The 70403-nt window shown below is 44.6% G+C and overlaps 6 protein-coding genes and 1 non-coding gene across 11 annotated transcripts; 2 read left to right on the top strand and 5 right to left on the bottom strand.

Moving 5' to 3' along the window:
* The first annotated feature begins 12569 nt into the window (after positions 1-12569).
* On the top strand, positions 12570-20396 carry LOC123401560 (receptor-like serine/threonine-protein kinase ALE2). Of its 2 annotated transcripts, none has more exons than XM_045095387.1 (8): positions 12570-13048; positions 14894-15007; positions 15097-15174; positions 15374-15745; positions 15829-16086; positions 17467-17853; positions 18705-18945; positions 19243-20396. In XM_045095387.1, exons 1-8 carry the CDS (start codon positions 12976-12978, stop codon positions 19931-19933), a joined length of 2214 nt encoding a protein of 737 aa, XP_044951322.1. In that variant the 5' UTR covers positions 12570-12975; the 3' UTR covers positions 19934-20396. The 2 variants fall into 2 exon arrangements, with proteins under 2 accessions (XP_044951322.1, XP_044951321.1); XM_045095386.1 differs by having other exon boundaries at positions 12571-13048; positions 15371-15745.
* Positions 20397-20716: 320 nt separating this feature from the next.
* On the bottom strand, positions 20717-23887 carry LOC123401561. 2 transcript variants are annotated; one of them, XM_045095388.1, is made up of 3 exons: positions 23700-23886; positions 23112-23294; positions 20717-21187 (listed from the first exon to the last, which is right to left on the bottom strand). In XM_045095388.1, the coding sequence occupies exons 1-3, from the start codon at positions 23827-23829 to the stop codon at positions 20988-20990; spliced, it is 513 nt and encodes a 170-aa protein (XP_044951323.1). In that variant the 5' UTR covers positions 23830-23886; the 3' UTR covers positions 20717-20987. The 2 variants fall into 2 exon arrangements, 1 of the variants encoding a protein (XP_044951323.1); XR_006611126.1 differs by having other exon boundaries at positions 22836-23294; positions 23700-23887.
* A 4810-nt stretch (positions 23888-28697) lies between these two features.
* TRNAW-CCA lies at positions 28698-28769 on the bottom strand. Its single transcript has one exon. It is a non-coding gene; the product is annotated as a tRNA-Trp (tRNA).
* Positions 28770-41316: 12547 nt separating this feature from the next.
* On the top strand, positions 41317-43725 carry LOC123402136 (2-(3-amino-3-carboxypropyl)histidine synthase subunit 1). Of its 2 annotated transcripts, none has more exons than XM_045096017.1 (2): positions 41317-42768; positions 43354-43725. In XM_045096017.1, the coding sequence occupies exons 1-2, from the start codon at positions 41379-41381 to the stop codon at positions 43383-43385; spliced, it is 1422 nt and encodes a 473-aa protein (XP_044951952.1). In that variant the 5' UTR covers positions 41317-41378; the 3' UTR covers positions 43386-43725. The 2 variants fall into 2 exon arrangements, with proteins under 2 accessions (XP_044951952.1, XP_044951951.1); XM_045096016.1 differs by having other exon boundaries at positions 43351-43725.
* An 882-nt stretch (positions 43726-44607) lies between these two features.
* On the bottom strand, positions 44608-48495 carry LOC123402137 (alcohol dehydrogenase class-3). Its single transcript, XM_045096018.1, has 9 exons — positions 48313-48495; positions 48065-48201; positions 47531-47577; positions 47113-47438; positions 46506-46588; positions 46352-46427; positions 45594-45751; positions 44990-45151; positions 44608-44890 (listed from the first exon to the last, which is right to left on the bottom strand). Exons 1-9 carry the CDS (start codon positions 48350-48352, stop codon positions 44774-44776), a joined length of 1146 nt encoding a protein of 381 aa, XP_044951953.1. The 5' UTR covers positions 48353-48495; the 3' UTR covers positions 44608-44773.
* Positions 48496-49782: 1287 nt separating this feature from the next.
* LOC123402138 lies at positions 49783-52750 on the bottom strand. 2 transcript variants are annotated; one of them, XM_045096021.1, is made up of 9 exons: positions 52472-52750; positions 52335-52394; positions 51906-51953; positions 51674-51806; positions 51498-51574; positions 50993-51088; positions 50835-50905; positions 50240-50294; positions 49783-50139 (listed from the first exon to the last, which is right to left on the bottom strand). In XM_045096021.1, exons 1-9 carry the CDS (start codon positions 52709-52711, stop codon positions 50023-50025), a joined length of 897 nt encoding a protein of 298 aa, XP_044951956.1. In that variant the 5' UTR covers positions 52712-52750; the 3' UTR covers positions 49783-50022. The 2 variants fall into 2 exon arrangements, with proteins under 2 accessions (XP_044951956.1, XP_044951955.1); XM_045096020.1 differs by having other exon boundaries at positions 49783-50163; positions 52472-52742.
* A 1389-nt stretch (positions 52751-54139) lies between these two features.
* On the bottom strand, positions 54140-54885 carry LOC123402139. Its single transcript, XM_045096022.1, has one exon. The coding sequence runs from the start codon at positions 54802-54804 to the stop codon at positions 54343-54345; it is 462 nt and encodes a 153-aa protein (XP_044951957.1). The 5' UTR covers positions 54805-54885; the 3' UTR covers positions 54140-54342.
* Between the last annotated feature and the right edge of the window lie 15518 nt (positions 54886-70403).

Below are 70403 nucleotides of genomic sequence, written 5' to 3'. Positions count from 1 at the left end.
TGCGCGCAATCATTTTTGCAATTTTTTTTCCCTTTCATTTAGAATTGCTTACAAAGTAAACAAATGCAAGGAATATCCCGTAGTGGCCGAAATGGATAAAGCCTGCCTCCCCCCTAAACCCCAGTGGCATCACAGTACGCGGTACGCGCTGCAGCTGCGATGCCGACGCGCCGCGTTGAAAAGAAGACGTGGTCGGCAGGCGCGCGGCACGTCGGCCTTGCATGGGAACGTCAGCCCGCCGGGCGCCGGGCCGTACAAACGTTTGTGTGTGGTGGCGATGGACGTCGACGGCCATCGCGATCGGTCGACCTCGCTAGGAAGTAGGAACCCAACGGAGCAGTGGGCTGGCGGAGCGGAAGCGAAACCGGACTCGGGCACGTGCCCATGCCGCGGCGCCGCCAACTTGAAAGCCTTCCGCCCGAAGCAACACAGCACACACGAGAGGCCAGGCCGCCGCCTCGCGTCTCCGCGCCGGGAACGCGGAGGCCGCGTCGGGTTGTGCGTGGCTGCTACCCGGTGGCGCTCCGCGGCGTGCATCGCTTCGCTTTGGCTTGTGGCTGGCTCGACTCCACTCTCCAGTGCTCGCCTTCACGTCGCAATAAACAAGGCAGGGCCATGCTGCGTGCGTGCAGCAGAGAGGGACACAGGGTTGGGTTGGTTGCTTCGCTGCAGCAGGAGAGCAGGAGGCAACTGCATGCATGCCTACGAGCTGGGAACATGTTTTTTACTAGGTGCGAGTGTGTGTGCATATCCGTCGCGTCGGTCGAGAGCAATGGGTCCCGATTCACGCCTGCTCCTTGTGCCTCGTCCAGGAGTGGGTCACAGCCATGGATTACTGTCGTGTATGTTTGCACCCTAGCTACCCGCCCGTAAGGATAACTCCAACGGGAAGATTTAAACGTATATGAATTTTATTTGAATTTTGTTCGTTTGGATCGTTCGTTCGCCTAGCGGATAGGCCCGGCCCTCAGGGGGCGGGAGGGGCGGCCGCCCCGGGCCCCCTGAAGTCTAAGGGGCCCCGACCTAGGCCTGCGCTGACTGGTCCAACTATGTGCCTGTGTTGGGGACGCGATTGATACCTCATGAGCCGGAGATCGTTCTATTCTAGGCGATTAGCGAACACAATGGATTCATTCCCACAACCTGAGACCTCGTCGTATCGTTGCGAACCCTAACTTTTGGCCTACGCCGACAGTTCGATCGTATACTTCGATTCATGAGGCAAATTAGTTCATCGACCGCCGCTTGGTCCAACTCTTCCTTGCCGAACAGTTTGTACGCAGCGACCCCATCTTTTCTTCCTCTTCCCGATTCACCTCTAGTTGTCCACTTGTCCATGGTTCCTTCCTCCTAATCCTATCTATGATCTAATCTGTTTTCTGCTGTCCATGTAAGCACGTTACATGAAAGTATTAAGAAAGGAACATGTAGAGCAGCAGCAAAACCAAATAAATGATGGGCCTGGAGGCAGCAGCATCTACTTTCTGTTTTTAATTTCAATCAGGAAGGACAAACCCTAAGTCATTTTCTGTTTTTAATTTCAATCAGGAAGGACAAACCCTAAGTCATTTTCTGTTTTTAATTTCACTTAGGAAGGACAAACCCTAAGTCCTGTTGTATAGTTTTCAAGAATGTGTAAGGAATGTTTGAATCTTTTCACTGGTACATAATTGTGAATTACACTCGCTTCAAAATAATAATTGTTTAACGATCAAATTGCGACCTTCGTTTTTTCAGGAAAAAGATAGACAGCCTTGAAGATCCACTCTTAATGTGTGTGTTGCCATCTGATTTGAAGATTTTTCATCACGAGCCACCACGCGGCCACACCGAGAAGTGAGAGGCTGAGTCGCCAAGAAGATACCTTACGTACACACCTTGTCTACCGGCCACCATGACAATATGACTACAGATAGGTGTGTTTTTCTTTTTTACATGAATGTTTTTAGGCACTTCAAGTGTCATTGATAGTATTTCATGTCGACACAATGAAAAGTATAATGTGCTAAAGTTCACCCATGCTCTATAACTCGGGTTGAACCTTGGTTCATACACGCTAAAAAGATGATAGCACGGTTATCACACTCTCACCTAAACATGAAACGTTGCACTGCATATCGTCGTGCGATTATAAGCATTATTTTGGTGTTCGTATTAGGGGCCTCGGATCCTAGTGTCGCCCCGGGCCCCTAAAATATCAGGACCGGCCCTGCTAGCGGACATGAGACGAACACGCATTGTGAGTGAACAAACTCAACACACGAGATGTTTAAAAAACGGACGACCCGTTGTGATGTTCTTCTCGCTGAGCGTCGGGCCGCACCTCGCGATACAGAGATAAGGGGCCCGGTTTGGGTCAAATTGCCCTGATCCCGCCAAACGCGGTGCTTCAGGAGGCACCGGCGGCCCGCCACTTTCCTTCCCACTTGAGATGGAAGATTCAGACGACGTCGGGGGCGCAGGTATGGATCACCACTCCCCGGGCCTCCTCCTCCTTGTCCCCCGCCCAGTGGTGGTGGACATTCAAGCCTGCGCAGCTGCCGCACTTCCCCCAATGGCGGCCCTTCCTCTCGTTGACCTGCGCGCCCTCCATCCCGCTCATCCCACTAGCTGACACAGCCCCCCCCTAAATGCGGACACGCACGTCCGTTTGAATCATATCGTTGGGTCAGCTTTTGTGTTCGAATGACTCAAACTGACAAAATGAATCGGTGCTTTGGGTTGCTCTAGCAGCCGAGAAACAGCCGCGCGGATCAAAGAAGAGCACATTTCTCGTGTTCGTGTCGGGAGAAATGCTATACTCCCTCCATCACAGTTTATAAGGCGTGTACGTGTATCTAGGTCGTCAATTTGACTTATATAAAATATATTGTTTAACATAAAAATTATATCATTAAAAAATAGAACATCTAAAGTTTATAATGATATATTTTTGTAATATATGTCTCTTATTAAGTTGGTCAAATTAACGACCTAAATACACGTGCAGGACTTATAAACTGAAACGGAGGGAGTACAAAAAGTTGCGGTGCCGGTCATTTGGTCAACCCCGCGTTGGTCGGTGGGATCGGTATCTGGCAATGGATAAAAGGCTGCTTCGATCCACCACTAGCGCCGGCGGTACACCGTACACGCGCCGCCCGCTGCGACGCTGCTCACGAGGTGACCAGTGATGCGTCCCGCCAAGGTCGCAGCGCCATTGAATACCACCGGAGGTACACGGGCATCATAAATGGGCTCGTTGCGTGCGATCCAACACGACGACGCCCCGGACGGCCATCATCGATCATGTCGTCACTCCGGCCGTATCACGGCCACGAACGACTCCGGCGACCGGTCCTTTGCCAGTTTCCGCTCGCTCGTACCGCCGACGTGTTACACCGAATGGACGTTGCGCTAGTAGTTGGAGTAACGGAAACGATGGGCATGCATGTCTGGTTGCGGATGTGCATGCAGCTCGAGAGAGACGCACGCAGCCGCCGAGGCGATGAGACCGGGGCCGATAACACGGAAGCGTTGGGGCGCGTGGCGGCACCGCGCTGGCTCTGCCAGCCTGCACGCGTGCGTAACAAACAGCCGCCTCGATCGTCTACAATACCAACTGTACTGTGCAGTGTTTATTTACTACTACTACTACTGGGAGCAGGACGCCGCAGGTAGGCAGACCAGAGAAGAGCAGCGAAGAGACACAGCGCCGCTACAGCAGCGCCAGCTGCTTGGCCATAGCAGTGTGGCAACTACGCCACAGTACGCTCCTCTCCTCTTCTCTTGGCCCCAGCTCTCGGCAGCTCTCGCCGGTTTTGGTTAATCGAACTGCTCCCAGTACTACTGCTTTGTACTACACGAGTGGATCATCACGTACACGGGCAGTGTCCATGTCTCGTTATCCGGTGCCTCGTTAAATCCCAATCAAGTTGTTAATGACGAGCCACCCAGGGGTCTAGCATACCTAGCTTGGCGTGCTCCTGTTACAACGACCAAACACACTCCTCGGGAGCACGAATGTTTTTGTTTCCCCTCGTCCTCTCCGAGCGGGCCATGGTGGCGGGGTGGCTCGGGCGCGCGTGCGTGCGCTCGGGGAGGCCGGGACCGCGCTCGCACGGCCAAGCGAGAGGGAGCGAGCGCGCGCGCGCGTGGAAAGGCACGTCGTGTCGTGTCACCGGCGCGTCTCGTGAGCAGCGAGGCGTGGCTCCGCCCGCCCGCATGCCGCCGTCTCTTTCCCATTTCCCTCTCCTCTCTCGTTGCCAGTAGGCTCGTGGTTGGAGGAGAGAGAGTGGGGTCGGGGGTATAAGCGTCATTTGAGACGTGACAGAGAGCACTGCCATCGAGCTCGGGGCCTCACAGCTCTGACTGGCTGCAACGCTCTTGCTACAAGCGAGACTGTTTGGCTTTGGGGATTAAAGGAGCTTGCCGGCCGGCCGGCCGGACGGGCCCCATAATATCCATGCCAACGTACGCCCGCCTCCGTGCGTCGTGTGCGATTATGACGGCGATGCCCGCCGGCCGGACGGGCTCCACTTCCACGCCTTTGGAGCCGGTGGCTTTTGGGACAGAGGCCCGGAAATGGGCGGCGTATCTTTTGCGTGTGCGCGCTCCCGTCCGCGCGCGTGCCGTGGCTGGCATGCCAGGGTCTGGCTCTGGGTCTGGGGTAGAGGGTGGCCGGCGGGCGAGTGGGCTCACCAGATCGGCCGCTGGCATGCCCGGACCGTGCACGTGAGCCGCTCTCGTGTACCACCACCACCGCACGTCTGCAGACTACAGGCATGCGCGAACTGAGACGGAGAGAAGATGTGCAATACAAAAGGCCGTGCACGCACGCGATCGATTGTTGATTGATTGATTATTAGTTCGCCGTGCGCCGTGGTTTGGCCGGCGTGCCGTGCTGCTTTTCCGCGGGCGGCAACGTACTACACGTGCCCGCGGCACACTGGACGTGCGAGCAGGGCCGCTGCATTTGCTGCATGCCCCGACGCGGCAGCTTTGGCTGCTTTGGGTCTGCTTGCTTGCGCCTGCAGCGGAGAGCAATGGAGTGGACGCTCCCCGTGCCGCGTGCTTTTCGATTTATCGGTTGGAATTGGAACCAGCACGACACGAGCACCTGTGTAGTAAGCAGTACGTACAAAGCAGTAGGAGACGTATACTGTCAAGTCCTAGGAGGAGCACGTATCACGCTGTTGCTATCTTTTGGCCATCATCTGCTTCCTGCTCTTGCTTGCCGTCCGTGCTTTGGCTGTCGCCGTCAGCCTGTCGCCGCTGCCACGATGATACTACTTACTGCGATGGCAGTAACAGCAGGCAGCACCACGACGGGCACGGGCTATAGCTACTCGAGCCTCTCCCTGCTCCTACTCAGCTAGTACTACTACCCGTCTTCTTGCTGCTGCTGCTGCTGCTGCTGATGGTCATACGGACCGTCTTCGTTTTGGATAGGGACGGACGTCGCCCGGCTCCTTCTTGTCAGGGTTTTGGAATCCACTGCGCGCTTCTCATCTCGTGGACCGCGTTCTTGGACGATATGGCTTGGTTACCTACGAGAGCTACCAGCACATCTGGCCCATCAAAGGCTCGTGGGCTGTGAGCGGTAGAAAATAGAGAATTGCGCATGAGCCATCCGCCTCAGGTTTGCTCAAAAATAAAAAAAAACTATCCGCCTCAGGTGTCACTATCTAGGGAGCAAGTAACCAACTGTTACTTCTTTGATCCATATATAAAAAAAAACTGTTGCTTCTTTGGACGCTCTCGATAAAAAGAAGCACATGCTTGCGGAAACACAACATGTGCTTCCTCGATAAAAAGAAAAGCACAACCTTGTTCACACCCCCAAAAAGTGAAAATCGCAGCCAACTTTCCAAGCTCCAGTTTTATCCTTCCTTGTTTGGGCATTCATTTTTTCCGGTTGTCCTTTTTTTCTCAGGGTTTCCTTCTTATTGGATTATGTTTCTGTTTTCGCTAATTTTTTGTGTGGACATTTTTCATCGACGCCTATTAACAATTTTGATTCATAAGCCAAAAGTCAAGCCAAAAGGCCATAAGCCAAAAAACTGAAACCATAAACCTAAAAGTCAAAAAAGCTCCTAAATAGGGCTTTTGTCTTCGTTTTTAGGCTTATTGTCTTTTGGCTTATGAATGAATATTATTATTTGATGGTATATGCCGAAAGCCGAAGATAAAAGCCCATATTTAGGAGTTAGTTTTAGCTTTTAGGCCAAAGTGGAAGAACTGAAAAGCGGAAGCATACTTAAGCTCAAACAAAAGGGCCCGTCCTAGTTTCAAAGATCTAAACAGGAGAAGTCAAATAGTGAAAACGATACAATATTTGGATGCACGATTCAAGAGATAAAACATTTTAAATAAATAAATTTATAAAAAATCTTAGGTTGTGACTAATGATGCGTATACCATGTGTTCATTTTCAACTTGTAAGAAAGTGGGAAGTGACTTTGCAAGGGGTGGCCCTTAACTGGTGATATTGGACTATGTCTCGCTTAGAGCGTGACATAATGTACAACCGCAACCTATATTTCGAGTTGCAAATACAGGGTTGACCAGACTTTCAGGTTAGTCACTTATGTTCACTTTTCAGTCGTAAATGTTTGAAAATAATAGTTTCAAAACTATTAATGTGGTGTAAAAAATTTTGGAAAGCATAATTTTAAAATAATGTCTAAAACTTAAACATTGTTATGCATTCAAAATATATTCAAGGATGTTTTTATGTTTATAAGAGACCAAATTGTTCCTATAATTTAAAATAAAATTAAACATTTATACAAATATTTTACATATATCATAAAAATGTGCAATATATATTAAAAACATATACATTAATACATATGTTTGATAGAAAAAGTGTAGGGTTACATGTTTTGCTCTTTTTTTGCACATTAGTTATTTTTGAAATATTTGTTGGAACATTTTTAAAATATGTTGAACAGTTTTACGACTTTTAAAAAATATATTCCAAATTATTACCCAAAATGCATGACATGCATCGGCATCGATAATCGTCTAAGAGCATCTACATCCGGACTTTGCAAATCCGGCCCTTCAAACGCCCGCGGACACGTCCGGACGTGTTAGCGGATACTGATGGATCACGTCTCAAATTTCATTCTTCACATTCTCATATTTCATCCCTCATATCCATACAAAGCATGCAGAATATCCTAGGTACTACTATTGATCTTTTTCCTCGTTGGAGATGGCCTGCGTGGGAGCGTGAGCCGCATGCGTCGCCTCCTCTGCCGCATCTGCCTCCTCGTGAGCCGCCCGCGCTTCCTCCACCAGACTTCTGGCGAGTGCAACCGACTGGAAGCGGATGGAGTTGAGGATGGCTGGCTGCTCCGGCCACAGATCGACCACCGTCGACCGCTCTTCCTTCGACTGCTACGACGGTGCCTCCTCCTCCGGCGCGTGTGGCTCCTCCCCCTCCCCGAAATCCACCTTCAGTTCCATGGGTAGCCCTTCATCCCTTCAGATTCGGACCTGCGGAAGAAGGAAGAGACGATACTGGATCGTGTAATGCCGCCGACGTGGTGGCATGGGTGACAGGCTCAAAGAGGAAAGTTCTCGGGTGGCGGCGGAGAGAGGAAGGAGGCGGATGTGTTAGGGCCAGGGGAGCAGGTCGGCTTAAATAGCCGGCCCCGGCCCCGAAGCGGCGTCACGTGGCTTTAACACCGTGCCAACGGTCGAGGCGCGTGTCGAACCGTCGAGTTTCCCGGTAAGTCCGTGTGGGTCCAAGCCGCCAGGCCGACGTGGCGGGCGTGCCCGGGCACGCCCCGGCTCCTACATTTTCGCCCCATATTTGGGCTGGAAATTGGGAGTACCGTTGAGCCTGAGCCTTTGAGGCCGGTTTGTGACGCGTGTGTGAATTTTGAGGGGGCTTAAGGGATCCAATTGTAGATGCGAGGGGTTCCCCTCGGTCTACTCTTTGTGGGAAGATGGTCCTTCGGAGGGGCACTGGTCTTGAGGGACCGTGTTATAATTTTCGCCCCGCCCCTTGAAATCTGAGGATCGGGCGTCTAAGGAACTCAACAGATTCCCCGAACTCACTAATTAGGGAGTGCTTCTTTCAAAGATCACTCCCATCTTCCAGGTTGCGACAAATGACACACTCCATGCATGTCACTTGTAGCAACCGGGGAGTTTTCCTTTTTTCGTAGATTCGTATTTTCAAAACGTTTTATCTTCTAAACCGTGCGTCCAAATCTCGAATCGTTTTCACCGTTGGATTTCTCGCGTCGAGATCTTCAAAACTAGATCCCATATTGATATGTTTTGAAGATTTTTTTTCACGAAAAAAACGGACCAAACAAATCGTGCCTCTCCCTATTAAAAAAACAGAAAACATACTTTTTCGTTTTGAATTTTCAAAGAGGCACAGTGCCTCTTATTAAGACAAAACTGTGCCTCTCACGTAAGCAAAATCGTGCCTCTGACAGAAAAAATAACTCTCTCACGAAGGCAAAACCTTATCTCTCGCGAAAACAAAACCGTGCTTCTCATAAAAAAAAAAAAACGAGTTTATTTTCTTTCCGAGAGGCACGGCTCGCGAAGATCGTGCCTCTGGAAACAAAATCGTGTCTCTCCAAGAAGCAACACCGTGAGAGGTTCAGGCTGTTTGTTTTTTCGAAGGTGGACCAGGCTCAGATTCACCCGGCCCACCTGACAAAGGAGCCGAGTCACGAGTCAGCACGAGGCCCCGCTGGCCGCAGCTTTCCCGGCGCCAAAGTCGTCGCAACCTCTGGTATCGACGTATCGTGTCATATCTACCGGACCACATGCTCAGGCCCCCTTGACCGTCATCGGCGGCAGGCAGCAGGCGAAGCTTTTCCCCCCGTCCGCCGATGCGTTGGTGTGAACGGAAGACGGTTTTTCTTCCTCGTCGCAGAACGGATTTACCTGTAATACCCGAATGGACGAACGGTCTAGTACTGCACACATATACCTGTGTTTTCCTTGGGTACACCCATACATACCTGCTACTGTATGCAGGCTGGCTGCACCGCCGCAGTACCGTCGGGGTACGTGTCCCGGGACCCGGCCACACCCGATGGTTGGGTGGAGCACTGCACCCACAGCGTCGGTCTAAAGTACATCTAGGTACATTCATTTCTATGATAAGTATTTTTAAACGGAAGAAGTATGTTTTTTATCTGTTTTTTTTTAAGAAAAGGCGAGCACACGACCTTACAAATAAAGCCTCAAGGCAACACCTGAAACAAACACCCGAGGCATCCACAACGTTGGCAAAGAAGTAGGAATCCATTTACATCCAACTACGCCCGGGTGCAACTCTGGGCCAATTTGGCAAGGTCACAAATTAGATTGATGTGGTCAATATCCTCAAGGGCACCACACGGGGAACAAAACTCCTAACCAAGGTCGTTGCGAATTTGGTCTGCCGCCCAAAGTCTCCCTCTAGCAGCTTGCTAAAGGAATATACATATCTTATGACTTATGAGGAACACGCGCTCCATAAATACTTTAGATTTTAACCTTGAGGAAGGGGAACCAGAGCTCAACCTAACTTACAACGATTTAACCGAAATTCGCCTCAAGAGGAGTGGGGCCAACGCACCGTGTCATCATCCCTTGAAAGCACATGGAAGATCGCAGGAAGACACTGGCAGTCTTCCAACTTTGTAGGAGAGAATGATCGGTGAAGACCCAGATCCGAGTTATTACTCTCAAGATCCGGGACGGAGGCACATACATAGTATTTTTTTTTAACAGTGCTCTGCGCCGGCGCGCCGCGCGCCGGCCGCACGATCCACCACCCCCGCGCGTGCGCACCGTTGGATCTCCATGCAATATTTTTCTTTCGATGCAGCAAAAATTCGATGCAATGCAGCAATTTTTTTCAACGGTTGCAATAAATAACAAAATTTATAGCAAAAAAAAAATCTACATGATCGTAGCAAAAAAAACGAAGCTGATGGTGCATGGTAGCAAAAGTCAAACGCCGGTTGTAACAAATATCTACGTGCACGTGTATGTAACTTTTTTAGTAAACGGTTAGAGCAAAAAATGATGCCGGTTGTAGCAAGAATTAACACGGTTGTAGCAAAAGTAAAAACATCGATTGTAACGAAAAATCCGACGAATTGGAGTTGCAACCAATCGAATATGCAGCAAATATGACGTTGTTTGCAACAAATTTACACGAAAAAAAAGTTGCATTAAAACGTTTGTTTTCGAAAAACACACGGTTGCAGCAAATTTAACGGAAAAATGTTGCAAGCATTGCCAGCGAGGCGCACCGGATGGAAGCGTTTACCTATTTTTTTGTATCAAGGCGGATTGTGGGTATCTTATAGAATATTGCTTGGGAGATGTCACAATCTCTAAAAACCGAATCTCCATGCGTGAGAGAAGCAATTAATAAAATTTATGACCTTAAATCATCTAAATACAATTGTGATCATGTGAAATAATGCAATAATATGGACACCATTAAATTATAGATATCGAGAATCAAAGATAGTACAACGATACTCAGCTAGGGACAATATTAATTAAGCATGATAGTAATGCAACCCATATTACCATACAAGGAAGGCCGCACTGTTGACCATACTTGTTTCAAGTCGTTAATCTATAACTGCATCTTCTAAGTGTGTCTACTCTCTCTCCTTCTCTTCTCGTCGAAATAGGCTTTCGTGTTCGCCCACAAGAAACAACATAAAACGAATGTTGAGGCAAACAACACATCCAGTTCAAAAGAAAAGGGTGAGTATATTGGTATCAATTTCCCCCGTTGAGTGTCCACTCCCTTGTATAGCGTAGTCCATTTTCTAAACGTTTTCAACCCAATTTACCCCTCGGCACCCCCACCTAACCAAAGTAAAATCCATGAAGCATGTGCCTTTTTTGTTTCACAAACCTTCCAAACTTAACGCCTGAGTGTTGTATGGATTCAATTTATCTTTGGATACAACGAAGATGCATTTGACGACTGAAATAATAACACCTCCATGGAAAAATCATGTAAAACAACAAAAAGTTATAAAGCCTCTAAAAAATAAGTTACAAGATTGCCCATCGAATATAATTATGACCGTGTCATAGAATACTTGAGCAAGTTCTTATTCATATGCACCACACGCAAAAGTAGCTACAAGATATCATTAGAAATAGTGTACGAAGTATATCGGTATGAGTATAAATGGAAACAAGTTACTTCGACTGAAGTACGGATGCGAGAGGCTCAAAAGAAAATAATAAATGCATCCCAATTCAGGTCCGAATAAGATATATTTTCATAATGATGTGGATTTCCTATTATCTTACAAAACATCGCTTTCAAAATGTTGTAATACCTAAGCACATTAGTCTGACCGTTAAAACGAAGCAAACTTAATGCTTTAGTATAATGTTATTTTGTCAACTTTTCACACGTGCGATCATGCCACGTCAACCGTTGCAAAACCTCATCGTCGGCCCTTACAAAACCACATCACATGTTTTACATATCCTATATTAACTAGTCATGCTCCAAGTCGTCAACCCGCAATTGCAACTTCGCCCCTGCCCCACCTGCTCACCCGTCTTCCTCAAGGTAAGCGACGAACACGACTTTTGAGCGCGAATGGATGTGTGGGAGGCTGAGGGGAGAAAGGCATGGTTTTTTCCTCCACGGCGGTGACCGAATGCCAATGCGAGATGTCATGTGCCGTCATTTGCGCAGATACGCAAGCGAGGATTCGAGTAGCTCGGCCGAATTGGCGTTACCCATATGGTTCCGCATATTGGGGGGGATATTCCCTTTAGTGGAACCACCTCCCTGAACAACGGTATCGCCCCAACGACCCCTGCCAAAAAAACAAACAAACTGGAACGATGCTCTTTGTAGATACAAGATTAATGACGCGTGATGACAATGCAACCCGTATCGTCGTACAGTCATGTAAGTAGACTGCAAAGAAGTGATAAACCCATCAATACCACCTTAAAAGGTCGTTACTGAAACATATTTGCACGTTCGATAAATCTATCCGACATCAATCGGACTTGCTCCAAGTCTTTAATCCATAACCGCAACCTTGCTCCCTCCTCCACCCGCCCGCCTTCAAGGCAAGCAACAAAACACGTCGGTACCGATTTCCACCCCCAATTGCCCGCCCACCCATAAATTTGATATACAAAAGCAAAACCTGGCTTTATCACCACTGGATAAACCGGTGGTTAGCTATATAAAAAACAATGAAGAGATAACCATGTTGACAAAACAATATCACCACTCCATAAACTACTACTAGTGGTTGGACATATGGAAAACAATGAAGAGGTAACTGTGATATGGCCAAGGGCCAGTCAAACACCTCCCCAAAGACATGTAAAAAAACAAACGAAGATTGGCACCACACAAGCCACAGGGCCCGGATAAAAATTGCCGTCGTGTCGTGTCCGTCCAAGCGCGCGCGGGCGACGACCGTCTGACCGGCGTTGACACCGGCCGGCTCGGGCTTCCAGCAAACGACCGCAGTACAGTCTGCCGCTGCCGCTGACACGGGGGCCCCACCGCGGCGGCTCTCTTCCTCCCTCCCTCCCTCTTTCTCCCCCAGCGGGCAGCGGTAAAGCGCGGCTCGCCGGATTCGTAATCCATCATCTCATAATCCACTAACCCCGCGATTAGGATTAGCAGGGCGAGCGAGCGAGCGGCAGCGGAGCGCATTAACTCCACTCCGGAATTAACACCTTCCCTTCCCTTTCCTTTTTCCTTCCGAGGTTAACCAGCATAGCGAAGCCAGCCCACCCCAGCGGCCCCAATTTATTGCGTCCCTCGCCCGCCCCCACCCTCCATCGCCCCTCGCATCGCCCCTCGCCGCGGGCCTCGCCGACGCAAACCCTCCCTGCCGCCGACGCCGACGCCGACGACGCAGCCCGATCCCGGAGCCGCCCAGATCCGCCGCGCGGGCGACGGCAATGGCGGCGTAGCGCGCGCCCCCCCCCCCCCCCCCCCGGACGCCAGCGATGGGACGCGGAGGGCTCCTCTTCCTCCTGCTGCGGACGCTCCTGCTCCTCCCCGCCGCCTCCGCGCTCCTCGGTATGCTCCTCTTGTCTACCCGCTTGCTTGCTTCCTTGCTCTGCTTGCTCGGCTGCCCCTCGCGCTGCTCGCTTGGTTACGGTCTCTGCCCCCGTTGGCAGGGCTGGGTTTAGTTGGGGGAGTTGGGGCGGGGTTGGTGGCGCGCTGTGCTCGGCGGCCGCTCTCCGGGTTGGGTTGGGTGGGGTGGGGTTTGGAGGGAGGGAGGGAGGGAGGGCGTGGGGCTGCTTGCGCCCGTGGGGGCGGCATTTTCGGTGCGAATTCCAGCTCCTCGTCACTAGCCTGTGGAGTGGACGACGGACATAGCAGCAGCAGAAGCAGCAGCAAGATGCGACGTTGCTGTCGCGTGCTCTGGGCGATTGGGGGAAGCTGGGAATTGGGGTTCGGGTGGGGGTTCTGTCGGTCCGTGTGCGAGCGCCGTCTATTATTAGGGGAATTCTGCTGTCTATCAGAGGACAGAGGGTATTCTGGACAGTGTTATTTCTAGATTCTGCCATGGTCGATGGTTTTGACTACCCGGGGAAGGATCCAGCAAGGTGTGGGCGAGCTGGGTACATGAGTCTGGAGCTGTGTGTTTTAGCCTGCCATTATTTTTCTGTGAGAGGGAAGGTGGTTTTAGCCTGCCATTGTTTTCTCATGCCTGAAAGTAACAGGTGACAATGGCTGCCACTGCTTGTTCCTTGTGCCAAGGAGGCATGGATGGGATGGGACTGGTGGACAGTTTGTGCTCCCACTGCTGTTGGAGTGCTCCATTAACATTGGAAATGCATGTTAGAGTCTAATTTGCGTTTGTTTGTAGTGAGCGTAAAACAGGGGCGTGCCCATCTGTGTGACACAACCAGCCAAGAGACCATGGCACAAAACCTTAAGGTAGAAAGGCGCGCCTATAAGTAGTTCAAATCCGACCTGTAGTATCGTCTCTCAACACTCAGCCAACACTTGCTTTGCTTGCAAGTAATGCTTGACGGTCTTCTCTTAACTAAATCTGTGGTACCACCTTTTATAGTTGTATTCTTCCACCCCGGTGACACTATCGACAAAACCTGAGTGTAGTATGATGGCCCCTCTTGATTGGCAGCTAAGTTGCATGGATACGGCAGGAAACTAGCGTATCAGGGGTTAGATACGCCTGAATAGTTGGATACGTTCTGATATCTGCCAAAACGTATCGGACACGTTCGGGTACAAATTTGGCAGCCATTCTCAGAGTTCATTACTAACGCCGTTACTTTCTGGAGTAGTTAATGCACTTGGTGTCTCTCGTGCTCTTAGCTTGACCATGAGGCCATTTTTTTGGCGATTACAAGGATGACGCACACGTGAACACACACCAGCGACACCACCATACACACACAACTCACCCACGCCAGTGCCTCCTAACCAACCGCTAGAACTTGAGTGAAATGCTAACTTTCACCAAACTCCAAAAAATGCATGGCACGGCAGCATGCGCTGAGAAAACATTTCATGTTTTGTTTCCATGTACGAGGAATAAAAAGTGTCACTGTGATGTAAAATTTTGAAACACAAGTATGATAAATTGAGAATATATGCAGAATTCAAACATTTACAGACGCAGAACAAAACTTCTAGAAAATGGTTTATTATCTTTCCAGTTCATACACTCTTATTTTAGAAACAGAAACTGCCAACGGGCATTGGCTATATAGGCCGCAAATGGAAATGTATGATTGTACAGTGCGCCTGAGCTTTCTTGAAGTAACCATTTGAAACTGTATATGTTAATCTGAACACGATGCTAGCCATATGGTAGGTAGAGGTTTTTCTCTTATCAGATTTTGCAATTCGTTTCTGTCAAATGTGAACTTAATACCTTCCGTTCTCCAGCAAACATACAGCCTAGCCCAGCGCCACATCCGTCAAATCCCCCTGAAACAAGAGTGTTTGGACCTCGAATTTCCCCGGCATTTTCTCCTGGGGTACTGTCTCCAAGATCTCCTGGTATGTAACCGTGACAACGTCGGTGCTAAAAGTTCATGCTTAAAGTTTTCAATAAACTATTTGTTATTTAATATCTGCTATTCTTACAGGTATCGCTGTCCATTCACACAAACACCACAGACGACCACACCATGCCCCTCCGCCATCCCTATCTCTCCCACCTGAAGGTTTGCCATTTATGTTTACAATTTCATACTGCATCCTTGAGTTACTTCACCTAATCCCCGATATTATCCATCCCTCTGTGGACTATTCTTCTTAGTACTGCTTCTGTTGACATGCAGACTAATTGTTGATCTAAGTATAAGCTTGTTTGCTTTGTTGTAAATTTTTGTGTTGAATAGTTTTCTTTTGTACCTTCAGCAGGTTGCTCTAGCACTGTTTGCCCCGAGCCCATGAGTTCAACACCGATTGGTTCCCCCTGTGGCTGTGTGCTGCCCCTTAGTGTTATTGTTGACATTGCTGTAGCTCCATATTTACTATTCATGCACACGGCAGAATTGGAAGTTGAAGTTGCAGCTGGCACATTTCTTAAACAGAGCCAAGTGAAGATTATGGCTGCTATTCCAAGTATCGAAGATGACCAGAAGACAAGAGTCACCTTTTATTTGGTGCCACTAAGAGAGCATTTTGATAGCTATACTGCATCCCTAATATCGGATAGGTTCTGGAATAAAAAGGTTCAGATTAATTCATCTGTTTTTGGAGCTTACGAGGTTATAAACATTACCTATCCAGGTAAGAAACATTTATGTGGAGTATTTGCTTCTTAGGTGAGTTACTTGAATTTATGATTTATATGTGCAATGTTATCACTGCAGGGCTGGGACCTGCACCACCAGCTATGTCATCTCTTACGTCAGGTCCTCCAGGAAATGGAGAATATCCTATAACCGCAGATGTGCACCATCAAAATAAGAAATTAGATAGCTGGATCATCGTGGTAGTTGCAGGGTCCTCTCTGGTACTAATTGTGGCATGCATTGGGCTCATTATCTTAATAGTCAAATGGAAGAAACTTAAGCGTTTTCATGAGGCTGGGAACCCTGTGATCACCCCGTCAGTTAAAAGAAGACATGGTAAAATCGACAGCTTTTGTTGTCGTTAAGTATGCCATTTATTACTGTTATTACTACTTTTACCATTGTACAAATATTTTAAAACCTGATGGGCAATGTTAGAATCCTTTAATAGATGGTTCTTGCTGGCTGTGCACAAATGATATTTCAATTATTTCCCTGATAGATCAAATTTACCTACGTACACCCGTTACCAAAGAGTGAAGAAAGCATTGTTCCTGATTCTTTTGTTTTAGATGGTCTTCTGGATACAACCTTGATCATTTTTCTTACAAAAATAGGCTAGTTAAAACTTAAAAGCATAAAAAACATGATACTATGTAAAGTATCTATACTCCCATAAATATGCCGCCAATTGTGGTGACGGTCTGTTCACCTTTGGGTTACATTACATGTTGGATTTGGCACAACTTGTTAGGGGCGGATATGAATGACTTGATATGGCACAAGATGGTAAAATTAAAGGCATCCCTAAATATACAGTATAAGTTTTTTTACCACTGTAGCAACACACGGACATTTGATGGCTTTATACAAGAATCTGTTACGATCATCTTGAGAACCAAGTAGTGTCCGGTTGGTTAGGCACATACACCCGTGAGCTCACCCCACCCGCGTTCGAGGCACAACCTCTGCAGGGTTCCTCGTTTCTACATGACAACGTACATTTAGGGCTTGTTCAGTTGAGGTGGATTTGAAGGGGATTGAGGGGGATTAAATCCCCTACAAGCCAAAATCCCTGCAAATCCCCTCCAATCCCCGCAGGAAAGGATTAACCGAACTAGGCCTTAAGGGAGGGAACTTCTCCCTTTAACCACGTTAAGATCATCTTCATGTGGGCAATAGAGATCTTTATATTATGTACCGGTGGACAGTAGCGTAGCCAGCTCAATAATCCAGGGTGGTCCAATAGTAAAACTTCCATTTGTATTTAATTACCCACATTAAATTTTACTCATTTTTTGCTATAATATATAGGCTGTAGATAAATTTCAGGGTGGTCCATGGACCCCCCCCCCCCCAGCTACGCCACTGCCGGTGGATAATATTTCCCCTTTCTATTACCACATAGATATTGGTAATCAGAGTTGCACTTATCAGTGAGGCAGAACAATTGGGCAGTTCTGTCTATAAATTTGCCTAAATCCAAAATTAGTAAAAAAAAAAATTTGTCTAGAGTTCTCATATACTATGTGCTTATGTAATGCTGCCTGGAAATAACCATTTTAATATTTGTTAGTTACCCCCTATTGCGAAAGAAGAATGTCACTTTGTATGCATGCGACATGAACTTTTGAAAACCATAACCCCCCGTTTATATAACAACAAAAAATTGCTAGTAATGGCAGTTATGCTAACAACTTAATTTGTGGTACACAGGTGGCAGATCTCAGTCAACTAGCATGGTGAGCTCTGTATCAGCGTCAATGCTCTCAACAGTGGCCACATGTGCAGCATCGGTAAAGACATTTTCGCTTGCACAGCTTGAAAAGGCCACTGATGGTTTTAGTTCAAGAAGAGTTTTGGGTCAAGGTGGGTTTGGACGTGTTTATCATGGGACCATGGATGATGGAAACGAGATTGCTGTTAAAATGCTGACAAGAGAGGACAGGAGTGGTGACCGCGAGTTCATTGCGGAGGTGGAAATGCTCAGTCGATTGCACCATCGTAATCTTGTCAAATTGATTGGCATTTGCACCGAACGTGCAAAAAGGTGTCTTGTTTACGAGCTTATACGAAATGGAAGTGTGGAATCCCATCTCCATGGTATGTTCTAAATATTAGTAACACATGCTATGTTTGGCAAGTCTTAACTATTGAAGTAATGACATGAAATTCGTACATATTAAGGCATAGCAGCCAAAATGGAAATATTTAACCAAGTGTTCAAGTTTCTTGTAATAGAATGACTAGACGAGGCTGGTCCAAATTTTCTTTTCCCTAAGCATAGATTGGTAGGACCAGCTGCTATTCTAGTTATAGTACTTCAAAGTTCAGAAAATCGCTTTGGAGGACGGGTTCCAGGGAGGACGATGAAGAGAAGTTAAAAAATATTATAACTTTTATAGCCCAAAAAAATCTGTTTGTTTTTTTGTCAGTGTATATATAGATGTGGAGTGTATCTCTACTATTTTTTATCAATATACATATTTGTTTGTGATGTATACAAAAAAGACAAATACATGAACAAAATGGGCTTGTATTTTTTAGTTTTTAATCCGGATTTTTGTCTTTTTTGGGCAGTGTACAATATATCGGGTTATTTAATGAAATTTTACAGGTACACAGAGAACATCCATATGTACTCGTAGAAAATTTTCATTTTATTAAAACTTTGAAATATACCATTTTTGCTTTATGAAAATCCGGGCTCCATGGAATACCAAAAGGCATCTCACTAGTGATATGGCTGAAGAGAATTACATGGATGAAACAAGATCAACCAGCGTTACTAATCTAGCACCTGAACTTCTCCAGTGATATGCCTCAAAGAAAGCAGTGCACTGCCTTAGAAAACAAAATTGGCTTCATAATTATCGCTGTCACATGTAAGCCAGGATTAGGAGTGTGTGGACTTAGCTGACTCTTTGTGTTAATCTGATCTTTTGTATGCCTAGGTGCTGATAAGGATAAGGGCATGCTGAACTGGGATGTCAGGATGAAAATTGCTTTGGGTGCTGCTAGAGGCTTGGCGTACCTACATGAAGATTCAAACCCTCATGTTATACACCGGGACTTCAAAGGTAGCAATATATTGCTGGAGGAAGATTTCACTCCAAAGGTTACTGATTTTGGTTTAGCAAGGGAAGCAACCAATGGAATCAATCCCATTTCCACGAGGGTAATGGGGACTTTCGGGTAAGAAACTTCGCTTGTGTCCAGCCCCTATAATATCGTCAATACACATTATTAATAAAAACAAATGATTATATAGCACTTTATTTGGGTATTTTGTGACGCTGTGATCGAATGATTTGTCTCTTTGTGATTAATACTGCCTTCCATAAATAATGTTTGGTAGGATTGTTCACGAATTACACTTCTCTAAAGCTATATGAATTTCGGTACATAAATTTGCTCAAGAGTAGCTTGTCTTAATTATATTCTAATTATCCTTGGCTTTCAAAAGGTAAAATTTCTCTATTGATCATGCAGGTATGTTGCTCCAGAGTATGCCATGACAGGGCATCTTCTTGTCAAGAGCGATGTCTACAGTTATGGGGTTGTGTTGCTGGAGCTTTTATCAGGAAGGAAGCCCGTAGGCATGTCCGACAACATGGATCCTGAGAACCTTGTTACTTGGGCTCGTCCTCTTCTAGGCAATAAGGAGGGTTTGGAGAGGTTGATCGACCCTTCTATGAATGGCAACTACAATTTCGACAACGTAGCCAAAGTGGCATCCATCGCTTCGGTGTGCGTTCACAGTGATCCATCACAGAGGCCATTCATGGGTGAAGTAGTCCAGGCACTGAAGCTGATTTACAATGACGCGGAGGAGGCCGTCGGCGATTCCTACAGCCACAGGGAATCATCATGTGACCCGGACGACGACCTCCAGGGCGGCTTTGTCTTTGACAGTGGTAGCGGTAGCTGGTGGAACAGCGGGGCTTCCGGGTGCCTAGACTACCGGAATCCCTCACCGTTCATAAACATGGAGTACAGCTCTGGCCGAATAGAAGCGAGGCAGGAGCGCGAAGGTGACCCTTACTCGGTAGCGTTGACAGGCGCCCGTGTACAAAAACGAGCACCCCAGAGTAGATCAGCCCCTCTGCAAATCAGGAAGCTCTCCCCGTCTCACTGGTCAAGAGGCAGCTTCAGCGAGCATGGGCGGCCGCCTCTCCATTGATTTGATAAACTAGCGTTAGACCAACTGTTAGCTTCGGTTTTTTTAGACTTGAGACAGAGGCTGGGGGGAATGCCATTCGCCGATTCGCCTCCCGTTGATTCTTGCCTCTGGTCAGTGTACAGTTTTCCGACAGAGTCCCAGCCAGTGACTCTCTCTCTGTCTCTGGTAGTCTGATGATGTTTGTAATCTGCCTTGAGCTGCCCTGCTTCCCTAGAAGAAACGACGATGGGGCTGGCGACGTGGCTGGCAGGTGCTGTCTAATTTTTGGAAATCGTGGTTCGTTCTTCATGTATCAGGTTTGTGTGATCTTGGTAGGGGAATTATTGCCAGAAATCTGGGCGATATCATTCATGTTGTTGTATCGTGCGTGCCTTGCCGATGTACTGGACTGTTAACAGTTGAAGTGATTTTACTCTCATTGGTGAGGTGAAAAAATATATAGTTTCCAGTTCAGTTGACTTCACTCTTGCTGTCGTTCTGTAGCTGCAGGGTGTGTGCGCGGTGGGTGGCTTATGGTTTTGTGTTTGTGTTCGAGTTTATGCTGCCAAGATATGCAACGTCTGTTTCATAAGTTGGAAGGATAAATACCGTAGAAATTTCACATGGAACGGCTCGTATGTTCTGCATCGTTGAGAGCGAACTTTGGGGACGTTGGCATGCTGTATTTGTTCTGCATTTTTCTTTAGCAAACAAACTATGCCAACGGAGGTTGTTCCGTCGGCAGACGATGACATGGAATGAAATCAATGGAGTGACTGGCTAAAAAAGGGTGGCCGTGCGTAGTAATTAACCATTATTCCATTATAAGTAATATAAAACGGAGGTTATATCCTACTCCGTACATCTGTGTGTATAAAAGCATGCATACACAGGAGCTAAAAAATACAACATGTATATAAACGCACATGTGTACAAGCTAGTAGTACAATAAGACGGGAAGGGTGTCCATGCTACCATATGTGCTGGACCTTATTACCATTGCTTGACGTATGGTATATGGCACACGTACGGGCGCAAATGCTAGCTAGTTACCGGCGCCCACGTCGACATCGTCCTAGTCCTTGTTCCCCGGCTTGTTCGCCGTCGACGACATGGATCCATCAGTGAGGCCGGCACCCTTTTTAGGCACGCACCCGCAAAAAGGGGTGGTTCCAACGAATATACACTTCTGTACCATGCCGTCCGGACAGGGGGTATAGAATGAGTCCTCTATGTTGATCAACTTTGACGCCCCGACTTGATCAGCAGGATCACCTGAGGTTAATCATGCACACGGTTAGTCTACCCACGTAGCATATTAGTTACTCCATTCGTTTCTAAATATAAGTTTTTTAAAAGGTTCCATTACATATCATATATGGACATATGTAAATATATTTTAGAGTGTAAATTCGTTTATTTTGCTTTCTATGTATCCTTTATGTACCTAAAAAATAGTAGTTGGGAAGAATTATACTAGAAAAAATAGTCTTTAGCGTAATACTCCCTCTGTACCTAGAGAATTATAGTTGGAAAAAACTAGTCCTCTCCAACTACAATTATTTAGATACAGAATAAATATTTAAAAAAATACTTATATTTAAAACAGCGGGAGTTGAAAAATCAAGAGTATTTTTGAACAACAATGGCATGCGTTTCATTCAAGGACGCGCCGCATGTTTGCGTTCTCGTGCGGCGGCCCGGTAGCCAAATGCTACTCACATGCAAACAGAGAAAAAGTATGGTACGCGTCTTGCTAGGCTGACAGCGCATGCATGCATGGCTCCTCGTTTATTCTATCCTAGACTGGCCATGTCGTTTTCACCGTTCGCACCTGCTTCTTTTGTCCAAAGAAACATCAAATTTCTCATTAGACAACGCATCTTATAACCACTGTCAGTGTGAAAAAATGAAGGAAGAAAAAGTGATTAATTGCCAAGCTAAAAATTGCTCAGTTTCTAGATTACAAGAAGAGCTTAGTTGACATGCTAAAATGTGCCTAGTTTCCAGATTAGAGGTGTTTACTTACCGTGCAAATGCTTAGTCTCCAAACTACCCATTCTTAGTTATCATGCTAAAAAAAATGCTTAGAAGTACTTAGTTACCATGCTAGAAGAACGCTTAATTTCCAGCTTAAAAGGTTCGTAGTCGCCAAGCTAGAAAAAGCACGTAGTTTCTAGATAAAAAGTCTTAGTTGCCATGCTAGAAAAAATACGTAGTTTCCAGCTTAAAAAGGTTCTTAGTTGCCATGGTAGAAAAGAAACCTAAGTTTCAGATTAAAAAGTTCTCAGTTGCCATGGTAGAAAAGAAACCTAAGTTTCAGATTAAAAAGCTCTCAGTTGCCATGGTAGAAAGAAACCTACTTTCCAGATTAAAAAGTTCTTAATTGCCATGTAGAAAGTAGCTTGTTTTCAGATTAAAGAGTTCTTAGTTGCCAAAAATACCTAGTTTCCAGATTAAAAAGTTTTTAGTTGCCATGCTAGAAAAATACTTAGTTTCCAGATTAAAATAAGTAGCTTGTTATTTTAATTCTACCTAATTATCGTGTTGTCTCATAAATCTCGTCATGTGATGCAGGGGTGCTTACGCGCAGCCACCAAATAGTACTTGTTTTGCTAGATTATAAAATACTTATCAGATTACAAGTACTTGGTATTCAATATGAATATTTTAGGTTGCGGACTTAGCTGCCAGATTTTAACCATATTTAGTTGTCATATTTAAATTACTTAGTTGTCATTAAATATGTTTTAGTTGCCCAAATTACAAGTACTTAGTTGTCTATTTTTGAAGCTTAGTTTCGTGCTTAGTTGTATATTTTAGATTGGAATTTATTTACTAGTCAACATTATATTTTAGAGATGTATAGAACAACGTGGATTTGTTGGAAAAAAGCACTGTCGCAAGGATTAAACATGCTTACCGCAAAAACATGATGACTGTAAAGAGCCATGCCGATGCGTACTTTGCCAAACACTGATGTTTTCTGGGGCACAGTGATCACACATTCTGTGGTAGTACGAACGTTTTCCGTGGAAAGTAGCGGTGTACTATAGCAACAGTGCGTTGAGGAGTGTGCGGTTGCGCTGGCTCACTGGTCGTGCGTGCGATACGCGCATGAGGACAAGCCGCCGCACGGTAAGCATGAAATACGGCGCGGCTAGTTAGATTTTCCCTTCATTCAAACACGGCCACGAACCTCTGCCGTCGCTCGGAAGCATGGATCCATCGGTGAGGCCGGCACCCTTTTTAGGCACGCACTTGCAAAAAGGGGCGAATCCAATGAGTATACACTCCAGTACCATGCCGTCCGGACAGCTGGTATAGAACGAGTCGTCTATCTTGATCAACTTTGACGCCCCGACTTGAGCAGTAGGATCATCTGAGGTTAATCATGCACACGGTTAGTCTACACACGTGGCATATTAGTTACTCCATTCGTTTCTGAATATAAGTTTTTTAAAAGGTTCCATTGCAGATCATATATAGACGTATATAGACATATTTTAGATTGTAAATTCATTTATTTTACTTCGTATGTATCAATTCTGAACCTAAATAATAGTAGTTATTTTGCTTCGTATGTACCAATTTTGTACCTAAGTAATAGTAGTTGGGAAGAATTATACTAGAAAAAATAGTCTTTAGTGTAATACTCCCAACTACAATTATTCAGGTACGAAAGAAGTACTTAAAAATACTTATATTTAAAAACGGTGGGAGTTGAAAAATCAAGAGTATTTTTGGACAACAATGGCATGCGTTTCATTCAAACACGGCCACCAACCTTTGCCGTCGCTTGGAAGCCGGATCTCGCCGCCGCCGGAGGAGAGGCGGCGGGCGTCCGCGGAGGTGTGGAGCTGGAGGCAGAGCATCAGCACGATGACTGTGGCAATGCACCTCTTGGTGGTGTCCATGGCTGGTTCTTCTCTCTATGATCTTGCCCAATATTGCCGTGCACCCTCTCTGGAATGACCGGGGGCATTTTATAGCCAGCAAGATCGGCCTCGCAGCACGTACTGGCTGCTAGGTATAATATGCCTGATAGATCAGTATGTGGCTGTGCCGAAAATGTGTGAATACGCGAGACCCTGATATCCATCCAGTGCCATCCCGGCCTGGACGCGTGTGTGCACCGTGCCCCATTAATTCTGATCCATCATGTCCCTATGCTGGTAGGAAGATGTCCCATTCTGACACACAAATATGTCCATGCTTAAAACGAAGCCACGAATTGCGCACATGCGGTGGAGAGACCAAACGTCACGAATTGCCCAACGATTTGGGACCCCATTTACACGTCGGTTTCGTCTTCTCTTTCCTACATGGATATATGATAAAGCCGCTTACTTTGGCCATTTTATTGTGGTTATATATAGGAGGTGTTTGGTTTCAGAAGTGTAACATAAACGTAAACGTAATGGGTTTACACCGCTAATGTAAATGGTATGGTCTAAAATCAATTCTTGTTTAGTTAACTGTTGTAACGCTAATGAATACCGACGACAAAACAGGGACCCCACGTCTAGGCAGCCAACTAGCTTCAACCCCGACTCATGAGTGGGCGCCAAGGGTTGGGGATCGGGGGCTGGAAGAGTCCCTCAACTCGCCTCGCTTTGGCTGTAAAGTAATTTGTTTACGGTGGGGGGTGGATGGAATCAGGCTAAAAAAACGCCGGGATCTGTTTACGCGGGACCTTGTTTACGGGCAGAGCCAAGCAAACAAGATTAATGGTATGAGGTTGCGACGTAATCAGGTAGCGGGTGGAAAACTGCGGACCAAACACCTCCATAGTGGTAACCAGGAAGAGTTGGAGCCTGGTGAATCACAATACACTGTCGAACTAAAAGTAGGCATTCAATTTATCATTATTGGAGAACAAAGCGCCTGCCCCTGGCTCGGCCCCTCGGAGTTGCTTTCGGAGCCTGAATATTTTTGGCTTGCAGAGTTTGAATTTTCGTGGAGGTGACAAATGCTTCCAAATTAAGCACCAAGGAAGAACAGAACCTCTTATCGGGAACAAAATCTACCTCGCTTATTCAGTCGTTGGAGCAATATCTACTCTGCTTTTATGCATAATATGATCTGAAATCTAGCAAATTAATCATCTGAGAAATAGAAAAGGAAAATATAGGACCGGAATAGGAGCTTGATGAATCACAATACGATGTCAAACTAAGTAGACCGTCGGTGACTTTTGCGCGCAAATATTACACTAAGGCCCTGTTTGGAACCACAATAGATTATGATAATCTGGATTATGAAGATAGATTATATAATCTGGTTTATAAAGATAATCTAGGTGGACATGTTTGGAGGCCAGATTATATAAATTGTAATCCAGGTTTTACATTGCATAATGACTTGCATGTCCTCTATTTTTCTTAAAAGAGGAGGGTGACGGTGGCGGGAATGTAATTATCTCCAATTTTACTTGGATAATGGGTAATCTAGGTGGACATGTTTGCAGACCAGATTATATAAACTGTAATCCAGGTTTTACATTGTATAATGACTTGTCTGTCCTCTATTTTTTTAAAGAGGAGGGTGGCAGTGATTGGAATGTAATTATCTTCAATTTTACATGGATAATGGGTCATTAGCAATCTATAATCTGATTTTAGTTCGGGTAGAGTAGATTATAAGTTTTTAGTAACTTGTCCATCTAGTTTTTATAATCTACATAATAATTTATCCTATTTGAAGACATAAAAGATTATAAAAACTAGATTATATAATCTCAATGGTTTCAAACAGGACCTAAAAGTAGGTATTCAATTTATTATTATACTAGTAAAAGGGCCCGTGCGTTGCACCGGGTGTACAAAAAAATATATGCTTAGACAGTTGGAAAAAACTACCAAAAGGGTTCGTGCGTTGCAACGGATGTATAGACAACATATTGTTAATAAAAATCTTCATGCACACCAAGCAACATTGTGTGACTTTTTTACCATTAAAAATACATTTCGATTTTTGATTTTTTTTCTCCATCTTTTCCACCAAGCTAAAAAGTTCAAAGTATCTGTGCATCAATTATTTTAATATGTATTCCTTCAGCCCCCTTAATTTCTTTTACCGTGCGCATCATTTTCCTTTTTCTATCACCTCGTGTCCGTTTTTCCTTTATTTCTTCTCTGTCACCCTTCCTTATTTCCTTTTTATTAAACCTTACAAGAAGGTATCTACACGGTCAACATAGAGTGACCGCAAGGGGTTGGGGTTGGGGGAGGCAATTAAGGGGGAAGTGGGTCATGGCCAATCAAAGAAGATACTGTGTACCTGAGTTGGTGTCCACATATAAACAGTTCAACGCCACTCCACATATAAGGTGTTGAAGGGGCAGCTCCAGAAAAGACAATCCCTGGTTTTCAGTTCTTCTGGGTTGCAGAGCACGCAGTTCGAATCCTCGGTGACATTGAATGTTATGCCTAAGAAGCATGCCAGTGGTGCTGGGTCTATCATTCTGGAGGAGCTATGCAAAGGCATTAAGCTTGCAAGTGCATTTGCAGGTCCGAATCCGCTTTATAGGTGTGAGCCTAGAGGAAAAGGAAGAATAGCCCCGTAGATGGTGCAAATGCCATTGCTTTCCTTACGTAAACATGATGGTCGAGGAGGAGCTGTTGGAGATCGTATGTTCATCAACAGCTAGAAATTGGGGGGGGGGGGGGGGAGTGCGCTTGCTTATTTGATGATTGCGTGTTTGTAAAAAGGTTGTTCTGTCATGCGGTATTAAATGCACTCTATTTGGTTTACAGTCCCGTGCGTTGCAACGGTAAACCAAAATATTACGTCGTAGCCAAATAAGTATGGCTCAATATCCTGACATATGAGCGTTCTCTATTTTTCTATTTTACCATGATGGCCCATCATATTACCACTTATTTTTTTTTGCCATCCTCGTTGATGATGGCCCCGCTGTCCATGTTATCAAATTTTGTAACATTTTATAAATGTCACACACATTTTCTTTGAATTCATGGATATGTTTTGAATACATCATCATTTTCAAAATCTTGAATGTTTTATATTGGATGAATATATTTTTCAAAATTGTGAATTCTTTTACGATATCGAAACAGTTCTTTAAAATCATCAACATTTTTTAGTCCGTGATCATTTTATGTTTTCCTGAAAGTTTATTTAAATTACAAACATTTTATGATTTCATGATTCGTTTTTCCAAAACTCAAAACCTTTTAAATACAGAATTTTGAAAAATTCTGAATTAATTTATAGAAGAAAAATAAATTGAAATAAGAAACATTTTATATTTTCCAGAATATATTTGTCAAAATTGTGAATTATTTTATAATATGCAAACTGTTTTTTGAAAATCATAAACAATTTTGAATTCCGCAAACAATTTATGATTTCCTGATCCTTCTTATGAATTTCTAGACATTTTATGATTTCCTGAACATTTTTTCTATGTTTTGAATACATGATCATTTTCAAAATCATGAACGTTCTATATTTTCTGAATATATTTTTGAAAATTGTGGATTCTTTTATAATATGCAAACATTTGTTCAAAACTCAGAACTTTTAAAATTGGAATATTGAAAAGTTCCGAATTAAATAAAAGATTATATTTTTGAAAATTGTGGATTCTTTTATAATATGCAAACAGTTTTTCAAAATTCAAAACTGTTAAAATTGGAATTTTGAAAAGTTCCGAATTAATTAAAAGAAGGCGACAAACAAATTGAAATAATAAAACAGAAAATCCGATGTTTTGAATACATCATCATTTTCAAAATCTTGAATGTTTTATATTGGATGAATATATTTTTCGAAATTGTGAATTCTTTTACGATATCGGAACAGTTCTTTAAAATCATGAAAAAAATTAGTCTGTGAACATTTTATGTTTTCCTGAAAGTTTATTTAAATTACCAAACATTTTATGATTTCATGATTCATTTTTCCAAAACTCAAAACCTTTTAAATACAGAATTTTGAAAAATTCTGAATTAATTTATAGAAGAAAAATATATTGAAATAAGAAACATTTTATATTTTCCAGAATATATTTGTCGAAATTGTGACTTGTTTTATAATATGCAAACTGTTTTTTGAAAATCATAAACAATTTTGAATTCCGCAAACAATTTATGATTTCCTGATCCTTCTTTTGAATTTCTAGACATTTTATGATTTCCTGAACATTTTTTCTATGTTTTGAATACATGATCATTTTCAAATCATGAATGTTCTATATTTTCTGTATATATTTTTGGAAATTGTGGATTCTTTTATAATATGCAAACATTTTTTTCAAAACTCAAAACTTTTAAAATTGGAATATTGAAAAGTTCCGAATTAAATAAAAGAATATATTTTTGAAAATTGTGGATTCTTTTATAATATGCAAACAGTTTTTCAAAACTTGAAACTTTTAAAATTGGAATTTTGAAAAGTTTCAAGTTAATTAAAAGAAGGCAACAAACAAATTGAAATAATAAAACAGAAAATCCGATAAAAAAGGTGTTGTTCAGGAATCAAACCTGGGATTCGTGAATGGTGTAGCTGCACTAAAGCCAATAAGCCAAGCTAGCTGTTGTTGCTTTCAAAGGTCTCGCCTCGCCATTTAAGTACTGATACGGACGGCGACTTTGACAGATTCCAAAATCAAATCGTTTCCTTCATTTATGGGTCGCATATTGGGTAATTTAATACAACATCAGGGGTACAAAGCGCCTGCTAGAGAAACAAAAATAAAAATAGAAATAAAAATAAAGTAAAAATAAAAGTTAAAATGACCGGAATAGGATCGGGGCTTTGAACCCGACGTGAATCGAACACGCAACCTTCTGATCTGGAGTCAGACGCGCTACCATTGCGCCACGGATCCGGTGTGTTGTTGCTCGCTGACCAATCTACAAGAGCGACATTAATGGTAGATTAGGGACTTAAGCTACAGAGAAGTACGCTGTAGCTTCATTATCATATCATAGATTATAGGCTGAATTTTTTCCAATTAACAGTTCCTTTGGAGCTTAAATTAAGGAGCTGGTGCAGCATGTGGTCGTGGCCTCATGTGGTTCTCCAGGTTGATGGAGAGTTTGAGACGTGCCCTGCCAACGACGGCCAGTCTCGCGCTTCCCTCGGCGCCATCTTTAGTTTGTTCTCCTGCTCCTGCGTGAGGTGCCACGGTTGAGACATTTCTGGCGCTCCAGAAGGAGAATGGGCCTTCTCCAGTCCAGAGGTTTGCTGCTGGTTCAGCAAAAATGGTAGAGAATGTATCCAGTCAGCTACTTCCTTTGTCATGATACATTCACATCCAGGTAAATCTAAAATAAATAATTTAGTACGAAGAATATTAGCCAAGGCGAGAGCACAATAGTAAGCTTTGCATGTTGACATGAGCAAAAAAAACATCTCTAGCAAACTCCGCAAACGGCCGGCCCGAAAAAATGGTTTGAGAGATCCCGCAAAAACATTTTATGGGACGACGAGCCCTCTGACGGAACAGTTTCCGTAAACCCGTCCCGTAGATGTTATGCAAGACGCGTTTGCGGGATCTATTCTGCGTCGGAGGACTCGTTGTTCCGCAAATACAATTATATGCAAATATTATCAAGTTTATCATGACAGGTGCATCATTTTCATATATATACATTACTAGCTAGTAGATCATCATACTAGTTCATCACATCCAAAATGATGAGCTTCATGTATGCACGATAAACTAGGCAAAAGATGCACAAATCACATAGATCAATCAAGCTCCATCACCAACATTGACCGGAGAGCTCGCGCCATCACCTTCACGAACTTCAACCGGAGAGCTCGCACCACCACCTTTATGGACTTGGACCGGAGATTGAGTGTGGCCATCATCACCACCATTGACATGGCTTGCCGAAGCACCACCACCATTGTCGAAGACACCACCACCACCATTGTCGAAGCCACCACCACTACCACCACCATTGCCGAAGCCACCCTACCACCACCACCATTGCCGAAGCCGCCACCACCACCACCCTTGCGGAAGCCACCCTACCACCATCGCCATTGCCGAAGCCACCCTACCACCATCACCATTGCCGAAGCCACCCTACCACCATCACCATTGTCGAAGCCACCACCACTACCACCACCATTGCCGAAGCCACCCTACCACCACCACCATTGCCGAAGCCACCACCACACTGTTGGGGAACGTCGCATGGGAAACAAAAAATTTCCTACGCGCACGAAGACCTATCATGGTGATGTCCATCTACGAGAGGGGATGAGTGATCTACGTACCCTTGTAGACCGTACAGCAGAAGCGTTAGAGAACGCGGTTGATGTAGTGGAACGTCCTCACGTCCCTCGATCCGCCCCGCGAACAATCCCGCGATTAGTCCCACGATCTAGTACCGAACGGACGGCACCTCCGCGTTCAGCACACGTACAGCTCGACGATGATCTCGGCCTTCTTGATCCAGCAAGAGAGACGGAGAGGTAGAAGAGTTCTCCGGCAGCGTGACGGTGCTCCGGAGGTTGGTGATGACCTTGTCTCAGCAGGGCTCCGCCCGAGCTCCGCAGAAACGCGATCTAGAGGAAAAACCGTGGAGGTATGTGGTCGGGCTGCCGTGGAAAAGTCGTCTCAAATCAGCCCTAAAACCTCCGTATATATAGGTGGGAGGGAGGGGGGCCTTGCCTTGGGGTCCAAGGACCCTCAAGGGGTCGGCCGAGCCAAGGGGGAGGACTCTCCCCCCCCCCCCCAAACCGAGTTGGACTAGGTTTGGTGGGAGGGAGTCCCCCTCCCTTCCCACTTCCTCCCTTTTTTTTCCTTTGATTTCTTATCCTTGGCGCATAGAGCCCTCTTGGGCTGTCCCACCAGCCCACTAAGGGCTGGTGCGCCACCCTTATGGCCTATGGGCTTCCCCGGGGTGGGTTGCCCCCCCCCCCCCCCCCCCGGTGAACTCCCGGAACCCATTCGTCATTCCCGGTAACTCTGAAAACCTTCCGGTAATCAAATGAGGTCATCCTATATATCAATCTTCGTTTCCGGACCATTCCGGAAACCCTCGTGACGTCCGTGATCTCATCCGGGACTCCGAACAACATTCGGTAACCAACCATATAACTCAAATACGCATAAAACAACGTCGAACCTTAAGTGTGCAGACCCTGCGGGTTCGAGAACTATGTAGACATGACCCGAGAGACTCCTCGGTCAATATCCAATAGCGGGACCTGGATGCCCATATTGGATCCTACATATTCTACGAAGATCTTATCGTTTGAACCTCAGTGCCAAGGATTCGTATAATCCCGTACGCCATTCCCTTTGTCCTTCGGTATGTTACTTGCCCGAGATTCGATCGTCAGTATCCGCATACCTATTTCAATCTCGTTTACCAGCAAGTCTCTTTACTCGTTCCGTAATACAAGATCCCGCAACTTACACTAAGTTACATTGCTTGCAAGGCTTGTGTGTGATGTTGTATCACCGAGTGGGCCCCGAGATACCTCTCCATCACACGGAGTGACAAATCCCAGTCTTGATCCATACTAACTCAACTAACACCTTCGGAGATACCTGTAGAGCATCTTTATAGTCACCCAGTTATGTTGCGACGTTTGATACACACAAAGCATTCCTCCGGTGTCAGTGAGTTATATGATCTCATGGTCATAGGAATGAATACTTGACACGCAGAAAACAGTAGCAACAAAATGACACGATCAACATGCTACGTCTATTAGTTTGGGTCTAGTCCATCACGTGATTCTCCCAATGACGTGATCCCGTTATCAAGCAACAACACCTTGTTCATAATCAGAAGACACTGACTATCATTGATCAACTGGCTAGCCAACCAGAGGCATGCTAGGGACAGTTTTTTGTCTATGTATCCACACATGTAAATGAGTCTTCAGTCAATACAATTATAGCATGGATAATAAACTATTATCTCGATACAGGAATTATAATAATAACTATATTTATTATTGCCTCTAGGGCATAATTCCAACAGTCTCCCACTTGCACTAGAGTCAATAATCTAGCCCTCACATCACCATGTGAATTACATTGTAATAAATCTAACACCCATACAGTTCTGGTGTCGATCATGTTTTGGCCGTGGGAGAGGTTTAGTCAGCGGGTCTCCTACATTCAGATCCGTGTGCACTTTGCATATATTTACGTCCTCTTCCTCGACGTAGTCGCGGATGAGGTTGAAGCGTCGTTTGATGTGTCTGGTCTTCTTGTGAAACCGTGGTTCCTTTGCTAAGGCAATGGCACCAGTGTTGTCACAGAACAAGGTTATTGGATTCAGTGCGCTTGGCACCACTCCAAGATCCGTCATGAACTGCTTCATCCAGACACCCTCCTTAGCCGCCTCCGAGGCAGCCATGTACTCTGCTTCACATGTAGAATCTGCTACGACGCTTTGCTTGGAACTGCACCAGCTTACTGCACCCCCATTAAGAATAAATACGTATCCGGTTTGCGACTTAGAGTCGTCCGGATCTGTGTCAAAGCTTGCATCGACGTAACCTTTTACGGTGAGCTCTTCGTCACCTCCATACACGAGAAACATTTCCTTAGTCCTTTTCAGGTACTTCAGGATATTCTTGACCGATGTCCAGTGATCCACTCCTGGATTACTCTGGAACCTACCTGCCATACTTATGGCCAGGCTAACATCCGGTCTAGTGCACGACATCGCATACATGATAGAACCTATGGCTGAAGCATAGGGGACGGAGCGCATATGCTCTCTATCTTCATCAGTTGCTGGGCACTGAGTCTTACTCAATCTCGTACCTTGTAAAACTGGCAAGAACCCTTTCTTGGACTATTCCATTTTGAACCTCTTCAAAACTTTATCAAGGTATGTGCTTTGTGAAAGTCCTATCAGGCGTTTTGATCTATCCCTATAGATCTTAATGCCTAGAATGTAAGCAGCTTCTCCTAGGTCCTTCATAGAGAAACTTTTATTCAAGTAACCTTTTATGCTCTCCAAAAGCTCTACGTTGTTTCCAATCAGTAATATGTCATCCACATATAATATTAGAAACGCCACAGAGCTCCCACTCACTTTCTTGTAAATACAAGATTCTCCAACCACTTGTATAAACCCAAATGCTTTGATCACCTCATCAAAGCGTTTGTTCCAACTCCGAGATGCTTGCACCAGTCCATAAATGGATCACTGGAGCTTGCATACCTTGTCAGCATTTTTAGGATCGACAAAACCTTCGGGTTGCATCATATACAACTCTTCCTTAAGGAAACCGTTAAGGAATGCCGTTTTGACATCCATCTGCCAGATTTCATAATCGAAAAATGCAGCTATTGCTAACATGATTCTGACGGACTTAAGCATCGCTACGGGTGAGAAAGTCTCATCATAGTCCACTCCTGGAACTTGTGAAAAACCTTTGCCACAAGTCGAGCTTTATAAACGGTCACATTACCGTCAGCGTCCGTCTTCTTCTTAAAGATCCATTTTTCTGAATAGCCTTCCGGCCCTCAGGTAGTATCTCCAAAGTCCACACTTTGTTCTCATACATGGATCCTATCTCGGATTTCATGGCTTCCAGCCATTTGTTGGAATCTGGGCCCACCATTGCTTCTTCATAATTTGCAGGTTCATTGTTGTCTAACAACATGATTGATAAGACGGGATTACAGTACCACTCTGGAGCAGCGCGTGATCTCGTCGACCTGCGTGGTTCAACAGAAACTTGGACTGGAGTTTCATGATCATCATCATTAACTTCCTCCTCAATCGGCGTTGCAACGACAGAGGTTTCCCCTTGCCCTGCGCCACCATCTAGAGGGATGAGAGGTTCGACAACCTCGTCAAGTTCTATCTTCCTCCCACTCAATTCTCTCGAGAGAAACTCCTTCTCGAGAAAAGCTCCGTTTTTAGCAACAAACACTTTGCCCTCGGATTTGAGATAGAAGGTGTACCCAACTATCTCTTTTGGGTAACCTATGAAGACGCACTTTTCCGCTTTGGGTTCCAGCTTTTCAGGCTGAAGCTTTTTGACATAAGCATCACATCCCCAAACTTTAAGAAACGACAACTTTGGCCTTTTGCCATACCATAGTTCGTATGGTGTCGTCTCAACGGATTTTGATGGTGCCCTATTCAAAGTGAATGCAGCTGTTTCTAATGCATAACCCCAAAATGATAACGGCAAATCAGTAAGAGACATCATAGATCGCACCATCTCTAACAAAGTACGATTACGACGTTCGGACACACCATTACGCTATGGTGTTCCAGGCGGTGTTAACTGTGAAACAATTCCACATTGTCTTAAGTGAGCACCAAACTCGAAACTCAGATATTCACCCCCACAATCAGAACGTAGGAACTTGATCTTCTTGTTACGATGATTTTCCACTTCACTCTGAAATTGCTTGAACTTTTCAAATGTTTCAGACTTGTGCTTCATCAAGTAGACATAACCATATCTACTTAAATCGTCAGTGAAGGTAAGAAAATAACGATATCCACCGTGTGCCTCTACGCTCATTGGTCCACACACATCGGTATGTATGATTTCCAACAAGTCACTTGCATGCTCCATTGTTCCGGAGAACGGAGTTTTAGTCATCTTGCCCATGAGACATGGTTCGCACGTGTCAAGTGAATCAAAGTCAAGTGACTCCAAAAGTCCATCAGCATGGAGTTTCTTCATGCGCTTTACACCAATATGACCTAAACGGCAGTGCCACAAAAATATGGCGCTATCATTGTTTACTCTAACTCTTTTGGTCTCAATGTTATGTATATGCGTATCGCTATCAAGATTCAATATGAACAATCCTCTCACATTCGGTGCATGACCATAAAAGATGTTACTCACAGAAATAGAACAACCATTATTCTCAGACTTAAAAGAGTAACCGTCTTGCAATAAACAAGATCCAGATATAATGTTCATGGTCAACGCAGGCACTAAATAACAATGATTTAAGTTCATCACTAATCCCGATGGTAGCTGAAGTGACACTGTGCCGACGGCGATTGCATCAACCTTGGAACCGTTTCCTACGCGCATCGTCACTTCGTCTTTCGCCAGCCTTCGTCTATTCCGCAGTTCCTGCTTCGAGTTGCAAATATGAGCAACAGAACCGGTATCGAATACCCAGGCACTACTATGAGAGCCGGTTAAGTACACATCAATAACATGTATATCAAATATACCTGATTTTTCTTTGCCCGCCTTCTTATCTGCCAGATACTTGGGGCAATTGCGCTTCGAGTGACACATACCCTTGCAATAGAAGCACTCTGTTTCAGGCTTAGGTCCAGCCTTGGGTTTCTTCGGCGGATTGGCAACAGGTTTGCCGCTCTTCTTCGAATTGCCCTTCGTGCCTTTGTCGTTTCTCTTGAAACTAGTGGTCTTATTCACCATCAACACTTGATGCTCTTTACGGAGTTCAGACTCTGCGACTTTCAGCATCGCAAACAACTCGCCGGGAGACTTGTTCATCCCTCGCATGTTCTAGTTCAACACAAACCCTTTATAGCTTGGCGGCAGTGATTGAAGGATTCTGTCAGTGATAGCTTCTTGCGGGAGTTCAATGCCCAGTTCAGCTAGACGGTTTGAGTACCCAGACATTTTGAGCACATGTTCACTGACAGACGAGTTTTCCTCCATCTTGCAAGCATAGAATTTATCGGAGGTCTCATACCTCTCGATCCGGGCGTTCTTCTGAAAGATAAACTCCAACTCCTGGAACATCTCAAATGCTCCATGACGCTCAAAGCGATGTTGAAGTCCCGGTTCTAAGCCATACAAGACTGCACATTGAACTATTGAGTAGTCCTCCTTACGTGCTAACCAAGCGTTCTTAACATCCTGATCAGCCGTAGCGGGTGGTTCATCTCCTAGCGCAGCATTAAGGACATAATCCTTCTTCCTAGCTTGTAAGATTAGCTTAAGATTACGAGCCCAGTCTACAAAGTTGCTTCCATCATCTTTCAACTTAGCTTTCTCTAGGAACGTATTAAAATTCAGGATGACTGTCGCGTGAGCCATGATCTACAAAACAAATATATTCAAAGTGGACTTAGGCTATGTTCAAGATAATTAGAGTTCAACTTAATCAAATTATATGCTAAACTCCCACTCAAAAAGTACATCTCTCTAGTCATTTGAGTGGTTCATGATCCACTTACACTATCCCAAGTCCGATCATCACGTGAGTCGAGAGTAGTTTCAGTGGTAAGCATCCCTATGCTAATCATATCAACTATATGATTCATGATCGATCTTTCGGTCTCATGTGTTTCGAGGCCATGTCTGCACATGCTAGGCTCGTCAAGCTTAACCCGAGTGTTCCGCGTGCGCAACTGTTTTGCACCCGTTGTATGTGAACGTTGAGTCTATCACACCCGATCATCACGTGGTGTCTCGAAACGACGAACTGTAGCAACGGTGCACAGTCGGGGAGAACACAATTTCGTCTTGAAATTTTAGTGAGAGATCACCTCATAATGCTACCGTCGTTCTAAGCAAAATAAGGTGCATAAAAGGATTAACATCACATGCAATTCATAAGTGACATGATACGGCCATCATCACGTGCTTCTTGATCTCCATCACCAAAGCACCGGCACGATCTTCTTGTCACCGGCGCCACACCATGATCATCCATCAACGTGTTGCCATCGGGGTTGTCGTGCTACTTATGCTATTACTACTAAAGCTACATCCTAGCAAAATAGTAAACGCATCTGCAAGCACAAACGTTAGTATAAAGACAACCCTATGGCTCCTGCCGGTTGCCGTACCATCGACATGCAAGTCGATATTTCTATTACAACATGATCATCTCATACATCCAATATATCACATCACATTGTTGGCCATATGACATCACAATCATACCCTGCAAAAACAAGTTAGACGTCCTCTAATTTTGTTGTTGCATGTTTTACGTGGTGACCAAGGGTATCTAGTAGGATCGCATCTTACTTACGCAAACACCACAACGGAGATATATGAGTTGCTATTTAACCTCATCCAAGGACCTCCTCGGTCAAATCCGATTCAACTAAAGTTGGAGAAACCGTCACTTGCCAGTCATCTTTGAGCAAAGGGGGTTACTCGTAACGATGAAACCAGTCTCTCGTAAGCGTACGAGTAATGTCGGTCCAAGCCGCTTCAATCCAACAATACCGCGGAATCAAGAAAAGACTAAGGAGGGCAGCAAAACGCACATCACCGCCCACAAAAACTTTTGTGTTCTACTCGAGAAGACATCTACGCATGAACCTAGCTCATGATGCCACTGTTGGGGAACGTCGCATGGGAAACAAAAATTTTCCTACGCGCACGAAGACCTATCATGGTGATGTCCATCTACGAGAGGGGATGAGTGATCTACGTACCCTTGTAGACCGTACAGCAGAAGCGTTAGAGAACGCGGTTGATGTAGTGGAGCGTCCTCACGTCCCTCGATTCGCCCCGCGAACAATCCCGCGATCAGTCGCACGATCTAGTACCGAACGGACGGCACCTCCGCGTTCAGCACACGTACACCTCGACGATGATCTCGGCCTTCTTGATCCAGCAAGAGAGACGGAGAGGTAGAAGAGTTCTCCGGCAGCGTGACGGTGCTCCGGAGGTTGGTGATGACCTTGTCTCAGCAGGGCTCCGCCCGAGCTTCGCAGAAACGCGATCTAGAGGAAAAACCGTGGAGGTATGTGGTCGGGCTGCCGTGGAAAAGTCGTCTCAAATTAGCCCTAAAACCTCCGTATATATAGGTGGGAGGGAGGGGGGCCTTGCCTTGGGGTCCAAGGACCCTCAAGGGGTCGGCCGAGTCTCTAACGAAAACTATGGACCGGGTCTATTCACAAATATAAATAAAAAAACTCAAAATAGCTTGTTGTCTTTATTTACTTTTTTATTTATGTTTAATTTATATTTATCAAACTATCCAACTACACTACTTATTATTTGCAAGTAAGGAGTTTAAGGGGATTGACAACACTCTTGTCCGTGTTGGATACAAGTGTTTTTGCCATTTTATGTATATGCGCTGAAGACGGAAATTTGTGTGATTTTCTAGATGGTTCGATAACATTTATAAATTGCCACCAATTTTTTAATGCAAAGATATTTTGGAAATATAAACTTTTTAAAATTTGTAATTTTAAAAAAAACAAGAACATATTTTGTAAAGTGCGATCATTTTTTTGTATTTGTGAACTGAACGTTTTTTTGAAAATATGAACAATTTCTGAATCTATGAACAATTTTTGAAAAAGCAAACAAATTTATGAAAAATGCAAACATATTTTGAAAATACAAACATTTATTGAAATTCTTGAACACTTACTGAAACACGAACAAATTTTCGAAAATGCAAAAAAATATATTAGAAAATAAAATAATTTGAGAAAGAAATGAGCAAAAGAGAAACAGAAAAAAAAGGAAGAGAAATATAGCAAAAAAATATCCGGCTCAGGAACCTTCTAGAATTTTCTCAAAACTGTAAAAGAGCCAACAGGGAACGTTTAGGAGGTTTCGTAAACTGGGAAAGCTGAAAATGTTTAAATGGGTCGGCCCAATCTAAACGATCACAGGCGATCGGTCGACAGTTTGACGCTGAGTGCGTTAAATATGATTTTGCCGCTTTGCGGATCTGCTAGATATGCTCTAAGCAATAATTTTATCTTCTTCTTTGCTGGTTGTAGCTGAAGATCAATTTTTTTTACCCAATGTCTTCATGGTCATCTGACTTGCCGAAGTTCTGCAGTACCATCTTCCAATCCATAGAAACTCTACATGAATTAGCACGATTACTTGCACTATCTATGATGTTTTTCATATATCATATGCAACTTCTCGACAAGCATATTCTTTATCATTTGCCGTCTAAGATACCATTTTATCGAAACATCACAGGTACTCCCTCCGTCTTAAAATAAGTGTCTTAACTTTGTATTACCGTTAGTGTAAAGATGTATTAAGGTTGAAGCACTTATTTTAGAACGGAGCGAGTACTAGCTTAGACAAGGTGATGATGTTATCATGACCCCGCTGGTTTTGCATCTGTCTGATTTGAAAATCAAACAAATTAAGCATGAAGCATTGGAGAAACGCGCAAAAATACGTACTAAAAAAACATCGACAGTGCAAGTCATGCATAAATCGTTTGCCCACGGGGAGGGACATCTGATTCAATCTCCATATATCTAGAAGAATTTGGTGAAGGTAGTTCATCCAAGCCACAATATTATGTGAGTGAATTCAGAAAACAAGACACTGAGGGTATTGAACCCGACATCAATCAATCGAACACGCGACCTTTGGATCCGGAGTCAGACTTACATGCTTTTGGGGAGTGAACATACACAGAGGGGGATGGCGCACATGACACATCATTATGGGATGAATGGCCTAGTTTGGGCTCACCCTGTACTTCGGCTCTAGTGATTTTTATGGCTTTATTTTATCAAATACAAACATTATTCCATAAACATGTGAATTAAACTTTATTATATTATTTTAATTTTTGTGATTTTTTCTAAAAAAAATAATGAACTTTATTTAGAAAATCATCATCTATTTATAGAATGTTAACAGTATGTGAAAAAAATTAAATGTTTATCAAACAATTTCATCATGTATCTGAAAATGATTATAATGTTTTGGAAATTGGCCACATGCATTGTGATGATGCAGAGGCGGGGGTCTTTCCTCCTTTTCCAAAATAATAATAATGTTTTTAAAATAGCCAAGATGTATTAAAAAATATTTCCATTTTAGCAAAAATGTTTACAGTCTATTTGAAAAATGTTTATGTATTTTTTTGGGTTCATTAGTAAAATCTGGCAAAAAATAAAAATGAGAAGGAGAAAAAGGGAAGAGAAAATAGAAGAAAAAATGTAAAAAATAAAAGAAAACTCAGTCAATAAACCAAAGAAAGCTGACAATCGATAGAGAATAGACTGAGAAAAAAATTCAAGAAAACAACAACCATATAAAGGAGATTGGTTGAAATTGGCAAGAGCAGGATGTACATATCATGTACTATTCTTTTCCTTAATAAACACACCCAAGGACATCTTAAATTTGATTAATATCAAGGAAACAGAAACCAGTAAAATGTAAAGACAACTCAATGCAGAACGATCAGTAAAAATTAAATTACACTAAAAATCATACTAACCTTCTTCATCCTCGATCGCACATCATCCGACATGTGATGGAGATTGAAAGTTGTAATAAACCAACAATAAGTGATAGGGACACTTACAAATGCTCTCGCCATACCAGACTTTGAAGACTGCAATAGTCACTCGTCTGTGACATGAGATTTATAAGTCATTGAAGTAGTGTCGTTTGGAGCATCACACCACGTGGTACAAACTTGTAATCCATCGCCACGAGCTCAGAGGGTTGAAGAAATCATACTATGTCATAGAACAACAAAGAAGAAGATGTGGAAGTCACTGCACTAATAGCCAACCAATAACTCTCCTTGAAAGACACACAAATTGCCAATATCTTAAGGGAACCAACGGATCCAAGGACACAAACTCTCACAGGCCTTCGTCGATGCCGGATCAGATGTCGTCGAGTTAGGAAGAAATCAGAGAAACCTTATTACAACATGCCATGCTGCGAACAACTAGTCGATGTTGCCAAGGGAACAAAAACCTAAGGAAAAGAAAATAAGGTAATCGAGCCTCGCTCCTCTTCCCGATAACGAGGCCACCGGATAAGGAAAAGAAGGGGGGACTAAGGCGGTGACATGTAGGAAAACTATGGCGACAGCGGCCAGGATTGGGTAAAGCTAATATCGGGTGATGACAAGGATAAACTATTTGAAGCTATGAGGTCAGGTGGGATTTTCCTAATGAATTCTTGTTAACTCCAGCGTCTTGGTTGTGGTTGTGTGGCTGCAACGATACCCTTTAGTAGGAATAATGTCGCCCATGTTTGATCCCCGTGCTGGTGGCGCGTCCAACATTGTTAGATGGTGGGTCAAGATTTGTCTTTGTCTGATCTCGCGGGATTCGATGTGTGCTGGTCTTCGGTGGATCCGTTTAGATCATGTCTTCATCCGTGTGTTTACAGATTTGATCCTTCCAATTTGCTGGTCCTTGAAGCCTTAGCGCGATGAATTTCTGACTGTCTACTGAAACAAAGTTTGCTCGACTCTAGTGAGGGAAGAGCGATTATGAATGAATTGAAAGTTTCTTCAAAAATGAAAATAGTTTTTTTCTCGAAGAATTACAATAGGATACTATTTTTTACGGAAAGAATGACAATGGGAAGGAAGGAAGAAGACGATGAGTTAAACTGGGCCCAAAGAAGATCATTTTGGCCCATTGTTCGGCAGGGATTTGCATTTTCCGCAGAGTGGATGGGCCTTGTCTTTATGCTGAGTCTCCGTGTCGTCCTCTCGTACTGCTAAGCAAACCCCTCTTCCCGTCTCTCCCCACCTGCAGCCGACGCCGCCGCCGCCGCCGCCGCCGCCATGGACGCCGGCGACCCCTCAACCTCGCTCGCCGTCACCGCGGTAGACGCGCCCCAGAGCAGCGCCAAGAAGAAGCCTGCCCCCAAGCGGTTCATCCACACCCCGATCCCGGCCTCCATCCTCAACGACCCCACCCTCGCCGCCGCCGCCACCTCGCTCCTCCCGGCCGCCTACAACTTCGAGCTCCACAAGACGGCGCACCGCATCCGCTCTTCCGGCGCGCGCCGCGCCGCGCTGCAGCTCCCGGAGGGCCTGCTCCTCTTCTCGCTGCCCATCTCCCACCTCCTCGGCCCCTTCCTCGCCGAGGACCCCTCCAACGACGTACTCATCCTCGCCGACCCCACCTACGGCGCCTGCTGCCTCGGCGACCGCCCCGCCAAGGCCCTCGCCGCCGACCTCCTCGTCCACTACGGCCACTCCTGCCTCGTCCCCGTCACATCATCGCTCCTCCCCGTGCTCTACGTCTTCGTCGAGATCCGCGTCGACGCGCTCCGCCTCGCCGCTGCCATCCGCGGCGCCTTCCCAGACCCCGCCACCGCGCCTCGCCTCGCCCTCGCCGGCACCGTGCAGTTCATCGCAGCGGTGCACGCCGCGCGGGAGATGCTAACGCGGGACGGCTACCGCGACATCCTCGTGCCGCAGGCGAAGCCGCTCTCCGCCGGCGAGATCCTCGGGTGCACCGCGCCCACGCTGAAGAAGGCGGAGGGGGTGGCCGTGGTGGTGTTCGTCGCAGACGGCAGGTTCCACCTCGAAGCCTTCATGATTGCCAACCCTGCGGTGAAGGCCTACCGGTTCGATCCCTTTCTTGGTGTGCTTGTGCTGGAGGAGTATGACCATGTTGGGATGAAGCAGGCGAGGAAGGAGGCGGTGCTGGCGGCGAGGAAGGCCAAGAGCTGGGGGGTTGTGCTCGGCACGCTAGGCCGGCAGGGGAGCTTAAAGGTTCTTGACCGGGTGGTAGAGCATCTGGAGGAGAAAGGGTTGGAGCACACGGTGGTGCTCATGTCGGAGCTCTCCCCGACAAGGATGGAGCTATTCGGGGATTCTGTGGATGCATGGGTGCAGATTGCGTGTCCTCGGTTGTCGATCGATTGGGGGGAGGGGTTCAAGAGGCCAGTGCTGACAACATTTGAGTTTGATGTTGCACTAGGGTATGTTTCTGGGTGGTGGGAGAAGGGGAGTGGGCAAAATGGCGGCGGTCCAGGTGGTAGTGGGTGCTGTTCAGGATCAGGAACTTGTGGAAATGGTGATTGTAGTAATGGTGATTGTGGTGGAGATGATTTTGGAGGGGAGTACCCTATGGATTACTATTCACAGGATGGGGGTGATTGGAATGGCTGCTACATGAAGAAGAAGCCCTCCACCGGCGAGAGAAAGCCGCGAGTTCGAATTGGTAATTAGTTTTACATAGTAGCTTACGTACAATTTGGTTCTGTCATTTCCTTGCACATTATCACACAGATTCCATATGTTAATATTTCTTGCATCTGGTGTTTGTCAGTGTCCGTGACATTTCCATATGTTTAAGTGACCAGTTTAAAGAAAGTTGACAAGCTGTGAATAGATATACATCTTGCCACAGAAAGAGATCCATACAATTCCTGCCCTAATTTTTGCATGGTAATTTCAGTGAGTTGTATTGTTCTTTTGCGGAAACGCAGTAGTGAAATGAAAAAAAGAAACGTTTCAAGAAAACCTAGGCATCTCTGAGCTGTGCTCATATCTAACACTAACAGCATATTATAATGCAGCAAGGTTCTCTTGATGTTGTTGTTATAGCTTTAACTAGTTTCCAGAGAGGCAGAACAGCTACTGTGTGTTATAACTGTGTTGACACAAAATCCTGCATAACAACACAGCACACAGCGAGGTTTATTTATTAACAAAATCCTGCATGATCATTCGTGTCGACACAAAATTTCTATTGTGTGTTATATTGGTGTTGTGGTCATTTATATTCATCAATTCTGATTAGCAGGCAGCAATGTCCAAGTCGAGGAGAAGCAGTGAAATGGAACATCTCTGAGGTTTACTGAAGCCAAATGAGATATCAAGAGCCTTCATGGCTCCAGAAGTTTTGACACCAGAATTCAACCTTGGCATCCGTCATTCTTCGCGCAATGCAACAGAGGAACTTTGCCAGTGCCGACAGGCTTTGCTTAAGCATCAAAATACCCTAAGCTCCTTTATCAAACAAGCCAATGTACAATTTGTTCACTGCCGTGGTAGTGGTACTACCGTAGCTGTATACTGGGATGTGATGTATATTTATTTTCCCTACATCATACTATAAACTTGTGTATCGTTCACTGTCGAATCTTTCCCCAAATGTGAAATCTGCTTTGGCTCATATTACCATACTATTAAGTTTTGATACTGCAAAATATTTGCATCGTCGTTCTATAAGCATCAGAATAGTATGTGCTTCTTTTTATCAAACAAGCCAGTGTACCATTTGCTCATTACTGGATGTGTACTGATTACTAATCCCTTTGTTCCTAAATATATATATATATTTTTTTAAAAATCACTACAGGCTACATACGGAGCAAAATGAATGAATCTATACATTAAAATATGTCTATATACATTCACATGTAGTAGTGAAATCTCTAAAGAAACTTATATTTAGAATTTCTAAGAAGACTTATATTTAGGAACAGGGGAGTAAAATGTATGTGGATTTAATTTTCCTGTGCCATCCTATAATCTTATGCGCTATTGTTTTACTGGCCAATATATTCCAAAACTGTTAAATCTGTTTTGGCTCGAATTTTACATTTTTTGAATTATTACCTTACAGATATGCAGACCTGTTTTTTTAGCTTTCTATATCACTTATACTCTAGTTTTCTGACAAAATAGTTTTGGTGATTTCAAGCTGATATTTGAATAGGTTAAAAGCCAATTTTTGGGGGGGGCTTATCAGTGGCTGTCAAAATAAGCTGCATCCTACCAACTTAGCTTATTTTGACAGACCAACTTAAAATTTTATTTTAAAAGCCTATTAATTAAGGATTAACTAGTATACACTCATTTCAACGACAGTTAATTCCAGACCGAGGCTGCTAGAATAAAAAAGGTAGTGAGCAGCTTATTTTGACAGCCACCCATAATCCCCAAAAGAACTGACCCTAAGTTGCAGTTGCAGCACATATTTGCAGAGCCAATAGAGATGTGAGTCAAGAAGTAAAACATACTACCAGCAGTAACGACCCCAACCAGGCAACCATCCAACACAACATCTTATTATAGCAGCAGTTCGTGTTCAAGAGTTTCTAGGCCAAAGGGGGCTGAACGAGTTCTATAGTCCCAGGGCGGAGGATAGATCTGCATTACAATTTCACACGACACAAACTGCTCGGCTTCGAAGCAGGCAGAGACGCATAGCAGGATCCTCAGTGCTCCATCGCCAGCACGCACCGCAGGCAGCCGCCTTCATGCAGCAGGTCAAATGCCTTGTTGATGTCGGTAAGGCTCATGTTGTGGGTGATGTACTCGTCCACCTTGATTTCCTGTGGATGTGGATGATGGGTGGTCAAGTTTTGTTTCAGATGGAAGAAAACTCCTCTTAACTTGCGGATCATTTCTGTTCGAGAGAGTATGATTGATACCTTGTTCATGTACTTCTCAACGAGCCATGGAACCTGGCTTCGGCTCTTGAAGCCACCGAAAGCTGTTCCCTTCCAGACACGGCCAGTGACGAGCTGGAATGGCCGTGTGGAAATCTCCTGGCCAGACGCAGCTACACCAACGACAACGGAGGTACCCCAGCCCTATAGTTAAGAAAAAAAATCAGTCAAGACATGATATTGTACTTCAGGGGTGCTGAAAATCATGAAAGGGATCTGTAAGAAAGAATTTTGAAACAGTAAGAAACATATTTCCATATAAAAACAGGTATATAACATATTACAACGCATTTAAACTCTTTCGTTTCGGCTCAAACATCTTCCACTTATTTAGAAACAGATATTCGATGATAGATTATATCAGGACTCTAAACTGGTCTAGGTAAGTTATCCTACGAATAGTAGTGAATAATACTCCCTCCGGAAATACTTGTCCTAGAAATAGATGTATCTAGACTTATTTTAGTTATAGATACATCCTTTTTATACATTTTTAGGACAAGTATTTCCGGACGGAGGGAGTATGTAAGATGAGTCCGAAAAATTCATGAACATGCCATATACACAAGCTGCAACTCCAGCTTACCTTGTGGCAGCATTCGAGTGCAGCCCTCATGATAGAAACATTTCCGATGCACTCAAAACTGTAATCCACACCACCATCTGTAAGGTCAACTAGGACCTGCTGGATTGGTTTGTCATGGTCTTTTGGGTTCACAAACTCTGTGACTCCAAAGTTCTTAGCTGCAAACAGCAAGTAAAGAAGACAGAATTACAATACAAAACTTCATTGCTGCATATTAACAAGTAGCATCCAGTTTGCAATGTGATCCACAGTACTAAAAGGCAATGTGATCAATATTTACAAGTAAATCACATCAAGTTTGCAATGATACATTTGTAATACATACCAGCATATTACCACGAGAGAACAGTAGACTCATGGTATATAGATCTGAATGAACTTAGAAACCAATGTGATTCATTAAGGAGCCCCGTGCACTTAAGGAAGGCATAAAAAAGTCAAGGAAACTTCTGGTTTATATTAACTGAATTCTAGATACTATATGTGGGATTTAATCCAAGCAACAACTATATTAGAGATCAGTTTCAGTTTCTTTTCAAAGCAAGCAGAAATTTTAAAAACGCTTTCACAAAGAGCATGCACAGGAAAAAAAAAACTTCTGTCTTCTGGCAGAGACACGAATGTGAATTACTCTCTTTCAGCAGTTGAACAAAAAGATCATGCAGCTTAAGAGGAAAATTAACATACCATTAGTAGTTTCTAAGCTTTCATGGGGGCGGAATTTACAATGAAGAAAAGGATATGAACTATAATCATACCAACATCAAACTTCTTGGTATCAATGTCAATGCCAATAATCCGAGAAGCGCCAGCTGATTTTGCCCCCTCAGCAACCTAAAAATGGAAGTTCAGGTGTCAAAGCTTAGTTTACACACTCAGGTACACAAGTATGTCCAGATATATTTTACTTACTGCAAGCCCAACTGTGCCAAGCCCAAAAACAGCAACAACGGAACCTGCTTCAACCTTTGCAGTATTCCATACTGCTCCAAGGCCTACATGATTGTAATTTGTAAGATATAAAGAAACTGAGACAGTAACTATTTTTGGAAATTGTTTAGAGGATAGTCACGAGAATGTCAAGATGCTACACATATTGTTGTCAGCACACAACAGGTGTAAACAACAGTATGGAATCATATATCAACCCTCAGAAAAAAAGTTTACCAATAAAAGAGTAGAAACCTTGCAGCAACATGACAAAAATGATGCTCTCTAAATTACTGGTAACGTCTTACGCTTTGTTATCAGATAAAGGGCCCTAAATGAAGAGTGATTCCAGCAAAAGAAATAGAACAGAAAAACAACCCACTTGATGCTAACTGTTGCACTAGAAATGTAAATAAGCAAATCATTGGAACAATAGAGCAACAGATATTATCAAACAAATCAATGAGAATTTCACGCAAAATTTGTTTAAAAGCATGTGAAATTACAGAAAAATCTTGTGTGACGGCTAAACAGACTGCTGATGAATAAAACATCAGATCTGTACAGGGAAAGTCCGGTTAGAACCTACCAGTAGAAACACCACAGCCGAGCAGGCAGACCTTATCAAGGGGCGCCTGCGGGTTGATCTTTGCAACACTGACGTCATGCACAACAGTGTACTGACTGAACGTCGACGTCCCCATGAAATGGTAAATGGGCTTCCCATTCACCGAGAAGCGGCTCTTGCGGTCGCTCATCATGACCCCTACCCCCGTGGCGCCACGAACTTTGCCACAGAGGTTGGTCTTCCCACTCTTGCACATCTTGCAGTCCTTGCATTCCGCTTGGTAGCAAGGAATGACATGGTCCCCGGGCTGCACGTCGGTCACTCCTTCGCCAACACTCTCAACAATTCTATTAGCAGCGACAAAAACAAACTTATCAGTGCACAGTTATCTTAGCTATGCGAGATAATACTTGAAATCAGACAAATTGTGTAGGCTTACCCAGCAGCCTCGTGGCCGAGAATGCAAGGAAAGAGGCCCTCAGGATCCTGCATAGCAAATGAAATCCTTCCATGACATGACCACAAATTCTAATAAATCTCTACAGCATGTAGTCGGCTATCAAGTTCATACAAACATTTTCTTCTGTACACCAGGTCACTGTAGAGCCATTCGCACACGACAACAACGAACGAGCGTACAATGTTACATAGAAGTCAATTAATCCCCAATTATTCGGACTCACTGCGACTACTGATAATGATCCAGAAGAAGGGAAAAAAGCAACAGCCTCAGTTGTCGCAGTCTAACTTGTGAAGACGCTTCACAAGCGTGTGACCCAGTGGAACAATACTGACGGGAGGAAAAATCCAAGTACCAGCACTGGATAGGTCGCTGGGGTGGGGTGGGGTGGGGTGGGGACGGTGACTACCAGCAGTGCCGGCGCTGGCGACAGGCCTCGGGAAAACCGCGGCGAGCGATACCTAGATTCGAGGAGGGAGGAAGCGGGAGTGATGAGGGGAGGGGATGAGAGACCTTGCCGCTCCAGGTGTAGTAGTCGGTGTGGCAGAGGGCGGTGGAGAGGATCTTGATGCGGACCTCGCCGGCCTGCGGCGGCGCCACCTGCACGTCCTCGACCACCAGCGGCTTGTTCGCCTCGTACGCCACCGCGGCTGCGCAAACCACGGAACCCGCTACAGATCAGACCAAAGCAACAGTTCCGAACAAACGGGGACCCGCCGCACACCACAGCGCCGCCGGCGCGGAGCGCGGAAGGGGGTTACCTTTGCAGGTGATGACCTGGCCCTGGGTGGAGGACGCCATTGCCGATCGCTTCTTCCGCTGAGGTTGGGGTGGATGGGCTGCGGCGGTGGGGTGGGGTTGTGGAGGAGGTGGGGATAGGGAGGTGGACTGGAGAGTGGAGAGGAGGGCGAGAGGTGGGTGGTGGGGTTTTTGCTTGCTGGAATGGGCCGGGCCGGGCCGGGCGGGCTCACTGTGGGTTTGGATTGGGATACCCGAAATTATTGCGGGGGGGCAGGCTGGCAGGATCTCCGTCTTGTGATATCCTAACGGGAAATCCTCCGAGAAAGATAGTTGAGCTTCGCAGCAGACAAAATTGAGCATTGGAATTTCAGACAAAACTGTGGTTCCACTTTTTTTTAGAGAGAGATCGTTGAAGTACTCCTGCCCCCACCTATTGTAATATAAGTTTTTTTTAGAGATTTAATTAATACGTAAAACATACAGATGTATGTACATGTATATTTTATAATGTAGATTCATTCATTTTGCTCTATATGTAATTCATATTGAATTTTTTAAAGGGCTTAACGGTGGAAGTATAATTTATTACTCCATCCGTCCAGATTTACTCGTCACAAAAATGAACGTATCTACACGTATCTCTAGTTCTAGATGCATCAATTTCTATCTAAACGTATCTCTAATTCTAGATACATCAATTTTTATTGCAAGTAATTCGGAAAAAGAGTTATGATTCGTCCACATGAATATGTCATGCTTTTCATAACCTTTGTGAATGTTTTTTCTAACTTCAAACAAAATCAATGCCTACTTTTCCAAAGTAGGTAAATGTCTGTGCGTTGATCCAGATGTAAAAATATGTTGGTGGTTCCACACTAATTTTGATTAGTGAAGTACATATTAGAGATTGGTATTTATTTGAGATTGATTTGCGATCTTGGTTAGAAAGGTGACCCTGTAACAGTAATTGCAGAGTTATTGTGCATTACAAAGGAAAAAGATCAAACCATTATTGCAGAGGAAAAACCTGCTACTGCCTCGCTATATGCAACAAACATATTACTGGTGATTTCTCAACAAAGGGTGAATTCTACTACTCAAAATGAATCATCAAGAGAATATAACCATAATGAACACACACCCAGCCTCTGCAGATGCACATAGTCAAATATTATTGGTGACTGAAGGTATCCGCGTACATGGGAAGTTTGACAAAGATGTCTCTGCCGACAAGAAAAGGAACACTACTTATCTTTGTATACGTAGTATAGAGAGAGTACATTTAGTAAAATCCCATAATATTCACGTGGTTAGCAATCTTCAAACCATTCAAAATGAACCACAATATCCAGCTGGTTTTTTTCTTGCTTTGAACATGGGAATTTTTCGTGCTTTCAACGACCCTTGTAGTTTTTTTTTTTGGGTGCATCATAGTCTAACCATAACAACAGTCACAAAAATGCGGAAAAATTAATAGCATAAGCTGCGACTAGTCAGGGCCAAGGTGCTTCAGCTTTCTCATTTGATTGAAGAACACAGGCTTGTTTTCAGACGAACAAACAACACTTGATTATCTGTATGTACATAACGCTCCGCAGTACACACATCAGCGCGCATTCCGTTTCCTTTTTATTTTCGAGGAAAAGAGAGGCTTCATTCAACTCAGGGTGCCATCACAGTCTTCCGCTAGACGCCACACGAGGTCCACAATTTCAGAAACCGAAGTGCGGCTAGTCCGATTTGTCCTCGGGGTTCATCTGCAGAGCCAGCACCACGAGCCCCACTGCCGCGGCCGCGGACAAGGCGGTCGAAGTATAGCCGAGAAGCAGCAGTGGGACCTTGAGCGGCTGCATCAGAAAGAAAAAGAAAAACTTTCAGAGAAGGTGGCAGGATGGACTGTGAAACATACATAGTTGAATGGAACCAGTGTATGTAGCCTTCAGTTACCTGGCTGTCATCTGGACTGCTTTGCACGCCTTGGGCCAGCTGCCAGGAGAAAAACCTGCATCACAGGGTAGACGTGGGATGTCAAACAAGCATTCGGTTCAATATTTGTGCCACCGGGAAAGAGCGTGCACACGGCCGGATTATGTGATGAACATGCTTGAGTGTCAGTCGGTTTAATATGTGAAGCATGATGTGCATGTGTCCTTGATTAACCAGACACCATTAGAATCAAATCCATAGAATGATTCTATTGGCCAACAGCTTGTCTGTTGTTAAGATAATACTACTGGATAATACAAGGAATCACTTACATGAAATCGAATCCAATATAAAAATGTAGTAATGTGAAATGCATGCAGCCCAAACATGAGAAGTATCCAGTAAAATATTCTGGGAAGTGGGAAGCTGGTAACTATATTGATTCATCTACTTATTTATTGATGTTGGTCAAAATTGTCACATGTGGCATGTTGCTTATGGAAATGTAGCACTATAATTCATGCACAACAGCTGACCAAGAAAATAAAACCAATTATCTTTACAAGTTTGCTTAACTCAAAGAGATGATGTACAGGCGTATGGGTCTAGATTTTACCCGAAAACCAGTCCAACTGCAGCACCGATGTACGCATTTTGCGCTGTCAATTCGAATTCAGCTCCTGCAAACTGACAAGATAAGGGTATTCAATTAAACCATGTACACAGTCCACCTGAAGGTGAATAGGTGATCAAAGCGCAGAGAGGCAAACTTACCTTCAGCTTTCTTTTTTCTTTCATGGCCTGTACTTCAGCTTGAATCACTGGGCGTTTCGACAGAGCCTTACCGATCTTGATCATTGTCTCAGAAATCTATACAAATACGATCAAAGAATGTCACATTTGCAGATACATGTGTGGATCAAGTCAACTTTTGAAAACAGTCAAGAACAGGATGCAAGGAAATTTAGCAAAGAGATAGAGCATGCTGCCATGCTGCTGAAGCATCATGACACGATGAATCTGACAGTTTTCTTCTGTCCCGACAGGTCAGATTCCTATCACTAACTAATGCACCCACTTTAAGATGTTTTTATCCTGCTGCAACCAATCGTAGGCAGATGTTGGACATGGAACTAACCCACTTACTCTCCACAATTGGATGGTAACAACATGGACTCATGTTTGCGACATAACCAAATTGTAATCCAGCATGAATCAAATGTACCTGAAGCAATTACAGAAGAACAGGATATGGATAGATGGTGAGTGAGTTGCTGACCTTCTTGAACTCTCCATTGCCATACTGTCCCATAGTCTGAAACTTCTTTCCAGCTGATGCCAGCCGCTTGCCAAATGCTACGCTATGTAAGGAAAACAGCAAGGAACACAACCTTCAGTCAAGAAACCATGTCATGTAGAACACAAATCCTAACAATATACAGATGAGATCCGTGCCTGATTTAGCGCTGGCAGTCAAGTAGGGCGCCATCGACGGCAGCTGCTTGGCAAGGTTATTTGATGCTTCTGTGTTAGCCATCTCCCATGCTTTTGCCAGGTCCAGCAGCAGATCACCGACCTCTTGGCCACACTGTCTCTCGACAAACAAACAACAATAGTTGGACACGGTTGCACCAAAACAGAACACCGATGTTAATTGTATCCAAAAGATGAATTCCACGGTACCTACCTCGTTAAGAACAGGCCCGTTGGAGAGATCGAATGCCGCATCATTGAGCTTCAAGAAAAATCAAGTAGAAATTGTTGGATGGATTGACCAAACTAAAGTTGTATTTACGGTTCGAACTCGCTGCAGTGCTGCAATTTCAGTATGTGTTGTTCAATATCACATAGCCATAATTCTGAACCACGTGATGACTTGGCTTGGCATGTACCCAACCAAGTTCCACATTTGTTTAGCCACTAACTAATAAAAGTAGTGAAAGAACAAGTAGTGAGCCTCGGCTTCAGTATAGGATAGGCAGCTTTAGACAGCCACATTCTGAAGCTCACTGTGATAATCCTCTGAGTGTTCAGTTATTAACTGATTATCTTAGCTCATAACCAAACAGTAAGATGAGTTTTGATCGGAGCTGAGATGGGGGTAGTGACTGCTTACATCGAGCCGGAGGTCACGGGGCAGCAGGGAGAGGAATTTGGGCGGGAGCACCAAGCAATCCTACCAACAAATCAGCGCAATCAAAACCAATCCGCCAAATCTTCAAATCAATGCAGGCGATACGGCGAGTGGCGTACCGCGAGCTCCTGGAGGAGGGGCAGGACGGGCTCCTCGTCGGGGTCGGCGCCGCCGCCGGTCGAGGAGGAGGCGAGGGGCTTGGAGGAGTCGGAGGAGACGGCGAGCAGAGGACTCGGGCACCTTCGCCGCCGGAGAAGGGAGCGCGATGGGCGGGAGTATCCGGAGCAGGAGGCGGCGCCGGCGCCGGCGGCCGGAAGTGGCGAGGCGAGCAGCGGGCAGCGGAGCACGGCGGCGGCCATTATTTTTTCTGAAACGGCTGTGTTTTTTGGGTTTTTTCCCTCCCTTCGTTTTTCCATTTTGTTTTACGCCTTGCCGACAAGGCTGTGGGCCCGCGCTATCACTTCCCTTCCAATGGAATTGGGCACAAATCTGATTGATTTTTCTGAGTTGGCCACGTCAGAAATATACGAGAGAATTTGGTACTGTACTACAAAATGACATAAATCTCTTTCAAATTGAACTAGTTAAAGGTAGACCATTGTTTACCATGATGATATATTATTTTATTTTTTAGGGATCTACTCATCTTCAATCATGACAATATAACAAAAATCTAAAATAATAAAAATTATATTCAGATTCATAACTACCTAGCGACGACTATAAGAATTGAAGCGAGTTGATCATAATACTCGTCCACAAATTTTTCGTTTTTCTTTGTGAATTCCAAATCATAGATGATGGGCATGATTTTCTAAAAACCTAAGATGTTATTGTGATGATCAATATTATTTTTTGAGCTCACTTGACAATTAATACGAAGAGGGGGCAATACATCCTTTTTCACACCTGTAAAGAGGGCTTGATGATAGAGAGAGCTCACTATTTTTTTCTAGCCATGCAAATGCAACCATGCCACATAGGCAAGACATGTATGCAATCCATAAATTATATACTGCATTTGTTCCTAAATATAAGTCATGTTAGCGATTTCAATATGAATTTTATATGGATCAAAATGGTTGAATCTACACTTTAAAATATGTCTATATACATCTCTATGTTTATATTGAAATCTCTAAAAAGATTTATATTTAGAAAAGAGAAAGTTTTTTTTCATTACTCTATGCATATAATGCCGCCGCATCATCAATTCGTGCATGTTAGTCATACATTATTTTTTGCATTAAAGTTCATCCATCACATTTCGTTAGAAAAATGGCATTCTTTTAACTGCAGCTAATTTGTTTCTCCTTCTATATGCTTTTGTTTTAAAGCTTACATTTTCTTCCCATTGGTTTTTAGCTGTTCTTAGCAACTATATAGGCATTTTTAGCAAGGTTCCTACATCAACACGCAAGGCGTCATCTAGCTATCAAAGAGATCAAAGATAGGCTATCTCATGAACTAGCCAGGTTAACATTGTGTCTCATTTTGGCAGATGGCGTCCTACCCAATGTAGCGTATATTATTATTGTAGATTGTAAACATATATGATCAATGTATCTCACATTTTCCCTAAAAAAACAGCAATTTCTACTTGGTTCATTTCCTTCAAATTTATTATCAAACCATCACAAGCTGTTATGTTTTCAAAGCGTCCAATCATACTCTTAGCATCATGAAACATTGTAAGTTCTATATATGTTTTACGTGCAGTAAGTTATATACATTAATATAGCCAAAATTCCCAACAAAGCAAAATAAAAATAAAAATGTGAGAACCCTACAAAGCAATTTGCATCATCTTGTTGCATACTACAGAACATAGTTGAACCACGAGCATCCACCACTCTATAAAATCATACTAAAATACAGTACATTACACCACAAAGTCGTTAACAAATAATGATAGGCAGAATTTTCTGTAAGCACTAAACCCAACACGAATGGGCCAGCAAAAACACTACTGGCCGGGCCCACTAACCCTCTAGGCCTCGGGCTTGAGGATGCCGTTGACGACGGACAAGCCGACGAGGACCCCGAGCGCCTCGGCGCCGGCGACCACGCCGGCCTGCACGAACGCGTCGCCGGCGAGCCCCGCCTCGGCCGCCAGCTGCATTCCCTCCCCGGCGACCTCCTTCCCGGCCTCCGCCACCGCCTCCCCGCCGGCCTCCGCGGCCTCCACCGCCGCCTCGCCCACCTCCCGCGCGGCCTCGACCGCGGCCTCCTCCGCCCGCTCCAGCTTCTTCCGGATGCCGAAGAGCCCGATGCTGCCCGCGGCGTTCGCGGCCGGCGCCACCGCCGCCAAGGACGACCCCGCGCCCGCGGCCGACAGCAGGAGGAGCACGGCCGAGCGCCGGTCGAACCGCGCGGCCGAGGCGACGACGACGCTGCGCATGCGGCGCGGGGCGGCTTGGAGCGCGAGGCTGGAGGCGGCTGAGACGGCCATGGCCGGCGGTGAGGTGTGCCGGGCTCGCGCGCGTCTGCTCGATCGGCTCGGCCTCAGGCGCGCGTGCGGTGAGGAGTGGCGGTGTGTGTGGCGCGGAGGAGGCTGCTCCTCCTCTCGTAGTGGGGCTGGGAGGATGTGGTGGACACCGGTGGGTTTGGTTGGTTGCCTCTCGTCGCGCCAACGAGGAGCGGACATGTCACGCTCACACCAGACAAGTGGCTCCCGATGTGGCCGCGGCTGGGCTTCTCAAGCAGTCAAGCTCGTGACGGCGACTTCCGGCACGACTCACGAAGACGTGGCGGTGAGCCGGACCGTCAAGCAGCTGCTCCGGTAGCGCCGCACATGGAGCCCTGCGGTGCTCGGGTCCATGAACGGCAACCGGCAGCCGTTGCTTTATTTGCTACTTGCTCCAGTGATTGAGCACATAAGCAGATTAATCTTCCATCAGCACTTGCACTTCTAGCAGTGATTTTACTCCTGTTTTAGACTATAACCAATACTTATATTTCAGTATTGTTTTCTGTTGAGTACCAATGTATTCGAGATCTTAAGTTGATGTAATATGTTTCCACGTTTATCACGTGTCGAGATTAATTACGTCCATTTGCAATTGAGATTTTTAATCTCTTGCAAAGATAAATTCAGTACATCTACAGTACTGATTTGCGATTGAAAATTTTATTCTTCCGCAAAACAATCTCATTGTGGTTGAGATTAATCTCTCTCGCGAAACATATTAATTCACCATGGTTAATTATCTTGCAATTTGATACAAGATCATCTCATTTAATATGAAGTCTATACAATTCAAGTTTTTCACTTGATCATCAAGTTTGCAACATCATTACTATTCATTACAATAGTAGTGTATATCTGTAGAGTACATTGTATTCCAGAATAAATTGTGATGTAATAAATTTCCATGTTATTCTATATGTCGAGATTATTTACATCTGTTATTTGCAATTGAGATATTCAATTTCTTGCAAATAAAAATCAATTCATTTTAATTGAGCCATTGGCTTGATACGAGCAAGAATTGATATCCAAATTCTTAGTGTTGTTTTTCAAATTGATATTTTGAGAATCACAAGGTAGTGTGTAGATCTACCGCTTTGCAGATCATCACCACTACTATTAAAGCCTGCATTTTGTCACTTTGACAATATGATTGCTTTACAAAATGTCCTCCCCACATATTTCACTAAGTCATGACATAAGGCATTACGAGTGAGTATATACTGATTTCATCGGATTATACTCCCTAGTGCTGCGAGATCCACTCCATTTTGAAGATTATCTTCAAAGTGTCATACTTAGCAATTTGAGATTCACGTTAATGGTCTCAAGATAACTTCTTGAAATACTCATTAATTTTGCTAAGCTCACTACAACATTAACCATGGTAGTCTTTAATTTACTAACCGTAAATTAATTATCTCTCGTAACTGATGGCTAGAGAATTTGAGGCATTCGCGCCTCAATAGCCACCACTGCCTTTCCATGGGCCAAGGAAATTATGATCACTCTTGAGTCTCGTGGGATAATGTGTGAAATCCAAAACTGTAAGATTTATCTATGGTCAGGATCACACCGCTAACAGAAAAATGTTGTCTTATACATAATAAGGCGTTATATTGGTTCAGGTCTTAGCATCTGGTTATTCCGTATCAACAATTCCTGGGCACAATGAACCTCAAGGGCAAAGGCTTGAAGCTCACTTCAACCTTCAACCTGACATCACTAATGATGACGGATCCTATGTGCATGGAGAATGTGTGGTTCATTATGCCTCAACCGACATGTTTGGAGATTATGAGTAGTCTCTCAATCTCAATGTACAAATACATTTGTATGTATTCTATATATCCGACAGTGAATTTTTGAGAATCATCATGCCTATATATAGATTTCTACGAGGGTCAATCTGATGAAAGATGAATTGTGCATTATGGACATATGCGCCACGGACTCTATACTCAGGAAAGTCCAATGTTTTCACTCTCGTTGAGAGAAAGGAGATATTTTAAAATCGCTAGACGTGATGAGGTATTTGTTGGCTCAACTTGAGTCATATTTACTATCCCTGTGGGTACTCGAGTAACGTCGGGATGCTTTATTGCTTCCCAGATTTAACTCGTACCCTACTAAACTATAGAGGTATCCGTCAAAATAGTTCCCATAGCGAAACTTATGATGACAGCAACGAATATGGCAGGCAAATTTTTTATGTATCATCTGAATTGTACTACACATACGACACAACCCGTAGCACATGTTGCGTATGAGATAGTTTTCCAGAGTATCTTGTACATGACAAACTTGGCATTCTCGCCTTGGTCATCGAGATATTGGGTTGAAAGCGAAAGTATCACCAATTCCAATAGTTTATGATTATTATGATGCTAAATTCTAACAGTATTTGGATTTTGTGTGCACTACATGTGACACAAGGAAGCTAATTTTAAGGCTCGCGCACCTTAAAGTCTATGCTGAACCACTCAGACTCCTTGAATGCATCAAGTCGAGGTAAGTGGCTCTTCCCATCCATTGACTAGACCATTTAGGTATTCCATGGTTCTAAAAGCCATATCTATATGATTGTCTCAAGTGTGATTTATTCACATGAAACCATTGGTGATGGGAAACGTCGCATGGGAAACAAAAAAAAAATTCCTACGCGCACGAAGACCTATCATGGTGATGTTCGACTACGAGAGGGGATTTCCGATCTACGTACCCTTGTAGATCGCACAGCAGAAGCGTTAGTGAACGCGGTTGATGTAGTGGAACGTCCTCACGTCCCTCGATCCGCCCCGCAAACCGTCCCACGAACCGTCCCGCGATCCGTCCCACGATCTAGTGCCGAACGGATGGCACCTCCGCGTTCAGCACACGTACAGCTCGACGATGATCTCGGCCTTCTTGATCCAGCAAGAGAGACGGAGAGGTAGATGAGTTCTCCGACAGCGTGACGGCGCTCCGGAGGTTGGTGGTGATCTGATCTCGGCAGGGCTCCGCCCGAGCTCCGCAGAAACGCGATCTAGAGGTAAAACCGTGGAAGTATGTGGTCGGGCTGCCTTTGAAAAGTTGTCTCAAATCAGCCCTAATTGCTCCATATATATAGGAGGAGGGAGGGGAGGCTTGCCTTGAGGCTCAAGGAGCCCCAAGGGCTGCGCACCAAGGGGAGGAGGAGTCCTCCTCCAATCCTAGTCCAACTAGGATTGGAAAGTGGAGTCCTTCTCTCCTTTCCCACCTCCTTTTTTTTCTTTCTCTTTGATTTTCTATCCTTCGCGCATAGGGTCCTCTTGGGCTGCCCCACCAGCCCACCAAGGGCTGGTGCGCCACTCCCAAGGCCTATGGGCTTCCCCGGGGTGGGTTGCCCCCCCGGTGAACACCCGGAACCCATTCGTCATTCCCGGTAACTCCGAAAACCTTCCGGTAATCAAATGAGGTCATCCTATATATCAATCTTCGTTTCCGGACCATTCTGGAAACCCTCGTGACGTCCGTGATCTCATCCGGGACTCCGAACAACATTCGGTAACCAACCATATAACTCAAATACGCATAAAACAACGTCGAACCTTAAGTGTGCAGAACCTGCGGGTTCGAGAACTATGTATACATGACCCGAGTGACTCCTCGGTCAATATCCAATAGCGGGACCTGGATGCCCATATTGGATCCCACATATTCTATGAAGATCTTATCGTTTGAACCTCAGTGCCAAGGATTCATATAATCCCGTATGTCATTCCCTTTGTCCTTCGGCATGTTACTTGCCCGAGATTCGATCGTCGGTATCCGCATACCTATTTCAATCTCGTTTACCGGCAAGTCTCTTTACTCGTTCCGTAATACAAGATCCCGCAACTTACACTAAGTCACATTGCTTGCAAGGCTTGTGTGTGATGGTGTATTACCGAGTGGGCCCCGAGATACCTCTCCGTCACACGGAGTGACAAATCCCAGTCTCGATCCATACTAACTCAACGAACACCTTCGGAGATACCTGTAGAGCATCTTTATAGTCACCCCGTTACGTTGCGACGTTTGATACACACAAAGCATTCCTCCGGTGTCAGTGAGTTATATGATCTCATGGTCATAGGAACAAATACTTGACACGCAGAAAACAGTAGCAACAAAATGACACGATCAACATGCTACGTCTATTAGTTTGGGTCTAGTCCATCACGTGATTCTTCTAATGACGTGATCCAGTTATCAAGCAACAACACCTTGTATATAATCAGAAGACCCTGACTATCTTTGATGAACTGGCTAGCCAACTAGGGGCTTGCTAGGGATAGTGTTTTGTCTATGTATCCACACATGTATATAAGTCTTCATTCAATACAATTATAGCATGGATAATAAACGATTATCTTGATACAGGAATTATAATAATAACTATATTTATTATTGCCTCTAGGGCATAATTCCAACAGTCTCCCACTTGCACTAGAGTCAATAATCTAGCCCTCACATCATCATGCGAATTACATTGTAATAAATCTAACACACATACAGTTCTGGTGTTGATCATGCTTTGCCCGTGGAAGAGGTTTAGTCAGCGGGTCTGCTACATTCAGATCCGTGTGCACTTTGCATATATTTACGTCCTCCCCTTCGACGTAGTCGCGGATGAGGTTGAAGCGTCGTTTGATGTGTCTGGTCTTCTTGTGAAACCGTGGTTCCTTTTCTAAGGCAATGGCACCCGTGTTGTCACAGAACAAGGTTATTGGATTCAGTGCGCTTGGCACCACTCCAAGATCCGTCATGAACTGCTTCATCCAGACACCCTCCTTAGCCGCCTCCGACGCAGCCATGTACTCCGCTTCACATGTAGAATCAGCTACGACGCTTTGCTTGGAACTGCACCAGCTTACAGCACCCCCATTAAGAATAAATACGTATCCGGTCTGCGACTTAGAGTCGTCCGGATCTGTGTCAAAGCTTGCATCGACGTAACCCTTTACGGCGAGCTCTTCGTCACCTCCACACACGAGAAACATCTCCTTAGTCCTTTTCAGGTACTTCAGGATATTCTTAACCGCCGTCCAGTGATTCACTCCTGGATTACTCTGGAACTTGCCTGCCATACTTATGGCCAGGCTAACGTCCGGTCTAGTGCACAACATTGCATACGTGATAGATCCTATGGCTGAAGCATAGGGGACGGTGCTCATATGCTCTCTATCTTTATCAGTTGCTGGGCACTGAGTCTTACTCAATCTCGTACCTTGTAAAACTGGAAAGAACCCTTTCTTGGACTGTTCCATTTTGAACCTTTTCAAAACTTTATCAAGGTATGTGCTTTGTGAAAGTCCTATCAGGCGTTTCGATCTATCCCTGTAGATCTTAATGCCTAGAATGTAAGCAGCTTCTCCTAGGTCCTTCATAGAGAAACTTTTATTCAAGTAATCCTTTACGCTCTCCAAAAACTCTACATTGTTTCCAATCAGCAATATGTCATCTACATATAATATCAGAAACGCCACAGAGCTCCCACTCACTTTCTTGTAAATACAAGATTCTCCAACCACTTGTATAAACCCAAATGCTTTGATCACCTCATCAAAGCGTTTGTTCCAACTCCAAGATGCTTGCACCAGTCCATAAATGGATCGCTGGAGCTTGCACACCTTGTTAGCATTCTTAGGATCGACAAAACCTTTGGGTTGCATCATATACAACTCTTCCTTAAGGAAACCGTTAAGGAACGCCGTTTTGACATCCATCTGCCAGATTTCATAATCGAAAAATGCAGCTATTGCTAACATGATTCTGACGGACTTAAGCATCGCTACGGGTGAGAATGTCTCATCGTTGTCAACTCCTTGAACTTGTGAAAAACCTTTTGCCACAAGTCGAGCTTTATAAACGGTCACATTGCCGTCAGCGTCCGTCTTCTTCTTAAAGATCCATTTGTTCTGAATAGCCTTGCGGCCCTCAGGTAGTACTTCCAAAGCCCACACTTTGTTTTCATACATGGATCCTATCTCGGACTTCATGGCCTCCAGCCATTTGTTGGAATCTGGGCCCACCATTTCTTCTTCATAATTTGCAGGTTCATTGTTGTCTAACAACATGATTGACAAAACGGGATTACGGTACCACTCTGGAGCAGCACGTGGTCTCGTCGACCTGCGTGGTTCGATAGGAACTTGAACCGGAGTTTCATGATCATCATCATTAACTTCCTCCTCAACCGGCGTCGCAACAACAGGGGTTTCCCCTTGCCCTGCGCCACCATCCAGAGGGATGAGAGGTTCGACAACCTCATCAAGTTCTATCTTCCTCCCACTCAATTCTCTCGAGAGAAACTCCTTCTCGAGAAAAGCTCCGTTTTTAGCAACAAACACTTTGCCCTCGGATTTGAGATAGAAGGTGTACCCAACTGTCTCTTTTGGGTAACCTATGAAGATGCACCTTTCCGCTTTGGGTTCCATCTTTTCAGGCTGAAGCTTTTTGACATAAGCATCACATCCCCAAACTTTAAGAAACGACAACTTTGGCCTTTTGCCATACCACAGTTCGTATGGTGTCGTCTCAACGGATTTTGATGGTGCCCTATTTAAAGTGAATGCAGTTGTGTCTAATGCATAACCCCAAAATGATAACGGCAAACCGGTAAGAGACATCATAGATCGCACCATCTCTAATAAAGTACGATTACGACGTTCGGACACACCATTATGCTGTGGTGTTCCAGGCGGTGTCAACTGTGAAACAATTCCACATTGTCTTAAGTGAGCACCAAACTCGAAACTCAGATATTCACCCCCACGATCAGACCGTAGGAACTTGATCTTCTTGTTACGATGATTTTCAACTTCACTCTGAAATTGCTTGAACTTTTCAAATGTTTCAGACTTGTGCTTCATTAAGTAGACATAACCATATCTACTCAAATCGTCAATGAAGGTGAGAAAATAACGATATCCGCTGCGTGCCTCCACGCTCATCGGACCGCACACATCGGTATGTATGATTTCCAATAAGTCACTGGCACGCTCCATTGTTCCGGAGAACGGAGTTTTAGTCATCTTGCCCATGAGGCATGGTTCGCACGTGTCAAGTGAATAAAAGTCAAGTGACTCCAAAAGTCCATCGGTATGGAGTTTCTTCATGCTTTACACCAATATGACCTAAGCGGCAGTGCCACAAAAACATGGCGCTATCATTGTTAACTCTAACTCTTTTGGTCTCAATGTTATGTATATGTGTATCACTATCAAGATTCAATATGAACAATCCTCTCACATTGGGTGCATGACCATAAAAGATGTTACTCATAGAAATAGAACAACCATTATTCTCTGACTTAAAATAGTAACCGTCTCGCAATAAACAAGATCCAGATATAATGTTCATGCTCAACGCAGGCACTAAATAACAATTATTCAAGTTCATAACTAATCCCGATGGTAACTGAAGTGAAACTGTGCCGACGGCGATTGTATCAACCTTGGAACCATTTCCTACGTGCATCGTCACTTCATCTTTTGCCAGCCTTCGCCTATTCCGTAGTTCCTGTTTCGAGTTGCAAATATGAGCAACAGAACCGATATCGAATACCCAGGCACTACTACGAGAGCCGGTTAAGTACACATCAATAACATGTATATCAAATATACCTGATTTTTCTTTGGCCGCCTTCTTATCAGCCAGATACTTGGGGCAGTTGCGCTTCCAGTGACCCATACCCTTGCAATAGTAGCACTCTGTTTCAGGCTTAGGTCCAGCTTCGGGTTTCTTCGTCGGATTGGCAACATGCTTGCCGCTCTTCTTTGAATTGCCCTTCTTGCCTTTGCCGTTTCTCTTGAAACTAGTGGTCTTATTTACCATCAACACTTGATGCTCTTTACGGAGTTCAGACTCTGCGACTTTCAGCATCGCAAACAACTCGCTGGGTGACAACACAAAGCCCTTATAGCTTGGCGGCAGTGATTGAAGAATTATGTCAGTGATAGCCTCTTGCGGGAGTTCAATCCCAGCTCAGCTAGACGGTTTGAGTACCCAGACATTTTGAGCACATGTTCACTGACAGACGAATTCTCCTCCATCTTGCAAGCATAGAATTTATCGGAGGTCTCATACCTCTCGATCCGGGAGTTCTTCTGAAAGATAAACTTCAACTCCTGGAACATCTCATATGCTCCATGACGAAGCGACGTTGAAGTCCCGGTTCTAAGCCATACAAGACTGTACATTGAACTACTGAGTAGTCCTCCTTACGCGTTAACCAAGCGTTCTTAGCATCCTTGTCAGCCGTAGCGGGTGGTTCATCTCCTAGCGCAGCATTAAGGAGATAATCCTTCTTCCCAGCTTGTAGGATCAACTTAAGATTACGAGCCCAGTCTACAAAGTTGCTTCCATCATCTTTCAACTTAGCTTTCTCTAGGAACGTATTAAAATTCAGGGTGACTGTCGCGTGAGCCATGATCTACAACACAAATATATTCAAAGTGGACTTAGACTATGTTCAAGATAATTAGAGTTTAACTTAATCAAATTACTTTCTAAACTCCCACTCAAAAAGTACATCTCTCTAGTCATTTGAGTGGTTCATGACCCACTTACACTAGCTCAAGTCCGATTATCACGTGAGTTGAGTATAGTTTCAGTGGTAAGCATCCCTATGCTAATCATATAAGCTATATGATTCATGATCGACCTTTCGGTCTCATGCGTTCAGAGGCCATGTCTGCACATGCTAGGCTCGTCAAGCTTAACCCGAGTGTTCCGCGTGTGCAACTGTTTTGCACCCGTTGTATGTGAACGTTGAGTCTATCACACCCGATCATCACGTGGTGTCTCGAAACGACGAACTGTAGCAACGGTGCATAGTCGGGGAGAACACAATTTCGTCTTGAAATTTTAGTGAGAGATCACCTCATAATGCTACCGTCGTTCTAAGCAAAATAAGGTGCATAAAAGGATTAACATCACATGCAATTCATAAGTGACATGATATGGCCATCATCACGTGCTCCTTGATCTCCATCACCAAAGCACCGGCACGATCTTCTTGTCACCGGCGCCACACCATGATCTCCATCAACGTGTTGCCATCGGGGTTGTCGTGCTACTCATGCTATTACTACTAAAGCTACATCCTAGCAAAATAGTAAACGCATCTGCAAGCACAAACGTTAGTTTAAAGACAACCCTATGGCTCCTGCCGGTTACCGTACCATCGACGTGCAAGTCGATATTATCTATTACAACATGATCATCTCATACATCCAATTGTTGGGGAACGTCGCATGGGAAACAAAAAATTTCCTACGCGCACGAAGACCTATCATGGTGATGTCCATCTACGAGAGGGGATGAGTGATCTACGTACCCTTGTAGATCGTACAGCAGAAGCGTTAGAGAACGCGGTTGATGTAGTGGAACGTCCTCACGTCCCTCGATCCGCCCCGCGAACAATCCCGCGATCAGTCCCACGATCTAGTACCGAACGGACGGCACCTCCGCGTTCAGCACACGTACAGCTCGACGATGATCTCGGCCTTCTTGATCCAGCAAGAGAGACGGAGAGGTAGAAGAGTTCTCCGGCAGCGTGACGGCGCTCCGGAGGTTGGTGATGATCTCGTCTCAGCAGGGCTCCGCCCGAGCTCCGCAGAAACGCGATCTAGAGGAAAAACTATGGAGGTATGTGGTCGGGCTGCCGTGGCAAAAGTTGTCTCAAATCAGCCCTAATACCTTAGTATATATAGGAGGGAGGGGGAGGGAAGAGGCAGCCTCAAACCCTCAAGGTTTGGCCGAAATTGGAGGTGGAGGAGTCCTACTCCAATCCTACTTGGAGTAGGATTCCACCTTCCCACTTGGAAACTCTTTCCACCTTGTGTTTTTTCCTTCTCAAACCTTATGGGCCTTAGTGGGAACTTATTCCAGCCCACTAGGGGCTGGTTTATCTCTTCCCATAGCCCATGAGACCCCTTGGGGCGTGACACCCCTCCCGATGGTCCCCGGCACCCCTCCCGGCACTCCCGGTACAGTACCGATGAGCCCGAAACTTTTCCGGTAATGCACGAAAACCTTCCGGTAACCAAATGGGGTCATCCTATATATCAATCTTCGTTTCCGGACCATTCCGGAAACCCTCGTGACGTCCGTGATCTCATCCGGGACTCCGAACAACATTCGGTAACCAACCATATAACTCAAATACGCATAAAACAACGTCGAACCTTAAGTGTGCAGACCCTGCGGGTTCGAGAACTATGTAGACATGACCCGAGAGACTCCTCGGTCAATATCCAATAGCGGGACCTGGATGCCCATATTGGATCCTACATATTCTACGAAGATCTTATCGTTTGAACCTCAGTGCCAAGGATTCGTATAATCCCGTATGTCATTCCCTTTGTCCTTCGGTATGTTACTTGCCCGAGATTCGATCGTCAGTATCCGCATACCTATTTCAATCTCGTTTACCGGCAAGTCTCTTTACTCGTTCCGTAATACAAGATCCCGCAACTTACACTAAGTTACATTGCTTGCAAGGCTTGTGTGTGATGTTGTATTACCGAGTGGGCCCCGAGATACCTCTCCGTCACACGGAGTGACAAATCCCAGTCTTGATCCATACTAACTCAACTAACACCTTCGGAGATACCTGTAGAGCATCTTTATAGTCACCCAGTTACGTTGCGACGTTTGATACACACAAAGCATTCCTCCGGTGTCAGTGAGTTATATGATCTCATGGTCATAGGAATAAATACTTGACACGCAGAAAACAGTAGCAACAAAATGACACGATCAACATGCTACGTCTATTAGTTTGGGTCTAGTCCATCACGTGATTCTCCCAATGACGTGATCCAGTTATCAAGCAACAACACCTTGTTCATAATCAGAAGACACTGACTATCATCGATCAACTGGCTAGCCAACTAGAGGCATGCTAGGGATGGTGTTTTGTCTATGTATCCACACATGTAAATGAGTCTTCATTCAATACAATTATAGCATGGATAATAAACTATTATCTTGATACAGGAATTATAATAATAACTATACATTTATTATTGCCTCTAGGGCATAATTCCAACAGTCTCCCACTTGCACTAGAGTCAATAATCTAGCCCTCACATCACCATGCGAATTACATTGTAATAAATCTAACACCCATACAGTTCTGGTGTCGATCATGTTTTGGCCGTGGAAGAGGTTTAGTCAGCGGGTCTGCTACATTCAGATCCGTGTGCACCTTGCATATATTTACGTCCTCCTCCTCGACGTAGTCGCGGATGAGGTTGAAGCGTCGTTTGATGTGTCTGGTCTTCTTGTGAAACCTTCGTTCCTTTGCTAAGGCAATGGCACCAGTGTTGTCACAGAACAAGGTTATTGGATCCAGTGCACTTGGCACCACTCCAAGATCCGTCATGAACTGCTTCATCCAGACACCTTCCTTAGCCGCCTCCGAGGCAGCCATGTACTCTGCTTCACATGTAGAATCTGCTACGACGCTTTGCTTGGAACTGCACCAGCTTACTGCACCCCCATTAAGAATAAATACGTATCCGGTTTGTGACTTAGAGTCGTCCGGATCTGTGTCAAAGCTTGCATCGACGTAACCTTTTACGGCGAGCTCTTCGTCACCTCCATACACGAGAAACATCTCCTTAGTCCTTTTCAGGTACTTCAGGATATTCTTGACCGCCGTCCAGTGATCCACTCCTGGATTACTCTGGAACCTGCCTGCCATACTTATGGCCAGGCTAACATCCGGTCTAGTGCACAGCATCGCATACATGATAGAACCTATGGCTGAAGCATAGGGGACGGAGCGCATATGCTCTCTATCTTCATCAGTTGCTGGGCACTGAGTCTTACTCAATCTCGTACCTTGTAACACCGGCAAGAACCCTTTCTTGGACTGTTCCATTTTGAACCTCTTCAAAACTTTCTCAAGGTATGTGCTTTGTGAAAGTCCTATCAGGCGTTTTGATCTATCCCTATAGATCTTAATGCCTAGAATGTAAGCAGCTTCTCCTAGGTCCTTCATAGAGAAACTTTTATTCAAGTAACCTTTTATGCTCTCCAAAAGCTCTACGTTGTTTCCAATCAGTAATATGTCATCCACATATAATATTAGAAACGCCACAGAGCTCCCACTCACTTTCTTGTAAATACAAGATTCTCCAACCACTTGTATAAACCCAAATGCTTTGATCACCTCATCAAAGCGTTTGTTCCAACTCCGAGATGCTTGCACCAGTCCATAAATGGATCGCTGGAGTTTGCACACTTTGTCAGCATTTTTAGGATCGACAAAACCTTCGGGTTGCATCATATACAACTCTTCCTTAAGGAAACCGTTAAGGAACGCCGTTTTGACATCCATCTGCCAGATTTCATAATCGAAAAATGCAGCTATTGCTAACATGATTCTGACGGACTTAAGCATCGCTACAGGAGAGAAAGTCTCATCGTAGTCAATTCCTGGAACTTGTGAAAAACCCTTTGCCACAAGTCGAGCTTTATAAACGGTCACATTACCGTCAGCGTCCGTCTTCTTCTTAAAGATCCATTTGTTCTGAATAGCCTTGCGGCCCTCAGGCAGTATCTCCAAAGTCCATACTTTGTTCTCATACATGGATCCTATCTCGGATTTCATGGCTTCTAGCCATTTGTTGGAATCTGGGCCCACCATCGCTTCTTCATAATTTGCAGGTTCATTGTTGTCTAACAACATGATTGATAAGACGGGATTACCGTACCACTCTGGAGCAGCGCGTGATCTCGTCGACCTGCGTGGTTCAACAGAAACTTGAACTGGAGTTTCATGATCATCATCATTAACTTCCTCCTCAACCGGCGTCGCAACGACAGAGGTTTCCCCTTGCCCTGCGCCACCATCCAGAGGGATGAGAGGTTCGACAACCTCGTCAAGTTCTATCTTCCTCCCACTCAATTCTCTCGAGAGAAACTCCTTCTCGAGAAAAGTTCCGTTCTTAGCAACAAACACTTTGCCCTCGGATTTGAGATAGAAGGTGTACCCAACTGTCTCTTTTGGGTAACCTATGAAGACGCACTTTTCCGCTTTGGGTTCCAGCTTTTCAGGCTGAAGCTTTTTGACATAAGCATCACATCCCCAAACTTTAAGAAACGACAACTTTGGCCTTTTGCCATACCACAGTTCGTATGGTGTCGTCTCAACGGATTTCGATGGTGCCCTATTTAAAGTGAATGCAGCTGTTTCTAATGCATAACCCCAAAATGATAACGGCAAATCAGTAAGAGACATCATAGATCGCACCATTTCTAATAAAGTACGATTACGACGTTCGGACACACCATTACGCTGTGGTGTTCCGGGCGGTGTTAACTGCGAAACAATTCCACATTGTCTTAAGTGAGTACCAAACTCGAAACTCAGATATTCACCCCCACGATCAGACCGTAGGAACTTGATCTTCTTGTTACGATGATTTTCCACTTCACTCTGAAATTGCTTGAACTTTTCAAATGTTTCAGACTTGTGCTTCATCAAGTAGACATAACCATATCTACTTAGATCGTCAGTGAAGGTGAGAAAATAACGATATCCGCCGCGTGCCTCCACGCTCATTGGACCACACACATCGGTATGTATGATTTCCAACAAGTCACTTGCACGCTCCATTGTTCCGGAGAACGGAGTCTTAGTCATCTTGCCCATGAGGCATGGTTCGCACGTGTCAAGTGAATCAAAGTCAAGTGACTCCAAAAGTCCATCAGCATGGAGTTTCTTCATGCGCTTTACACCAATATGACCCAAGCGGCAGTGCCACAAAAATATGGCGCTATCATTGTTTACTCTAACTCTTTTGGTCTCAATGTTATGTATATGCGTATCTCTATCAAGATTCAATATGAACAATCCTCTCACATTCGGTGCATGACCATAAAAGATGTTACTCATAGTAATAGAACAACCATTATTCTCAGACTTAAAAGAGTAACCGTCTCGCAATAAACAAGATCCAGATATAATGTTCATGCTCAACGCAGGCACTAAATAACAATGATTTAAGTTCATCACTAATCCCGATGGTAGTTGAAGTGACACTGTGCCGACGGCGATTGCATCAACCTTGGAACCGTTTCCTACGCGCATCGTCACTTCGTCTTTCGCCAGCCTTCGTCTATTCCGCAGTTCCTGCTTCGAGTTGCAAATGTGAGCAACAGAACCGGTATCGAATACCCAGGCACTACTACGAGAGCTGGTTAAGTACACATCAATAACATGTATATCAAATATACCTGATTTTTCTTTGCCCGCCTTCTTATCTGCCAGATACTTGGGGCAATTGCGCTTCCAGTGACCCATACCCTTGCAATAGAAGCACTCTGTTTCAGGCTTAGGTCCAGCCTTGGGTTTCTTCGGCGGATTGGCAACAGGCTTGCCGCTCTTCTTCGAATTGCCCTTCTTGCCTCTGCCGTTTCTCTTGAAACTAGTGGTCTTGCTCACCATCAACACTTGATGTTCTTTACGGAGTTCAGACTCTGCGACTTTCAGCATCGCAAACAACTCGCCGGGAGACTTGTTCATCCCTTGCATGTTGTAGTTCAACACAAAGCCTTTATAGCTTGGCGGCAGTGATTGAAGGATTCTGTCAGTGATAGCTTCTTGCGGGAGTTCAATCCCCAGTTCAGCTAGACGGTTTGAGTACCCAGACATTTTGAGCACATGTTCACTGACAGACGAGTTTTCCTCCATCTTGCAAGCATAGAATTTATCGGAGGTCTCATACCTCTCGATCCGGGCGTTCTTCTGAAAGATGAACTTCAACTCCTGGAACATCTCAAATGCTCCATGACGCTCAAAGCGACGTTGAAGTCCCGGTTCTAAGCCATACAAGACTGCACATTGAACTATTGAGTAGTCCTCCTTACGCGCTAACCAAGCGTTCTTAACATCCTGATCAGCCGTAGCGGGTGGTTCATCTCCTAGCGCAGCATTAAGGACATAATCCTTCTTTCCAGCTTGTAAGATTAGCTTAAGATTACGAGCCCAGTCTACAAAGTTGCTTCCATCATCTTTCAACTTAGCTTTCTCTAGGAACGTATTAAAATTGAGGATGACACTTGCGTGAGCCATGATCTACAACACAAATATATTCAAAGTGGACTTAGACTATGTTCAAGATAATTAGAGTTCAACTTAATCAAATTAGATGCTAAACTCCCACTCAAAAAGTACATCTCTCTAGTCATTTGAGTGGTTCATGATCCACCTACACTATCCCAAGTCCGATCATCACGTGAGTCGGGAGTAGTTTCAGTGGTAAGCATCCCTATGCTAATCATATCATCTATATGATTCATGATCGACCTTTCGATCTCATGTGTTCCGAGGCCATGTCTGCACATGCTAGGCTCGTCAAGCTTAACCCGAGTGTTCCGCGTGCGCAACTGTTTTGCACCCGTTGTATGTGAACGTTGAGTCTATCACACCCGATCATCACGTGGTGTCTCGAAACGACGAACTGTAGCAACGGTGCACAGTCGGGGAGAACACAATTTCGTCTTGAAATTTTAGTGAGAGATCACCTCATAATGCTACCGTCGTTCTAAGCAAAATAAGG

This window comes from Hordeum vulgare, chromosome 6H (assembly GCF_904849725.1).
Source record: "Hordeum vulgare subsp. vulgare chromosome 6H, MorexV3_pseudomolecules_assembly, whole genome shotgun sequence".
Classification (NCBI taxonomy): domain Eukaryota; kingdom Viridiplantae; phylum Streptophyta; class Magnoliopsida; order Poales; family Poaceae; genus Hordeum; species Hordeum vulgare.
This window is presented reverse-complemented; position numbering and strand designations above follow the sequence as displayed.

Bases quoted from the DNA above. Each gene is read 5' to 3' on its own strand.
- LOC123401560 (XM_045095386.1), top strand. From the start codon at position 12,976: ATGGGACGCGGAGGGCTCCTCTTCCTCCTGCTGCGGACGCTCCTGCTC. The intron at 15,008-15,096 runs GTATGTAACCGT...CTATTCTTACAG, and splicing joins ACTGTCTCCAAGATCTCCTG to GTATCGCTGTCCATTCACAC. The intron at 15,746-15,828 runs GTAAGAAACATT...TTATCACTGCAG, and splicing joins TATAAACATTACCTATCCAG to GGCTGGGACCTGCACCACCA.
- LOC123401561 (XM_045095388.1), bottom strand. From the start codon at position 23,829: ATGGACACCACCAAGAGGTGCATTGCCACAGTCATCGTGCTGATGCTC. The intron at 23,295-23,699 runs GTTGGTGGCCGT...GATTAACCTCAG, and splicing joins GCTTCCAAGCGACGGCAAAG to ATGATCCTACTGCTCAAGTC. The intron at 21,188-23,111 runs GTTCGTGGCCGT...GATTAACCTCAG, and splicing joins GCTTCCGAGCGACGGCAGAG to GTGATCCTGCTGATCAAGTC.
- LOC123402136 (XM_045096016.1), top strand. From the start codon at position 41,379: ATGGACGCCGGCGACCCCTCAACCTCGCTCGCCGTCACCGCGGTAGAC. The intron at 42,769-43,350 runs GTAATTAGTTTT...AATTCTGATTAG, and splicing joins AAAGCCGCGAGTTCGAATTG to CAGGCAGCAATGTCCAAGTC.
- LOC123402137 (XM_045096018.1), bottom strand. From the start codon at position 48,352: ATGGCGTCCTCCACCCAGGGCCAGGTCATCACCTGCAAAG. The intron at 45,152-45,593 runs GTAAGCTGGAGT...TCTTAACTATAG, and splicing joins CACTCGAATGCTGCCACAAG to GGCTGGGGTACCTCCGTTGT. The intron at 44,891-44,989 runs GTATCAATCATA...CCACATCCACAG, and splicing joins TTGAGAAGTACATGAACAAG to GAAATCAAGGTGGACGAGTA.
- LOC123402138 (XM_045096020.1), bottom strand. From the start codon at position 52,711: ATGGCCGCCGCCGTGCTCCGCTGCCCGCTGCTCGCCTCGCCACTTCCG. The intron at 51,575-51,673 runs GCACGGATCTCA...TACATAGCGTAG, and splicing joins GACTGCCAGCGCTAAATCAG to CATTTGGCAAGCGGCTGGCA. The intron at 50,906-50,992 runs GTAAGTTTGCCT...TTATCTTGTCAG, and splicing joins AAGAAAAAAGAAAGCTGAAG to TTTGCAGGAGCTGAATTCGA.
- LOC123402139 (XM_045096022.1), bottom strand. From the start codon at position 54,804: ATGGCCGTCTCAGCCGCCTCCAGCCTCGCGCTCCAAGCCGCCCCGCGC.